Raw genomic sequence first — 72,089 nt, forward strand, 5'->3', positions numbered from 1 at the left:
GGGCATCCTCTCAATTTCCAATTCTTTGCCACCACAAAAAGAGCTGCTATGAATATTTTTGTACATGTGGGTCCTTTTCCCATTTGTTTGATCTCTTTGGGATGTAGCCCTAGAAGTGCTATTGCTGGATCAAAGGGTATGCACATTTTTGTAGCCCTTTGGGCATAGTTCCAAATTGTTCTCCAAATTTTCATGTTTTTCTTGATCACTATATTTGTATGTCAAATTTTTATTCAGTTCTTTTCATTAGGAATGCTTAGAAGTCCCTTATTTTATTAAAGATCCATTTTTTTTTCACCACATAGGATCATACTCAGTTTTGTTGGGTAGATTATTCTTGGTTGTCAGCCTAGATCATTTGCCTTCTGGAATAGCATATTACAAGCTTTCTGTTTCTTCATCATAATGGCTGCTAAATCTTGTGTGATCCTAGCTGTGGCTCCAAGATATTTGAATTCTTTTTTTTTTCTTTTTTGGCTGCCTTCAATATTCTCCCTTGGATTCCAGTTTCTGGATTTTGGCTATAATATTCCTGGGAGTATTCCTTTTAGGTTTCTTTCAAAAAGTTATCAGTGGATTCTTTGAATTTTACCTTGCCTTGTTTCTAAAATATCTGGGGAGTTTTATCATTTCTTGAAATATGATATGTAGGCTCTTTATTTTATTCATGGGTTTCAGGCAGTCCAAAGATCCTTAAATTAACTCACCTCAGTCCATTTTGACTTGTTTTCCAGGTCAATTATTTATCCTATGAGATATTTTAAATTTTCTTCTATTTTCTTCAGACTTTTGACTTTGTTTTATTATTTCTTGACATCTCAAAGTCATTGGCTTACATTTTGTTACTTATAATTTTAACATGATTATTTTCTTCAGGAAAGTTTTGTACCTTTCCTCCCCAAGCTATTAATTCTCTTTTCATACTTTTCTTCCATGTCTCTTGTGGTTTGTTTGTTTGTTTGGGTTTTTTTCTTTATTTTACAAAAAAAAAATCCATGGCTTTTTAATGAGGCAGAACCAAATGAATTAACAAACAACAAAAAAATTTTTTTTTTGTTCTGGATGGGTCTTAATCCAGGTCTGTTTATAGTTTTGCTAACATTTATTTTCTTTGTCTCCTTTTTTTTTCTTTTTTTTAAATTTGGTTTTAAAATATTTTTTTCTCTTTTTAAAAAAACCTTTTCTTTAACTTTTCCCAGAATTCTTGTTGAAATTACATCCAAGTTGCATTTTTCCTTTGAGGATTTGCTTGTAGATTTTTTTTGGTCATTCTGTTCTTCTATGTCTGTGTCTTGAATTTCCCTGTAACCATAGTAGCTCTTTATGGTAGAGTTCTTTTTTTCTTCTAGCCTACTTACTGACTTCGGGCTTTATGTTAGTGTTGGGCTCTGCACACTTCAGGAAGGATTGTGATCTGAGCTTTTATCTCCTTTATATCCTCTGCTGCTTGGTTTGGGGCCCTTCAAGTTTCCAAAGTTGCATGATCTGGGGGGTTCACTGTTCTCGTGGTCTAAGCTCTGAAAATTCCTGACCCAGTTTTGGATCTGTTGGCTTATGCATGGTTGAGAGCTTTAGCAGATTGCTGCTGGACTCAATTACTCTACTGGAAGGCTACTGGAAGGCTCTATAGCTTTAGAGCGACTGAGCTGTTGGCTGTGTTTTAGGTCCGGGATCCCTTCCCTGGTTATTCCATTGCAGGATTAGATGTGGGACTAAAGGCTAGAATGGAGTCACCACCCTTCTCCTAGAATCAGCACCACACAACTACATTTCCAGACATTGTTCTTGGTTCAGCTAGGGCCTACACTAGAGATCACAATTCTCCACCATGGGGTTGTGACCCAGAGCTGGGTGGTGGGTGACAGAGCTGCCATGTGGCACCATTTCCTGCATCCAATACAAGTCACTGGATTCTCTGGGATCCTTTCCTCTGGCCCTCTTTCCATCCCTGGGTCCTGGAATGCTCCCTACTCCTTGGAGTACTCCTGGCCAGACTGTACCTGACTCATTGTGACTTTTTCTTGACTTTCCCATTTAGAATCTGGACTAATGCATTTTCTAAATCATTATGGAGAAAGGACAGTGGCGAGCCAGGCTAAATTGTTTCCTCTCACTCACATCTTGATTCCAACTCTACTGCTATCATATTAAAATTTACTAATTCAGTATCTTGTTTCAAATTGATGAAATAATGGTAGTAATTAGACATTAGTTAAATGTTTATGATTTTAATAAACAATTATATTCAATCAAACAATCAAACATTTATTTAGCTCTTACTATATGCCAGGCATTGTGATAAGTACTGGGATATAATGAAAAGGCAAAACATGTCTCTGTTCTTAAGGAGTTTATATTATAATGGGTATATAATGGTATATAATATATACCTCCAGGGTTCCTACTAGGATCAAATGAAAATATGTGTAAAATATTTTACAAGACTTAACATGTTATACAAATGTTAGCTAGTTTTCTTTCACTATTGATGGGTACATATGCACAATAGGAAAAGAAACAGAGACTTCTAAAATCTCTTAAAGTGAGGCCTAGGATTTCCTATTGATGCCGTTAAAAATAACATTCCATTAAGGATGTGTTATATTTTTGAAGAATTCAGAGAACCATGGGAAGACAAATGAACTTCTGCAGAGTGAAGAAAGCAGAACCAAGAAAACAACATGTACCATGAACACACCAACATAAATGGCAAGAACAAACAAACAAAAAATAGAAATAAAACACATGTATTAGAATGTAATTCTAATGAACAAGGTTGACTCTGGAAAACATGTTAAAATGTACTTCCCCCTTCTTTGTGGAGATGGGGTAAGTATGTGTATGGAATACTTCATACATTGTCAGACTTAGCTGATAAGGTTTTGTTAAATTATTCTTTTTCTCTCTCTATTTTTAAAAACTTCTACATTACAAAGTATGGCTCACTGGGTACAGAAAGAGGGAGGGATATATTAAAAAAATAAGGTGATGTAAAAGCAAAAGATCAATATTTTAAAGTGTACTATATTTTAAATTGTTTATTACAATTAGAAATTTTATAAGTCAATAACTTCAGTGTAAATATGTAAAGAATTTTAATGGAAAATTCTAGATTTCCAAGGGATTGTCTTTTTGTGGTGGTGGTGGTGGTGGTGGTGGTGGTGGTAGGGGAAATGACAGGTTGGCTATGGCAGGTGGGGAGAGGTTTTCCTATCTTGATCAAAGCCCTGGATTGGTTTAAGGGATCTCTTTTGATAAGTACTAGAATATAATATTCTCAAAACTTGTTGTCTTAGTCATAAGTGTCATTGCCCCTGACTATGGGGTATGACAATTTAGGTCACAGAGAGAAGTCCCCTTTAATTAGCAATGATGGAGCTAGCCAGAATTATGCTATACCTTCATTCAACAATGCATTGTGAATGTGGCTTTCTGGATTATTTCAAGCTTGTCTTTGTATTCTAGTGCCTAGATTATTGCCTGGCCCAAAACGTACTTAATAAAAGCTGTTGAATGATTGATTGGGCCAAATGAAATACTGGTGGATATTATTTTGCAGGTGATACTTCAGTCTAAGCCACCATCTAGATTTTCTATGCCATACTTATTTCACTCCTTTCTCTTTCGTTTCTGCTCCCAGTGTTTGCCCTTCCAGGACCTTTTTGTGTTTGCTTTTAAGTTTGCATTTCATTTTTGAAGCTACTTACCCAGTACCTGAGATATATTCAGAGAAAAGGTATAGCCTAAATAAATATTAATGAATTGAAATTCTAGCAAATAAAGATGACAAAGGCCAAACTTGATCCTTTTGTATCTTTTTTTAAATGTCATCAGCTTTGAGAAGAAACTATGTACCTATCTTAGTTCAGTCCTTTTATCTTCAAAATCATCATAATGTTTTGGTTTGTTTTTTATAGACATGACATGACTGATTCAACATCAGCATAGTAGTTGGGAGGGGAATAAGAATTTGTATAACTAAAGAAAGCCATGTCTAGTCCTCCTAGTAGCTAGTGCCTCCTCCCTCTACCCCCCACGTTGTTGTATTATTCAGTTGTGGCTGGCTCTTCATGACTCCATGGACTATGTCATCCATGGGGTTTTCTTGGCAAAGATACTGGAGTGGTTCTCCATTTCCTTTTCCAATGGATTACAGCAAACGGAGGTTGAATGACTTGCCCAAGGTCACACGATTAGTAAGTGTCTGTGGTTGGACTTGAGCTCAGATCTTACTGACCCTGGGCCCAATGCTCTATCCACTGCACCACCTAGCTGTCCCATCTCCCAGTTACCTTGTGTATATGTTTTATATACACTTATATTTGTTCATGTTTTCTCCATGAAAATAATAAAAATAATGATAATAGCAAGTGCTTCAAAGTTTGCAAAATGCTTTGCAAATATTATCCTCATAACAAACTGGGAGGTAGGTGCTATTATTACAATACCCATTTTATAGATGAGGAAAATGAGGCAGACAATGGTTAAGTGACTTGCCCAAGGTTGTACCTCTTCTAAATGTCTGAGACCAGATTTGAACTTACATGTTCCTGACTAATTCTTGCACCTTCCCTCTGTTAATTATTTCCTATTTACTCTACATATAGTTTGTTTTGTATACATTTGTTTGCATGTTTCCCCCATTAGAATTTAAACTTGTTGAGCACAGGGACTGTCTTTTGCTTCTTTGATACCCCTAACACTTAGTAGGTGCTTATTACAGGCTTCTTTAGGTTGAGATTGAGCCTCTGACTTTGGCTTCACTAGCATCAGCCTAGGAACTTGACCAATTAGCCAATCACCTTTGAACAAACAAGGTTGAAACGTAAAGCAGGGATAAAGTAAGTCAGAGCTGTAGAAACTATTCCCCTACAGGAAGCCAACAACACTTCCCAAGTAGATAAAAAAATAACTGGGAAATATTTAACAAAATAAACAAAAATGTAATAAAACATAGAAATATCACATTTCAAAGCTAAATTAATAGGCAGCCTGCAGGAATCCTTATGTATGGATACTTTTTTTTCTATTGTTTTTTCTACCGTTTCTATAGAGATGGGACTCTTTTGGCATCTCACTTATTAGGTAATTCCATACCCTTAACAGGGTTTCCTGAAAATTATTCTTAAGGAGAAACAAACATATCATTGCACAGTTATAAGTTCTCAGTGCTGTGACCACTCCTTTTTCAACCGAGTCACCTCTGCACTTCTTGTTGGCCCCTCTCCAGATTTGTCCTGTGGATGAACTCATTTCTGGATGTGATCAATGGGTGTTGATCAGCACTGCATTTATGCTATCACTGATATTTTTTTTTACTGAAATTAACAAACGTATTAATTACTATAAAATTTCCCTTAAAGCATTGAGACCTCAAAGGCAAATTGTATTCTTTATTTAATTTTATATTTTCAATGAATAAAAATCTATTTCTCTCCTCCCAGAGTGCTCCCCTCCCCAACTAGGGAAAAGAAAAATAAGACCATTGTAACACATATAATCAGTCAAGCAAAATAAAATATTGCATTGGCCATATCCAAAAAAAATATGTCTTATTATGCACACTGAGTCTATCACCTTTGCATCAGGAGATAGGTTGTATTATTCATAATTGGTTCTCTGGAATTGTGGTTAATTACTGTGTTAATGATCAGTGTTCTTAAGTCTTTGGAAGCTATTTATATAACATTGTTGTTGTATAAATTGTTCTCCTGGTTCTATACACTTCACTCTGTATTTGTTCATTCAAGACTTAGTAGATTTCTCTGAAACTATTGCTTTCATCACTTGTAACTGCACAATAGTGTCCTATTTCGTTCACATATTTGTTTGTTCAGCCATTTACTAGTCGATGACATCCCCTTAGCTTTCAGTTCTTTGCCACTATATAAAGAGTTGCTATAAACATTTTATTTCTTTGGAGTATAGGACTTGTAAATGGCATTGCTTAGTCAAACAGTACTCACACTTCAGTAAAATTTGGGCCACACTTCCAAACTGCTTTCCAGAATGGCTGAACCAACTATAGTATGTTAATGTGCTTATTTTCCCACAGCCCCTCCAACATTTATCACCTGCTTTCTTTAGCATCTTCACCAGTCTAATAGGTTCCAGGTAGGACGTCAGAGTTGCTTTAATTCGCATTTTTCTAATTATTAATTATTTGAAGCATTTTTATATGGCTAGTGATAGTTTGGCTTTCTTCTTTAAAAAACTGGCTTTTCTTATGATTTGTCCATTTATCAATTGGGGAATACATTTTATTTGAATCAACTCTTCATATATATACATATATATGTATATATGCATACATATGTATACACACACACAAAGATATGCAATGAGACTCTAATTAGAAAAACTTGTTGAAAATCCCCTCCCCTAGTTACCTGCTTCCTTTCTAATTATAACTGTATTGTTTTTGTTTGTGCAAGAACCTTTTAATTTTGTGTATTCAAAATTTTCCATTTTATCTTCTATGATTTTCTCAGTCTCTTGTTTGGTCATGATTATTCCCCTCTCCGTAGATATGAAAGGTGATTTCTTCCTCACTCCTCTAATTTATTTATGTCACTTTATGACTGAGTCATGTATTCATTTGTAACTTATCTTGCCATACAATATAAGACATTAAGATCTTTATCTAGTTTTTGCCAGACTGCTTTTCAGGTTTTTTTCCCCCCAGCAGTTTTTGTTGACTATTGAGTTCTCACCCCCCAGTAGCTGGGGTCTTTGGGTTTTTCAAATACCGGCTACTGTGTTCCTTTGCTTCTATATGTAGGGTACCTAATATGGTCAACTGATTAACCTCTCAATTTTTTTAGTCAAGTCAATAAACATTTATTAAATGCCTACTGTGTGCCAGGCACTGTGCTAAGCTTTGTGGAAACAAGGAAAACATAATCTGATGGGGGAGACAATACACAATTATGTACATACAAGACATATCTAGGATAAATTGGAGATAATCTCAGAGAGAAGGCACAAGCTTTATAGGCAGGTAGGAAAGGCTTTTTTGGAGGAAGTTAGATTTTAATTGAGACTTGAAGGAAACCAGGGAACCCAGGAACTCAGGAGGTGGAAACCACGTGGGGCATTCCAAGCATGAGGGATAGCTAGGAAAAATGCGAGGTCTGCAAAATGGATGTTTGAGAAACAACAAAGAGGCCAGAGTCACTGGCAAATATAGAAACGGGTTAACAAAACTTTACAAGTAAAAACAAAGATTTTAGATCATAGTATGTATTTCAAACAGATTGATGTAAATTTAAGAAGAGTGTTCAAGATGAATTTGATATCTCTGCTGTAGTGCAGTTCATTTTATGACATGAAAAAACTGATCATTTGATTTCTTTTGTACTTTTGAATCATCTTTTCTTGCGCTACATGTGTGCTACAGTGCCTAGAAGCCCTCAGGGAAGAAATGACTTTTTTTTTTTTTTGCCTGGCATACAGGATGGTGATGGCTCTCAAATATCTCTCATTGTAGAATTACCTGCTTATGTGTGAATATTGCTTTTTTTTTTTAAGGTTAAAGCAAATAGCAAATGATTGCTTAGCAAAACTGCCAAATTCTCAGCCTAGAGACCTCAACTGACTCCCACCAAAGCGTAATATAGTTACTCATTCTGCGCTTCAGAGAATGAATAGTTCTGTTGAAGAGCATTTTCCAGACAGCTGACATCTTCCCTTCTGATTACTTCCTTTGGGACTTGGCTAGGCATGTGATTTCATGAGTGTGGGTAGTCTCTCCATCAATTCAGATTGCAGCTACTCTATTGTGTATTTCTTGAATCTTTTCTTTCTGAATGATTCTTTAACATATTTTTACATAAAACCTCCATAGAAGTTCCACCTAAGATTCTAGTGGTCCCTCCTCTGCTTTTTATAGGATCTAGGTGGGGAGTGGGGGAGAGGTTGGCTTTCATATACACTTTCAGTAACAAATTATATAGCCTGCTTATACACACTATGGGTCTTCATAGTATTCTTTAGATTATTTATAATCTTTATTTTTCCATGGTGCTGGTTTTCCATTATTTTAACTAATGAATGAAAATTATTCTCAAATATCCTACCTACTTCCCTGCCTTCTTAAATTACTATAATAACAAATACTTAACCTTTCCTTGAGGACACAAAGATAAATATCATTCATTCAATATTTAACAAAAAATACATTGAGTACCCACTGTCACATGTATAACGTATGAGGTTGAGGGTTTAAGGAGGGAGGGGGAAATGGAAGAATGGGGTTCTCTAGGTTATAAAGTCCTTTGACCCAGAGCCCAGAATTTACCAGAGTGATGTGAAAAGATGGCTCTTGAAGAGGCAAAACCACAAAATCTTTATTATAGTGGTCAGTTTCTGTCTAGGCTGCATTGTTCATGTTATAAGTAGCCTGGGTAAAGAGGTCTGCACTAGGAATCTTCATGGTGAAGAAGAATATGCAGAATATCCCTTTTCTTGTATCAACTAAAAGAAAGACAGAGTAGAAGAAAGAGAAGACTTGAATTTAGGGTTGGCTTCTGACATACTGCCCATGTGACCCCGGAAAGTCGCTCAACCTTTTAACCCCTCAGAGCCCTAGTACACTTTAAGACTAAGTGGAAGAACTGATGCTAAATGCATTAAGTAGAGGGAGTTTTCTCCCAGGGAGTTCATTATATCAATTAAATCATAGACTCTGTATAAAACTGAATGTCATCTGAAGGTCCATATGAAGAAGGGATCAGATACTGTGAGATTCTCTTTCAAATCATTTTTATTTTGTCTTGGTTGGACATGGACTGCTCAATCCTTCAGCGCTGTTTGTGTCCCCACTCTCTCTCTCTCTCTCTCTCTCTCTCTCTCTCTCTCTCTCTCTCTCTCTCTCTCTCTCTCTCTCTCTCTCCCTCCTCTCACACTGGATAAATAAACTTCTCCCAAGACCCTATTCTAGTCCTCCTACATTTTTCTCTCTGTAAATAGCTATCCCTCCTGACAGTTGGCCAGATGGCTCTGGACCAAGTCTGAAAAACCATTCAAAGCCATTCAAAACTACTGCTATTAGCTCTGATGAACTAAATAGAGTAAACAATCTGACATTTGCATTCCCATAAGCCCTCCTTCCAAGCCTGTTGACATTTCAGTTTAGTTTAGAAAGTCCCTAAACAATCCATGGAACTCAGCACCTATCTTTAAATAAGCAGGTTTTCCACAGACTGGCTGTAATATACACACATACCATTCTTGTAATTATCTAGTCCACTTTCATGATTTTACCTGTTTATATGCTAAAGATGACCACAAATATCTCCAGCTGTAATCTCTACTTCCCACTGTTGCCAACCAATCTCATTAACTTTTTCCCCTATACACATAAAAACTTAATTTCTACTGAATTCACTTATTTATTGATATGTCGCTCAATAGTGATTTTATGTACGTGTTCTTTCTCATATACTAGACTAAACCATAATATTCTTAAAAGGCAAGAGCCATGTTTTCTATTTCATTTATATCGCCAGAATGCCTGATATTTTTCTTCATTGATTTTCAACAAGTTATATTAGCCGACTTAAAAAAATTAAATGTAGCATTAAAAACTTAAAAATGAATATTAATGTACCCAGTTAAACCTACTAAGAAGTGATTTACTTTTAAATGAATTAATTTCACCATGTAACAGTCATAAGACTTTATCTTCAGACACAACCTCTAAGTTTTTAGGTTTTTGGTTTTTATTTGTACAGTCCATTTCGTTAAGTTTTCCACTTTGATGGTCAGTATTAATATCTAAATACATTCTTCTGGTTCTTTTTTTCCCCCCCGGTTTGCATTAATTCAATTAAATTCAATTCAATAGATATCTATTTGGTGCCTACTATGTACCGGCACTATATTAAGCAGTGGGAATACAAAAAGAGGCAAAAGACACTTCCTGCCTTCAAGGAGTTTATAGTCTAATGAGGGAGACAACATGCAAACACAAATATACAAGGCAAGCTATAAACAGGATAAATAGGAAAAAATTTTTAAAAAAGGAAAATGCTGGAATTAAGAGGGGTTAGGGTAGGATTCCTGTAGAAGATGGGATTTTAGTTGGGACTTCTTGGTAAAAACTTTTCCAGATTTAGTCATATCCCTCATGTCTGCTGCTCTTTATTGTAATCTGTTCCATTAAAGTATCTCATTTCAAACATTCCTCTAGTGTTAGACATATAAGTTGATTGTAGTTTTTCGGCAGTTACATGTGTAATGGGAGACTGACCAGTGGGGGCCCAATTCTTAGTGTATGTGTAGTTTCCTTTGACTGCTGAGGAGGAAGAAGGAATAGGGCATTATAAGCCTGTTTTCTGAGTGACTACATGTAACGAAGACATCCTAATTCCAAGTCAGAGCATATATACACAATATGCTGTAGCTGTTTCCTGTCTACTGATTGTGTGGTGAATCAAAGTCTTTTAGATGGCTGCTGAGCCAAAACTGAATATGTATACCAAAATCTCCAACAGAGGAACTCGATCGCTTTTACCTTCTTGCTAGCCACAGATAGAATGACGACTCTTTGAAGACAGGTAGGGGGAGAGGAGGAAGGTGACTTTGTACCTGCTGGTCTGGCCTAGAAGCCCATGACTTGCTAGGCTTGCCTGAGTCAAGTTTAGGATCTGGGAATGAGGCTCCCTCCTGTTTATGTGTTTTGAGGGCCTTGTGAGATCTGGAAAGGGGAGGAAGAGCCACAAGAGATCCCTTCAATGGAGCCTGGGGAAGAGCCAGCCTTGAGCATGTCCTAGCATGAACCACCCTACTGTTACTTGCCTAAGTCCTATTTCATCGTGATTAATAAGGTAGCTAGGTGATATAATACATAGGATAGTAGCTTTGGAGTCAGCAAGACATGAGTTCAAATCTTGCCTCAGATACTAGCTAGGTGACCCTAGGCTAGTTGTCTACCCCTCTCTGTATCTCAGTTTCCTCATCTACAAAAGTGGGGACAATAATAGCACCTACCTTCTAGGGTTGTTGTAAGGATCAAATGAGGTAACAAATATAAATCCATTTGTAGACCTAAAATCATAATTATTATTAATTATTTTCATTATTATTACACTGGGATGAGGAAAGGATCTACATTTGAATTCTTTCTTTTTTTACTCACTGCCTACGTGAATTTAAAAAAAAAAGATCTGTATAGTCAAAGCTATGGTTTTTCCACTAGCAAAGTATGCCAATGTATGGCCAGGAGAATTGGACTTTAAGGAAAGCTGAGCACCACAGAATCTACACTTTTGTACTGTGGTGCTAGAGAAGACTTTTGAGAGTCCCTTGGACAGCAAGGAGATGAAATCAGTCAATACTTCAAGAAATTAATTTAGGCTCTTCACTGGAAGGTCAAATACTGAAGCTGAAACTTAAATACTTTGGCCACAAAATGAAAAAATGGAACTCATTGGAAAAGGCCCTGATGTTGGGAAAGATTGAAGACAAAGAGGACAGCAGAGGATGAGATGGATAGATACCATCATGGAAATAATGATGAACATGAACTTCGAGAGATAATGGAGGATAGACTATATAGTCTATGAGGTCAGAAAGAGTGTGACGTGACTGAACAACTGAACGAAACAGCAACAACAAACAACAACCTGTGAGACTATAGGCCAGTCCAATAAGGTTTTGAGCCTCAGTTTCTTCATGAATAAAATAAGAGTATTGGACTCGACGTCTTCTAAGGTCCCTTCCATGTATGGCTCTGTTTCAGGAGTAAAAGGAGAGAGGTTTTCTCTAGTCTTTATTACGTTTCATCAAGTAGCATACTCTGTCCTCCATCTACTCATGAGGTTTGACACTGTTCTAGAAGTAGCAAGCCAGACACTACTCTTCTGAGTCCTCTTCCAAGCCAATGTGGGGCCCCTTTGTTCTCAGAGCCTGACATGGAGGGCTAGATGGTTTTTTGACGATGCCAGTTTAGTAGTTTCATATTACTATGGTCATGGTCCTGATCTTTTGCTCAAAGGGCGATCAGGAAGCCATTTTTCTCGATGTGCTGGGCAGGTAGGTGATGCAGTGGCCAGGAAGGCCTGACACCTCAGACGCTTACTTAGCTGTATGACCCTGAGCAAGTCCCTTAATCATTATTTGCCCCAGTTTCCTCATCAGTAAAATAGGGATGATAATAGTACCTACTTCCAAGGGTTGTTGTAAGGATTAGATGAGATAATAATCGTAAAACATTTAGCACAGTGCCTGGCAAATAGTTAGCATGATATCAGTGTTAGCTATTATTTTTATGTGATAGCAGAAAATGATAAATCGCTCTAGGACCTTTGCAAAGAAAACTCCAAATGGGGTCACTGAGAGTCAGATGTGGCTGAAAAACGACTGAACAACAACAAAAGTGCTTTCAATTGTCATGTTCTATTCTGTTGGTATTTTGAGGATCTCAACTCCCAGGAATCCTTCAAAGTTAAACAAAAAACACAGAATAATAATAAGTGAACCGATTAAAAATGACATTAATAATGATGATGATGATGAGTCAACTGCCTGGTAAAAAAAACTGAAACGTGGCATTAAAAATATTTTTAAAGAAGACTTCTTGTTCTCATGAAAAGTGATCCAATAATTTGTGCCTTCATAACTTCTGCCAAAATTGATTGTTTCCTTTCTCAACCTTTCTGATCCTTTATTGGCTGTATCAAACATCATGGCATTTAATTCTATTTGCCCTATGTTGTCCTTTAACTTTTTCATTGGCTTCTATCTTATCTCCAAAATATACAACTGCAAATTTCTTAAGAGCTGGGGCTCTGCCATTCTCTATTTTGCCATACTACCTAGGAACACTCTAGGTACACAAAGTTGGTATTCAAAAAACACTTGTTAGAATGAACGAAAGGGAAGCTTCCTGAAGGAAAGACCTGGGTCTTCTATTTCTTTAGGTCTCTTCTAGTATATAGTGTATAGTGTGTCGCATGGGGAAGTCACATTCAGCCGCTGGGGTAGAACAAGTGAAAGGTTATCCTATATCCCTAGTCATGCCTGAAAATGGAGGGAGGAAGGTAGGGCTGGTCTCTAAGCAGGTGAACAAGCCATGTGTCAGAAGGAGAAGGAGGAGAGACCACATGGTCTTGGGAGAAATAAAGTGAAAACGAAATTTTAAAAAAATCTGAGAGAGGGACATCAGCCAGAGGCACCCATCAAAGCAGAGGGTGGAAAATATGGAATGATCCATTGGGAGTTTGGAGAGATCAGACTCTTTAATGTCTTATTTTTCCTCATTAAAAAAGGCAGCCTATCAGAAACCTGGATCAGGTCAGTGCTCAACAAATATTTGCGAAGATCTGTGCTTCCATATTCTCTTATGTTACACTTTCTAGTTAATACCTTTGTGAGTTTTTGTGACCAAAAAGATTCATCCCCTGGTGACCCTCTCCTAACTTAGGGGGGCTGCTGCTCAGACCCCAGACTTGTGCAGGTGTTAGGCCACACTGAAAATCCTACTCACTTGGAAGGCGGGGCTTGGCACAGCCGATTCTACCCTGGCATGTTCTCTCCCTGGCTTAGTCCCACACCATGATGAGACACTGGATTTGATTTTCAGGAGAGAATGAATAAATATTTAATTGTTGAAAGTCAAGTTCATTCCATTTCAAGTTTAGTCTAACTCTTAAAGCACCACTAAGCCCAACATAGGCTAATAATGTGGGTAGGTTTTCCTCTTTACAAACCAACCCAGTCCGGGTGGCAGGAGGAAGAAGCTTTATTGCCTCTGACATTGACTTGACTTTGGCATGAATTTGGGAATGTCACTTAACTAGCATCTCTGGTCCTTAGTTTCCCGAACTATAAAATGGGGAGACGGGACTAAATGACCTCTGTGGTCCTTTCCAACCTTAAACCTTGTGTCCTGTGAGCTGATAATTCCTTTCAAAATCCTTTTCTTCATCTGGAAGATGAAAGAGACCCTGGATAGCTGTGGTTACATGAATGATCATGGTATCTGGCTCTAGCAGCCTACTTGTGACTGGCTGATAATCATGGGGGAAACCCTGGTTTCTTTATCACCACAGATTTTTTAAAAAAAAATTTTTTGCACACTGCGGTAGTTGCTGAAATACATTAACTCCCTCTCCCATTTCTGAAAAACATAATTTTGCCATAGAATTACATGACACGTAAGAATGTTTGCAAACACTTGGACCAGCTCCAACTAGAAGATTTTTTTTTCTAGATGGCCTATTTAAAATAAGCTTATATTTGTAAACTTATTTATAGCTTTCAGGCTAGTCAGAAATACCAGCTTCAGACTGATGGGAAACACATGTGGTGTGAAAGGCAAATAAATATGGTAATTAGTTCCTTCTTGCCAATTGTTTTGTTTAGTCATTAATTAAGTCATATGCACATGCTGATCCAAGTAGTTTGGCTGCTTGTGTGTGTGTGTGTGTGTGTGTGTGTTACACACACATGGATGTAGATATTTGCATATATATATATCTATATATTTGTGGATATATATAGATATGTGTGTATGTGTGTGTCTGTCTGTGTGTGTCTGTCTGTGTGTGTGTGTTACACACACATATATGTATATATTTGCATATATATGTGTATATATATGGATATGTGTGTATGTGTCTGTCTGTGTGTGTGTGTTACACACACATATATATGTATATATTTGCATATATATATTTGCGTATATATATGGATGTATGTATGTGTGTGTGTCTGTGTCTGTGTGTGTATATCCCTTCACTGTAGTATTCTAAGAAAATATTATGAAAGTTGGATTTACATTGAACATTGTACAGTGTACCTCTCAGTGAATGAAATGAAACTAAATGAAATACAGAATATAACACTCACTTTATGAAACTCTCCTGAATTTGCTTTCACACTAATAGCTTCCCCTTCAGATTCTAGCACTAACCTCGTGAGGCAACACTCCTGACACCATAGCTCATCCTACATGCATGTTTCCCATGCTCTTAGCAAAGACCATTTCCTCAAATGGTGTAGCAAGAACAGTAGGGACAAAATATTGCCACCTTCCACAAACACATCCATGGGAAGAATGGGTGCAGGCCTCAAGAACAAGGTCAGAGAGGTGCAGGTGCAGGATATACATATGACATGGACAATTCACAGCTCTTGCTACTGCACGGGCTGTGAAGTTCTCTCTCCTTGGGGGAGCCTCTCAAAGTTTCCCCTTGAGGGCAGTATCGCTATTAAGTGGGTCCCTTAGTTGGACTCTCTGAGTCTACTCCTCTATTGAGTTCAAAGTCAGCTCTCTTCTCCTCTGCTAACAATGTGTGATTATCACTCCCTCTCTATTGATGAGTGTAGGCAGTATGCTCTGCTCCCCAGTGGATCCAGGAATTCCTATTGCTAAATTCCACACTATTGATGTGAGGGAAAGCAGAAAAGTTACCTCAAACCATTAGTCAACACTTTTTCTTTTGAAAGAGGACTATTGGCTATGATGTAAGCATGATGCCACTTGTCTTTGTGATCAGTATAATAAACAAAGTCACACAACTGGGCCACCTCATTTCCTAATCAAAATGTCTGTTTCGTCTCCTCTTGAGGCAAAGCATTGCTGGTCATCTCTTGCTGGCTATTAACCCTCAGCATGCATCTTTCAATTGCCCTTTGGATTGTCATTTTAATTTTTCTAAAAACATAGTTTCAGTCACATAGAATCAGCAGAATATTGATGTTAAAGAGATGAGCTTTTATGGCAGCAATCAGTTAGGATAGTTGAAAACATTGCAGTTTACCAACTATATTTCAGCCCAAACTTCTCTTCCTATTCAATTCCAGGTCCAGATCATTGTCTGTCACAGGTCCTGTCTAAGACATAAATGCTGATTGACTAACTCAACATGTTACTTACCAAGCTCCATATCGGAGGAATATTCAGTTTATATACACTTTACTTTCCCCAGGGTGAATTGTATAGCTTAGTTTAGAGATTCAAAGAAGCTCACTGCAGGTAAGAATGGAAGAGAACAAGCATTTATTAAGCACCTACTATGTGCCAGGCAGTGTTCTAAGCACTTTATAAATATCTCATTTGAGAAGTGATCATACTCTTTTTTCTACTTTCTCTACCACTGAGCAGTAAATATTCTCTGAATAAATGAGTTTTTTTTCTTCAGTATTTTTTTGGGTCTCCTTTAGCAACCTGTTGACTTGTTTTTCATGATTTCCTTGCATCACTCTCATTTCTCTTCCCAGTTTTTCCTCTACTTCTCTTATTTGCTTCTCAAAATCCTTTTTGAGTTCTTCCATGACCTGGGACTGATTCATATTTTTCTTGGAGGCTTTGGAAGTAGGAGTTTTGACTTTGTTGTCTTCTTCTGGTTGTATGTTTTGATCTTCTTTGTCACCAAAGAAAGATTCTATGGTCTGACTTTTTTTGCGGTTTGCTCATGATCCCAGCTAATTACTTGAGTTATAAACTCTTTGTTAAGGGAAGCAGACCCTTGGTATGATAAGGGGTGAGGTGTTTACTCCATTCCTGGCCTGTGCTCTGGTCTATGAGTGACCATAAGCACTCTTTCTGCCTTGGAACTGTGAAGACGATTTCCTCCATACCGCCACTGCAAGCTTCACCACTCTGGTGCTCCCTCGCCCCAGGACCGCCACCCAGAACTGTGACCCAAGCAAGGGTAAATCAAGAGAATCCAGCCTTAACAACAGCAAAGAGATCCCTGCAATCCCCCTGATCAGCCACTCAATTCTCCTTCAGTCTATGGGCCGGAAGCTCTGGAAGCAGCCATCAGCCTGGGATTGTGCTAGGAATGGGAGTGGGACCGAATTTCTCTCTCACTCAGGTCCAACAGACCTTTCTTACTGACCTTCTAAGTTGCCTTTGGTGTTTGTGGGTTGAGAAGTCTGGAAACCACCACAGCTGCCTGTGATTCAGCCCCCTGAGGCCTGCTCCAGATTCGCTGAGGTCCGGTCTTTGCCTGTGCATGCGCTCATACTGAATTGTGCTCTTCTCCCAGCCCTGCTCAGTTGACCTTTCCGATCAACCATCCAGGTTGTCTTGGGCTGGAAATTTGTTTCACTCTTTTTGTGGGTTCTGCTGCTCTAGAACTTGTTTAGAGCCATCTTTTACAGGTATTTGGAGGGCTTTGGGGGAGAGCTCAAGCAAGTCACTGCTTTCACTCCGCCATCTTGGCTCTGCCCCCAATAAATGAGTTTTTGGTAAAGCAGTACCTACCCTAGAGAATGAATGGCAACCCAAGCAGAAGTGATATACTGAAGGCTATTTGGAGTCACAGATGACTTGGCAATGGAAAGTGAAGTTAAGAGCATTGTTGCTGGTTCTCCCAGTGCTTCCTTGTGTGAGAGGTATGCTTATTTGAATTGTGACATTACTCACACCCAGTACTAGCAAGTGAAGACAATGTATGTACACAATTCCTAGGAAGAAAACAGTGAAGCAGATTCCCAGCTTTCCCCTTAGATGCAAAGATAAAGGCTTGTCACGTGTTACTGATTTCTTTACTTCTCAGGCATTTTAGAGCAATGAGTGATGGGGAGACAAATAATCTGTTGCTTCCATTCCTAAAATGCTTTGATATCTTTGAGCAATATAATTGGGTAAGGAGGGGTGAAGGAGAGGAATGAAGGACAGCCTGGTCTACTCCATAACTAGCCTTGAAAATTGTTATTTATTACATAGAGACAAGGACTTGTTCTCATGACTTTGGAATAGAGTCTTTGAAGTATTTTATCTGTACATTCCCAAAGGAAAGGGTAGGAAATAGTAACCAAACCCTGCTCCTTCCCGCCCCAAACCCAAAGATACCATTAAGTTGATTCACAGCCTGAATTTCTTAACTTTTGACTTTTGACTGTTAACTTCCAAATCAGTGTCCAAACTTTAAAGCATGCTACTTAGGAGTACCAAGCAGTTTAACCTTCACTTAAGGCTTTTTGTTTACTTCTTCATATACTGCAATATTTTGCAACTGTAAGATGGATCAGGAGGCAAGGCCAGGGTGAATATTAAATGCTTCTAAAACATCATTAAAGCAAAACTTCATTTAACACAGACATAATACAAGTATCTCACATTTATACAAGACTTTAACATTCATAGAGCTCTTTCTCACAATACCTCTGCATGAATCCTATTTTCCAGACAGTGAAATTGAGATTGTTGGAAGTCAAATGACTTGTACAGAGCCTCAGTTTGTAAATATTGGAACTAAATCTCATGTTCTCTCTACCGCATCACATAGTAAGTCTAAAAGCATTTTAAAATATTTTTGGCATGGGAACCATGAATCTTAAACTCAGAGAGTAAGCAAGAAGTTTGAGTAACCTTGAGGTATTTCCAAATGATCTCTTATTCTTAGCTGTTGGGACTTGAAGTCTCCAGGGTATGAAGAACTAGAAATGTTCAGGGTAGATATAGATTGCTCTTACAAACTAAAAGGTCAGCCTTGGGGCTCTAAAGTATCAGAGATGAACTTCAATGTTGAAGATGCTTAATAAAGGAGATTTTAGGAAGACTTTTGGCTTTATTTTGTGTAATTATTCAGACAATAGCAATTAGACAGACAATAGGAAGGCATCAGGCATCAGGCTCAATAGAAATAACAATAATCCTGATTTCTAATACCAGCTCTGCTGCACATTAATTAGGGAGGAATCATGGTATGGTGGGAAAAGTGTTGAACTTGCAGGCATTGGACCAGAGTTCAAATCCTGATCCTGTGTCTTAGTAGCTTTTTGACTTTAGGTAAATTAATTAACCTTGCTGGGTTTCAGTTTCCTCACTTTTTTTTTTTTTAGTTTATGAAGTGATAATGATCAAATAAAAGAATATGAAAGTTCTTTGTTATCATAAATAGCTATAGCAATATTCTTCTTGATAGTTAAGGCCATGGATTCAGTGGTAATGCTTAGAAAGACTTTCTCTGTATATATCTTCCCACTGGGGTCTTAAATCCTACCATTACCCAGGGGTATTGTCAGGCTTGAATGAGAAAATGGACATAAAGCACTATAAAAATACCAGTTGTCATCATCATCATCATCATCATCATCATCATCATCATCATCATCATCATCATCATCATCCTGCAGTTACCAGGCCTCCAGTTTGGTGATGACTTCATACCTTGAGCCTTCTATTGCACTCCTATTGAGCTCAAGCAATGTTTAAAGAGCAATACAGGGGTGGCCTGGTAAATGTTTAATAACTGAGCTCTGCACAAAATAAAAGTATGCACACATACTTTTAAATTTAATCTGCATTATTAACTTTCTTAAGTATAGAAATCAACAAAACGATAAACCAAGTACTGATCTGAAGTGCTTACTTATTTCCAAGGTATAGATGATCATGTTGAAAAGGTATCAATCAGCTCCTGTAAGCTGAAGAAGGTGTTTCCAGTACACTCCTACACTGTCCCTGTTCCTCAAGACATCTTTTAAAATGCAAATATTCTTGGAGAAGCAAATGCAGTGAGAATATATATAGAAATAAATACAGTGAGATCATAATGTTTTAGATGAGTAACGTTATTATACAGTTCCTGGGTAGTAATAGTCAAAAGTGGGAACTTGGGGGTGGTGAAAGTGGTGAGAACAATGTACAAATGAAGATTATTAAAAAGGATTTGGAAAGGGAAAATGGGACACAAAGACAAACTTGCTTCATACTTTTGCTGAGGCCTGGCCACTTAGAGAATACTTGTATTTAATTTTTTTAAATGCATCAAAATCTGATTTAATGAAGGCATTCATTTGCCTAAAAAATCACTCAAGGGGATTAAAAGGGGGTGGGGTGAATGACTGCAAATTAAGGGAGACCCCAAAGGCAAAGTATATATCTTGAAACTAGTGAGGTGGCATAAACTTCAGTATTAGGGGCAATCATTTTTAATACCTTCATTAGTGTGCTGGAAGAGAGAATGAACACTGAGATGCAATCTGCAGATGGCATTAAAAAGGGAGGTGGTACAAGCTCCAGCCAGCACCGAGCAATCATAAAAGCATATGGGGCAGAAAAGAATGAAATGAGATTCACTTGGCAAAGTATAAGCTAATGCATCTGGAGGGGGTGGGGAGAAAACATCCAAACCATAGGCTTTATGGTGGGCAGATACCACCTCAAAAGCAATATTGTGAAAAGAAGCCTCTGGGTGAAGGGGCAATGTGGATTTTGCAATGTGATCCCAGAGCAAGAAAGGCCAGGGTTATTTTGGTTTACAAGAGGCATCATGTCACAGCCTGGGAAAGGAATAGCTCCTCTTTTTCTTTGACCCTAAGACCTTGGGACCCTGGGGCCTTGCAAGGCAAATATATCTAAATGAGGCCATACATGGAATGTCCTGTTCACATTGGGGCTGCTCAGGGCCAGGTAGAGGTAGATCTGTTTGGCAGGAGTTCAAGGAGGAGCAATGATGAAGGGTAGGAGGGAGAGAGGGAGAGATGGAAGGCGAAGGCAGGCAGATAATTACTAGGTACTCCCACAGTGCCAAGAGTGAGCCCTGTGCCACATGAAACTCATTGACAGAGATTGATGTATTCTGGGAGATTAAAGGAAGAGGGGAGTGCTCTGCAGAATGGCTTAAGGGTATCCTTAAATAAGTGTTATCATTTCGTCCTCCTCCTCCTCCAAAACACCCACTGTTTTCCTGCTGTATATTTGGTCCTAATGGGGAGAGTAATAAATTATGGGTCCTCATTTTCCCCACGGTCTAAATAACTCCTCAGTAACGACATAGGTGCTGAGGAAGATCTTTGAATTTTCTTAAACCATTAATTCTGAGCTGGACTGCCAAATGACTAGTCTAATACCTTTCACTTAATTGACAGAACTGACTTGCTGTTTTGTGGTCTGCATGTAACCCCAGAGGCTCCCCAATGCCTCTACTTTTCCATCTCCTCACCCAAAGCGTTGAGCTTTGTGACCACAGGGTCATTGTGATCACATTAAGGAGACCAGGGCTCTGAGCTTTGGGGCTGACAAGTAGCCCTTGTGAGCAATAGCCCTGAGCCCATCCTGACCCTCTCCTTTGCCCTGAGACTTTGTTCAGGAGGGAAACAGAAATGGTCAGAACTTCTGAGGAGGTTTGTTTCAGGCTGGCCCATTTATTACTGCTTTGTAGAGCTAGTTATCTACAAAGGAGAGAAGATCCAGCTGGGATCTCTTCTCATCAGAGCAGTTAATCTGGAAGGTTCAGGTGTTCCTGAGTAGCTTCTCCACCCCTAGTGCCACCCCCACCCCATCTTTTTGTTCTCCCTTTGTTGTGCGTGCCCATGAGGAAATCTAAGATTCTGCACTCTGCTATTAGCCCCTGAGGTACTGGACACAGGGGATGCCAAAGCTTTTAGGTGCTAACGACTTGGTGTCACAAGGTCAAGGATAGCTGGTTGCTTGGTTTGTGTACCCCCCCTAGCTATGGCAATGTTGTTATTGACTGACACTGTCATTTCTTTCCTATTTCTGGTCCAGGAATAGTGGAAGCAGACAGTGGCCTTCCTAGGACAATTTAATCTAAAATTTAAAACCTAGCAGTGAACCCAATTAAAGTAGTCTTGTGGTCTTGTCAAATTTGGGTGAGAATCATAGATTTAAGGCTAAAATCAAACAATCAATAAGTATTTATTAAGCATCTACTATGTGCTAAGAACCATACTAAGTTCTGGAGGATGCTTAGGGGTCAATGAATCAACCCCCTCATTTTACAGTTGAGGAAACAGCCCCAGAGAGTTTAAATGATTCACCCAGGGTCACCTGGAACACCTGGGGCCTCCCATCCTGCCATGAAGAAATGTCTCACCTTCTCTTACTTCCCTTTCTTGGGATCATGGATGGAGAACTAGAAGGCATAAGAGGTCTTCCAGTTCCATCCCTTCATTTGATAAATGGGGGGAACATTTCTAAAAAAGGGAAGTGATTTGCTAACAGTTAAGCAAGTAATGAGTAACCAAAGCCAGAATTTGAACTCACGGTTTCTGACTTGAAATCCAGTAATACTTCCGCTATGTCATACTACTTTCCCCAATCCAATCTATCGTTATAGTAGGCCAGCCTATAACTGACACTTAGCCCAGAGACTCTAGAACTTCATACTTTAGCCTGTGGTCTTTAGGCAGCCTGGAAGAGAGGCTGCTTCCCTTATTAAGGTGATTGGCAATAGACATAGCCTTTATGCCCCATTCAGCTCCACTGCTGTACCTCCTTGTGGTAACAGTCGCTTCCAAGAATTGGTGTTCTGTGTGATGTCATTGGGGACCAGGTCTCAAGATTAAGGAGAAATCGCAACTGGAGTTGAAGAAGGCAGAGGTCTTGGCCACAACAGGATTTCTTCATCATCTGGCACTTGAAAATTATAAAATGCCCAAGAGAAGGAAATTATTTAGAATCCAAGAGAACATAACTGGGAATAACAACACAAAGGTTGAATAGAAATCGGATATGAAATGTATGCTGAAAATCAAGAAATAAGATTCCTGAAAAATAATTTTTATTGATTTAAATTGAAATTAGGTAGAATTTCCCAGAAGATAATTCTAAATGGGTCCAAATATAGGCTATGGTTTCTCACTGGATCTGTCTTAAACAATATTTCAGTGTTGCCTCTAACATACTCTTGCTACTAGTAGTAACAGGGATTTATCGAGGGAATGATCAGGGGAAAAAATGACCATACAAGTGATAAAGATAAAGAGAACAAGGCTGATTTTTGAAAATGAACAAAATATTGCTCTGTGAATGAAGAGAAATGAAGAGGAATCTTTCACCATAAATATAAAAATCAATCAGAAGAAAGAATAAAAATGAGAAGATGTGGTATACAATTGAGGCGATTCTAACCTAACCTATTAAATGAGTTGTTGGTGCTGACATATGAAAAATGGATAAAAGAACAAACATAAACTATTATTATTTCCTAAGGAGGATTAATTGATGTAAATCAATCACCACTATGAGATTCTAAGCTGTAAAGCTAGAAAGGACCTCAGAGATCATCTAGTCTGAGGAGGAAACTTGGGTTCACAAGGATTGATTGATTTACCCAAGATTGTACTACTAGTAAGTATAACAGTGTATTTGTATATGTATATGTGTTGAACTCCGGCATATTGTCTCCCAAACACTGCTTTTCCATTGTATAACACTGTATTCCATGATACACCTTCCTCTTCCACCAAAAAATCCTAGGAATCATCTCAACCAGTAAACACTAGATGTCTTCCCAAGCAGAGACAAGATAGCTACCAAGGGAAACAGCAGTTTAAAATGTAAATTTCTTTGTAAAATTTTATGAAGGTGGTTGTGGGAACTCATTAGCAGTACTGCCTCACCAAATAGGGAGAAGTAGTGAATGGGAAAAAAAAAAGTTGTATGTGGAAAGTTTAGTGAGACACTAATTAAATCAGGTTATCCCAAGAGGATTTAAAAATGAAATTAGGACAGAAAACAAACATAAAATGGAAAACTCAATCAAGATTTCTTTAACAGTCAGTGGGGAAGGCACACAGCATACTCGGTAGGTCTGGAAGATGGAAGCGAAGACATGGGAAAGAGACAGACAGGACATGGTGTAGAGGAGTTAGGATGAGCACTATTTTAGAAACTATCCACAATGTCTTGATCAATGATCTATAAGAACACCTCTGAATTTCTTTGGAACTCTAAGTCTATGATCAGGTGGACAAAGTTCTGTGGCAGTGAAATATAATATGGTGAAAAGAGAATGGGTCTGGAGTCAAAAAGATCTGGGTTCACATCCATTTCTGACAGTTACTAGCTGTGAGATAGAGAAAGCAAGTCATTTAACCTGTATATGTCTCAAGCAGTTCCCTAGATTTGGCTACTATGTCATGGCTGGGTTGAGATCTGTGATGGTTGAAAGAGTTCACACACGGGAGTTCCTTACACTGATGACATCACAGATACCTGTATACTTGGTTATAACTAAATATGTATGTCCCCAGATGGTATATCTTTCCCTCACTGCTTCCCCACTGCAGACTTAGGAAAATGTTGACATCCTGAGGAAGTGTATTCACTCATTCAATAAGCATTTATTAAGCACCTATGTACTGTGCTAAGTCTAGATGATGCAAAGACAAGATAAATAACAATGTCCTTAAAGAGGATGATAGTGAATTAGATGCCAGAGTAGGGCTTGTTAAATTCAGAGATTAGAGAGTGATCTGTGGATCCTTTCTTTCTTTGTTTCTCTCTCTCTCTCTCTTTCTTTCTTTCTTTCTTTCTTTCTTTCTTTCTTTCTTTTCTTTCTTTCTTTCTTTCTTTCTTACTAGGCAATGGGGTTAAGTGACTTGCCCACAGTCACACAGCTAGTGTGTTATGTGTCTGAGGTCAGATTTGAACTCAGGTCCTCCTGACTCCAGGGCCTATGCTCTATCTACTGTGTCACCTAGCTGCCCCTGTGGCTCCTTTCAAACAAAGACAATTGTGAAAAAATTTTTCTAAGTGTTAAATAGGTAGATGGAAGATCCTAGAGGATGTCCCCCCCCCCACCACCAATTTGCCTGAAAAGCTGGATGCAATATGTAGTCCTTATGCAGATCTGGGGAGGACAATATCTGTAAAGGCAGGAGGCAGGAGAGGGAGTCATCCCTTATGTGAGTGGCACAGACTTGTTGGGGGCTCAGTCAGAGGGTTCTTCATGTTTGTGAGTGTGAGTATTGCCATGCAGAGATAATTTCAAGTTTCTCAGTGGGTGTAGATGAGCCAAAAGAAGTGAGAAAATTCCCAGAAAGATTCTTGCACTTTTTATGCCAGGAAACTCTCATAGCATCATAAAATTTTGGAATTAGAAGGGACCTAAGGTATGATCTAATCCAACTATCTCATTTTACAGATAATTAAACTTAGCTCCAGAGAAATTCAATGACTTGCCTATAGTTGTACATTAAGTAGCAGAGCTGGGATGTGAACCCAGATTTTCTGACTCCAAATCCAGTGTGTGTGTGAGTGTGTGTGTGTTTGTGATTTTTTTTTACACAAGATCATAGGATTTCAAGCTAAAAGATGCCTTAGAGACAGTTTAGTTTAAGCCCCTCATTTCATCAGTTACAAAAGTGAGGTCTGACAAGGGGAAATAACTTAGCCAAGGTTGTTGCTGTCTTCTCCTACTTCATCTCCCCAAGAGGAGCTTTAGGTGCCAAGGCTGCCACGAGAGAAAGGACACCAAATCAGAAATGACTTGTCATGAAACAAACAAACAAAAAATTCCAAGAAGAGGAAGCCAGGATAAATTAAAAAAGATGGCATTTGATAAAATACGGTACACATCAACTTAGAGTATGGGGTTCTTCTCTTGATCCACATAGGTGATAGGGTTTGGTGGTGGCTACATTTGGTTAAGCACTAAGAAGTTGTGGTTGTCTATTCATTGGTTGGCAAAGAGGAGGAAAAACGGTATGTGTGGGTATTTTAACAGCATTGTGCATTTGGGGCAATAATGTTCATTCTTTATTTTCAAAAAGGACCAATGACATCGTGGGTTATGTCTTGACTAGTGTGTGAATTAGATTTAAGTGAGGCAGAATTACACAATGTTGTCAGCCTCATTTTCTCTTCCAGAGTCATCAAAGTCCAGTGGCGAGAAAAAAAATCAGGACAACTGATGATGGCCTGAGATAAAGTGGATGGCTTTGGTGTCTTTGATGTGGACAAGCTCTAAGCACTCACATCACACCTGCTTCAGCCACCTTCATGGCCATTGGAACAAATTGTTCTCATCTGCCCATTCTGCTAAGGAAAAGCCTTCACATGTCAGTAGTAAACACCGCCCTAACTCACCAACAGGTTTGAAGCCTGTCAGTTACCCTCAACCTAGTTTAGAATGTCTACCAAGTCAGTTTACCAGGGTGTGGCCACTGTGCATGCTATGGCTTCCTGGAGCCACAAGTGAGAGCTGGGCTACAGGTGGACACCAAAGGTGAATGAGGAGCCCTGAAAAGGGCTCAGCACCTCAGGAGAGGTGCTAGTCTTCCTGAACACCACATACAGTAATTACTTATAGAATGTTAGAGTTGAAAGGGACCTTAAAGATAATCCAATCCAACTCCTTCACTTATCATATTACCCTAATTTTATTGATGAGGAAATAGAAGCCTAGAGTATGATGTGACTGGCTCAAGGTGTGACTGGCTCAGGACAGAGCTCTGGTCTCTTTAATCAACCAATCAATCAATCAACATTTATTAAGTGCTTATTATGTGCCAGGCATGAACCTAATCATTCAGGATACAAAATAGGCAGGAGACAATCCCTGCCCTCAAGGAGTTTACAATCTAAATTAGGAATCCCAGTCCTCCAGGGCTTTTTCTCCCACACTATAAAAGGACCAACCTTTCATTTTCTTCTAGTATCTATTATTCTATTCACATATAGAATGCTGTGAAAATTCTTCATATTTTGTTCTTTAGAAGCAATGGCTGAAGACCTGGACCTGCAGTGACCAGAATTTAAATCTGGCTACAGATCCCTTCCTTACACTACAAACTTGAGCAGATTACTTAACCTTGGTCTGCTCAGTTTCCTCATATCACTTGTGAAATGGGGCTAATAATAGCAGCTGCCTCCCAGGGTTGGGAAGTTCAAATGAGATAACATTTATAAAGAGATTTTCGAAACATAGTGCTACATAAATGTTGGCTATGGTTATTGTTCCATGTGTTCATATCTTTGTCCAGTTGTCCTGATCTGTATCTTGCCGCTGGACCTAGATGGCTCCAGAGGAGAAAGTGAGGCTGGTGACTTTGCCCAGCCCTCCCTCACTTAAATGCAATTCACTTGCAAGTCATGGCATCACCTTCCTGATGTCATGGTCCTCCTCGAGAACAAAGGACAAACCACAACCACCTATGTTTGTAAAGGATGATGTTTTCAAAAAGTTTAAGGAAACCTTAATAATTAAAAATGATGTGCTGTATAGGGCTGCATTTGGGGTCAAAAGACCAGTCACCAGTAGGACGTTACTTATTTGGGCTTCGTTTCCTCACCTTTAAAAGGAGGGAATTGGAGAACAAAATCTCCAAAGTTCTTTAAAGCTCTAACATTCAAAGATTCATTCCCTGGTCCTTCCTTGGTTTAGCTGTGGTAGAACAGACTCAACTTTGTTTCATTGTTTTCCAAACCTGTTATGACTCTAGTAATACAGGTTGCTGGTGTCACTGTTGTTGTTTAATTGTTTCAGTCCTGACTCTTCATGACCCTGTTTGGGTTTTCTTGGTAAAGTTACTGCAGTGGTTTTTTGTTTCCTTCTCCAGCTCATTTTACAGATGAGGAAACCGAAGCAAACAGGGTTAAGTGACTTGCCCGGAGTCACCCAGCTAGTAAGTGTCTGAGGCCAGATTTGAACTCAGGAAGATGAATCTTCCTGACTTTAGGCCTGGCACTTTATCCATGGTGCCACCTAGTTGCCCTACTAACACAGGTACCCTATTCCAGTGAAATTTGGTTTTTACAACAGAACTCAGCAACAATGAGAACATTTGATACAGACTGTGAGGTTGCTATTTATTTTCTATAAAGGAATAATTGAGTCATCTATAACAGGTGAAGATGTTCAGGCTTTTAACATGACTAAACTCGACATTATAGCATGCCTCTAGAAATCTCTGTAGAATCAACTATGGATAGTCAAAAGAGATGCTGAAGAAGTCATATGATTATTGATACTGATCTGGGAGAGATCTTCTAGTCCAAACACTTTATTTTACAGAAGAGGAAACTCATGAGGCCCAGAGAAATCAAGTGACTTCTCCAACGTCACACTGGTAGTAAGTAGCAGAGTTGGGATTTTGAATCCTCTGACTCACTCCAAATCCCATGTACTTTCAACTGTATTTCACCTCAAAGGGAATAATAGCCCACTTTTGCTCTGTGGCACTGCCTAGCATAGGTATGTAGCCCATAGGTTCTCCCTACCTTGCTCTAATGGGGTGATCTCCCCACATGGACTTGGGCTCAAATAAATTGGCATTATTGATGGCAATTTACCTAGTGTGGCCTTTACTCAGTCTAAAAACTAGGGATTTCTGAAGGCATCTCAGACCTAGGTTTTTAGTTATTCAATGGAGTTAACAGATCTAGGCAAGAAACAGTATCGAAACATTTATCAGGAACAGAAGTGGATTTTAAAGTAATAAATAATAAATAAAGTATCAAACACATGTCTGAATGAATAACTCCCAATCCCTTCCCATATCTGAAAAATTTAGGGTTCAAGGTCCTCCAAACTTACTAACCTGGTAAATGAAACACGGGTTCCATCTTGTCTCTGTACCTGGAGGATGTTTGTGGGTAGCTCTGGAAGACTTCAGTGAAGGGCTGAGTTTCTTCTAGGAATGCCGGTGTCTCTTATGTGTCACCTCCATAATCATTTTCTCCCTGTTTGGCCTCTACTCATTCTATCTCCAAGCTAGTCTGTGGTTCATCTCTCTACTTCTCATGTCCATTATTCTTTCATCATGTGGGTGGGAAAAACATCTTTCCCAGGGGTTTCACCAAGCAGAGGGCCAAAACCAAGGACTCCTCAGTAGCCAGCTGGTGGGTAGGTGGGTGGGTAGGAAAACTCCCAGCTGTTTCCCCATGAGTGACCCTTTTTCAATTTTGGCAGGAACATTACTTTATGGCCTCTCACAACTATACAGCAGGCTTTTCTCATTCCCCTGCAAAAAAGAGATGGGATGGAAAGGGACAAGTAATCCACTTGAAGTCTGACCTAGCAGGTGCAATAACCATGAAATCTTTGTAGTGAGTAATTTAGACAACCTGCACAGGGATCCATTTATGAAACTGAAGTCTGTTTTTGGAAACAGACACCAAGAGATGGATTATATGTGTAGCAGAATGACACGAAGACCTCCAGGGAGTAGCAACAGGGAGGGTCTAGAAATGGAGAAGGCTCACCAATCAGAAGCTCATGGCCCCAGGGTGGCATGATCATTTTATTAATAATAACATATAGCAGGAGAGGAAAGGTGAACTGAGGGGCTCAAAACCTTAGAGCCAGGAATGAATGAGTGAAAGAAAAATAAATGAATGAAAGAGAAATCCTTTATGAAGCCCTAATTGTATGCCAGAAGGGCAGCTAGGTAGTACAGTGGATAGAACACTAGGCCTGGAGTCAGGAAGATCTGAGTTCAAATCCAGACTTAGACACTTACAAACTATGTGACCCTGGGCAAATCACTAAACCCCTATTTGCCTCAGTTACTCATCTGTAAAGTGGGGGCACACCAGAGAAGGAAATAGCAGACCACTCCAGTATCTTTACCAAGAAAACTATGGACAAGTACACAGGGTCACAAAGAGTTAGATGTGACCAAATAACTGAATAACAATAAATTATATGCCAAGAACTACGCTAAGCTCTGAGGATACAAGTAGAAAAGAGACGTAGTCCCTCACCTTAAGAAACTTACATTCTAATAGGAGGAGACACCCATATATAGGGAAGTGGGGGCCAGGGACCAGCTCAAAGGAAGGAAACAAGCATGTATTAAGTGTTTACTATGTACCGGACCCCATGCTAAGGACTTTACAAAAGTTGTATTATCTGATTTGCCCACTAACCCTGGGAGGCAGTGCTATTATAAGTCTCCTTTTACTGTTAAGAAAACAGGCAGGCTGAGGTTAAGTGACTTGTCCAGGGTCATATAGTTAAAAAGTCCAAGACGCCAGATATGAACTCAGGTCTTCCTGACTATGCATAGGCCCAGCCCTGGCCCGGGTTCCTGTGTAGTCTTTAATAATGTGGCAGTAGGATGAAAATGAGACCTGGAGTGAGGCCACAAAACACCACTCCACAAAGCACTTTAAATATGATACTATGAGCCAAATTGGGAGCCCTTCCTCCTGGCTTCTGTTTATCAGCAGGTATATATATATATGTATGTATACGGGGTCCATCATTGATATCAAGTTGTTAATCCAGAATTTAAAAAAAATTAAATGTTTTATTAGAAACAATATTAAACATTATCACAGGCAGCTCTACTTGCTTAACTGTTTACATTTAAATTAATCTCAACACAAAAAATTTTAACACTTTTTCAACACTACCTTCTAAGATCCTTATTGGGATTCTTTACCTATTCTTTTTTATTCACTTTTCTTCATATGATTGTAGTTAATATGTTCTTCTGGCTCTGTTTTTTTTCTTTAAACTTGACTTTATATCATAAAGGTCTTTCTGTATTTCTTTGTATTCCCCATGATTTTCCATTTTAATTGCTTCATAATATTCCATGACATTAATGTTCTACCATTCCCCTATTATTGAATATGTAGGCTGTTTCCAGAATTTTTTTTTAATAATTACCTATAATGCTATAATGAAAATCTCTGACTAGACAGTTCTTTACTCTTTATAAAGAAAACAACATTATTAGAGTATATTCCCCCACAATGAAATTATTGGTTAAAAGAATCTCAGTCTCTCCCTCCTTCTCTCCACGTGTGTGTGGTGTGTGCTGTGTGTGTTTAGTAACTTTTACTGTACACTGTCAGATTTTTCTCCAAAGGAATTCTACAAGTATAAAAGAATATACCTTTTTATCCACAACCCCAGCTGTACTAAGTTTCATTGTTTTTAAATCTTTTTGCCTATTTAATGGGTGGGAAGTTAGTACCCAATGTTATTTATTTAAAGTTGTCTCTCTTTTGTTATTAATGAGGTTGAGGATGACCCAGAACATGGAGATTTCCCTACCCAAATGGTTGAGGAAGGATCAGATAACTTTAGAATGCTCACATAGTCTAGTGCGAACCTGAGTAGGCATTTTCATGTTTCAGTATCCATTTTTTTCTTTTCAAATGGGTTCACAGAATCACAGATCCAGAGCCAGAAGGGACCTTTGAGATAACTTAGTTTAACCCTCTTATTTTACATTGGAGGAAACTGAATCCTAATGAAGTTAAATAACTTACTATAGTAAGTACACAGTCATCAAAGGTGGGATTTGTATTCTGTTCCTCTGACATCAGAACCAATATTCTTTCTACTGTACCATGTTGTCTCCTACATGGATGAAATGTTTGAGGAAATTAACACCAACATGACCCTAGTACTTTTTTGGTATTATTACAAATAGACTAATAGAAGAAATGGAAGTCATGTGCCAGGCTAAGCGATTCTGTCCCTGCTTCCTACCCATCTATGTGACTTTGGAAGAGACGTTTCCTGTCTCTGAGCTGCAGTTTCCTCCGTTGTGAGGTTGAACTAAATGATCTCAAAGACACCTCCCAGCTCTACATCCTAGGTTCCTATGGATGGGCAGCTTTCCTGGATCATGGTTCGCCTTTCCAAGAGCTCTTCTCAATAATTACCAAGATTCCTTTTTTCAAGTTGCTGCTTTGTTGCTGCTGTTGTTCAGTCATGTCCAACTCTTCATGAACCCCTTGGGGATTTTCTTGGCAGAGATACTGAAATGGTTTGTATTTCTTTTTCCAGCTCATTTTACAGATGAGTAAAATGAGGCAAACAGGGTTAAGGGACTTGCCCAGGGTCAAATAGGTAATAAGTGTCTGAGCCTGGGTTTGAACTCAGGAAGATCAGTCTTCTTGATTCCAGGTCTAGCCCTTTATCCATTGTGTCACCTAGCAAGTTGATGCTTAAAGAGTTTCTTTTAGTTTCAGGTGAGGAGGTCAGCAGTTTTCTTTTTTATGTACTGGGAAGACCCTTCACTGAATGGGATAATTTCCACCACACATGTGGTATAGTAGAATGAATAGATTGAACCAACCTGGACTCTATGTAGATCCTGTTCTGATACTGTCTAGCTATGGGAGACCTTGGGTAGGTCATTTTACTCCTTTACTCATTGCATTCCACTCTACATCTACTGGCTGATTTCAACTCACAGAATAAGATGCCCCTGAGAACCCCTTGATTTCTCCCCCCAACCCTTCCCTGCTTTTCTGCCTTCTTTTGTGTGTTGTCTTCTCTGACCCCCCAGTTAGACTATAAGATCCTTGAAAGCAGGGAAAGAAAGCATCTTTCTTTTTTGTTATTATTAATTGTATCTCCAGTGCTTAGTACAGTGCCTGGCCCATAGTAGGCATTTAGTAAATGTGGATCAGACTGGATTGGATTTCAACCTCCAAGGTCTTCAATTGTAATACGAAGGATTTGAATTAAATGCTCCCAAGATCTCTTCCCGTTTTCACGTTCCATCATGGCGCTGAATGCTAGTCACCTACCTGCTTCATTATTATAAATGATATTTTTTTAAGGGAGGGTATTATTTAACATTCCTTGAGCTGTCCCAAAGGCAATGAAGTCCATTGCAACATTAAGCAGTTTCATTCTGTGACGATTTCAGAGCCTCAGTGTCTCTGACATTCCTCAGTATGCGGAGGCTCCACTGGTCTGGGATTGTTCTAAAGCAGGGGTGGTAGGATTAGAAAAGGAAGCATAATTCTCCCTTATTGTGCAAAGTTGAAAAATGGGCATCCTCCTGGCTTCTTGCAGCTACAGAAGAATGTCTGGGTTGTTGCTGATGAAAAGTTCTCTGTCATAATAAGTCATTCCTGATGATCATGAAGACATTTGAGCTCTCAAAATATAGTAACAGCTCCAGATTCCAATTTCATGCCCACAACAGACTTTAGAATTGTTGGAGAGGAAGAAGTATCAAGGACTTTAATAGAAATATCTATTTGATGTATCTTAGATCCTTTGTTGTTGGATATACCTAGAGTGACATCATTTTGTTATTTGTTGGCTCGGTTTGGTGGTTTTTGTTTGTTTCTTGGTGAGGGGATACACACATACGTACACACACACACACACATACATACATACATACATACATTGTTGTTGTTCAGTCGTTTAGTCGTGTCCTACTCTTTGTGACCCTGTGGACCATTACATGCCAATACTATCCATAGCGTTTTCTTGGCAAAGATACTGGAGTGGTTTGCCATTTCTTTCTCCAGTGAGTTAAAACAAATGGGGATAAAGTGATTTGCCCAGGGTCATATGGTTAGGAAGTATCTGAGGCTGGATTTGAACTCAAGTCTTCCTGACTCCAGACCCAGTGCTCTATCCACTTAGTCACCTAGCTGCCTCCAGTATATACACATATGCATATATATATATATATATATAAATAATATATATGTATAAACATACATAAGTAAGTGTATATGTATGTATATGCATGTTCATATGGAGGGCATATTTTAATTTGGGTGAAAGCTGAAATATAATTGACTAAAGAGATTCAACTTTCTTGGCATCCTAGTTAATTTGTTGACTGGACCTGTAATAATTTCTTCACCAGCAAGATAAAAATCTATGTAGGCAGTGTCTTCAGGTGAAAACATTCCAGCACTAGCAGTAATTAAAATGTAAAATTATATTTGATTAGAACTTCTTGAATTAGTTTTCATCTCTAATTAAATACCTGCTTCAATTATCTTTCTTGTGCAGTTTTCTTGTTGCTTCTTAGCCTAAGGGTCTCCAATAGGCATTTAATGCCGGGTTACCACTTATCCACAAAGGGGGCACCTCCCCCCTCCATCAGTCCTCCAGGCTCACCCTGCCCTCAGTAGCTGTGGTTATTGATAATTATGGCATGCAAGCTGAGCTTCAGATCTCATTTCAACAGCCGCTGTGCCTGCTACAAAGCTGCTCTCTCTCTGAAGTCACTGGTTAGCATACTAGTACCATCTATGCTCCTTATTCCTCCCAGAATAATCAGACGACAATAAAGTCGGTATTGATGACCATGAGGAGAATTCAGAAAGATTGGTATTAGAGACTATTTAGCCATTTCCATCAGGTGATGTGATGCCCACTGTAAGGATCAACCAGATATAGATGAACTGTGGCCAATGGAGGTATTTAATGTTTTGGTCTTTTAATCCAGACATGAATGTGTAGCCCTAGCCTCTTAATTTGCCTTACTTCCTTCCAGTAGGCCTCCTCTCAAACATTTTGAGCTATCTTGTTCTTTTGAGACATGTAGAGTCAAGTCAAAAGGCATATATTAAATGCTCGCTATGTTCCAGGCACTGTACTAAGCACGGAGGATACCAAAGGGAAGAAAAAGGTAAAAACCAGTTCCTTCTCTCCAGTATCTCACATTCTATTAGGGGTGACAACATGTGAATGACTAGATACATGCAAGATATGTACAAAGTAGAGGGAGGGTAGCCTCAGAGGGAAGTCATTAGCAGCTTGGGGAACCTGCAAAGGCCTCCTAGATTGGAGCTGGGTCTTGAAGGAAGTCGGGGTAAATGAGAGGCAGAAGTGAGAGGAAAGAATATATCAGTTATGGGGGACAGCCAGTAAAAAGGTAGATAGATAGGAGACAGAATGACATATTCAAGGACCTAAAAGCAGGCCAGTGTCATTAGATCCCAGAGTGAATACAGAAGAGGAAAATGTAAGGAAGATTGAAACATTTTACTCTATTAAAGCTCAAAACTATACTAAGACTTTTGGGATGCCATGTATTTGATCCTGGAGGTAATAGGGAGACAATGGAGTTTATTGAGCAGGAACTTGGCATGGCCAGACTACACTTCATTGTTTTAAAAAATCTTCTTGGCAACTGAGTGGAGGATGGATTGGAGAGGGGAGAAGTCCCTAATAGTACAGGTGAGAGGTGATAAGGGCAGGAGAATAAAGACCTTGCCTACTGAAACCATTTAGTTCTTCTTGTCCTTTCTAGGAAGCTCTTATTCTCACAGACTAACCTCCAAGAGGAAAAGCATCTATTCTGGGTTGCTCATGTTTGAACCCATGGAATGATTGCAGAAAACATCTCCTTCGGGTATGCTTTGTGGCAAAACCACAACATAACAGCACATTGAAGAAACATAGAAATGTTGGAATATTTATTATGCAATGGAAAAGTGACATATATTCTACCATCTACATGTCCTTTGAGGTAGATCAGAGAACATTAGAACATCTAGCCTCAAAGATTACCTGAAAAAAGACTACATACATGCATGCCCCCAGATTTATATCAATGGGATCCCATCCTCTTTCTGCCTTTCCCCTGAAAATGCATAAACTTGTGGGAAATCTGATGGATGATGGGCGAGCACAATAGGCCATTTATCTCCATTGGTTTCCATTTTCTATATAGCATGCCCTCAACTCCATGCCAAATTACTCCATATCCACCAAAGGGATTGTTGACATTTTCATCGACATGCCTGAGTTTTCAAGTATGCATTTCTATTCTTCATTGTATGCAGCTGAGGACTTGTTTACTAGGGACAAAGAGAGACAGAGTGGATGGTACTGAGGGCAGAGAAACATAGAGAAAGCTAACATGAGCCTAACCCATAGTTCAGAGTAAGTTCGACTGTGACTCTGTCATATGCTTTCATTTGGGACTAGAGTGAAGGGTGGGAAAGAGGGAAAAATTGCTTTTAAAATTACCCAACATGTTTTCCTAATGTACTTGGAGAGATGATCAATGTTTTCTTTTCTTTCTTTTTTTTCCTATCCATGTATGAAATGAGTCCAAATGCTTGAGTGTCTGGGATGCATTCACCCAGCACAGAACTGAAGCACTCCATCTTGGATCCTTCACTTCCTGATGCAATCCCATGAGGGTCTTAATGAGAAAAGGAACCTAATGGTATGTACTGGGTGAGTGAGAGTGCCATGCTCTGTCATCAAAGTGATTTGGCCAATACATACCTCATATCTATTAGATAAGCTTTTAAACAGTGGACTATTGTTAAAAGCTATGCTGAAAACTCTGGTTTCTCTATCTAATCAGGGCCAGAATTGTGTAGTGATCTCAGAAACAACATTAGAACAGATGTTTAAGCAATTCACATAGGAGTCCAAGGTGTCAGAGTACAATAATTACCACTCATAGTTTATGGGAATCGATTAATTAGCAAGCATTTATTAAACACCTACAGTGTGTGTCAGTCACCATACTAGGCCCTGGGGACATAAAGACAAAAATGAAATCATCTCTGCCCCCTAGGAGCTTACGTTCTATTATGAAGTGCAAGTTAATTTGGTGGGAAGGATGCACTAGTCACTAGGTGAATCAGGACAAGCCTCACTTAAGAGGTGGTGGTTGAAACAAGATTTGTAGCACAGTATGGGTTCTAAGAGACAGTAGGGAGGGGACAGTCCATTAGATTGTAAGCTACTTGAGGCAGAACCTCTCTTCTGCCTCTTTTTTTTGTCCCCAGCACTTAGCATAATTCCTGGCACATAATAGGTGCTTAATAAATGTTTATGGAGTGAGTGAGTGCATTCTAGTCATCAAGAATGACCCATGCAAAGGCGCAGAGATGGGAATTAGTGTCCTGTCTGTGAGAACCAGCTAGACCGCCAATTTGGTTAAAGTGTGGAGCTCATCAGAAAGGTGAAATGCAAAACAAGGAGGAAAATGTAGCTGGAGTCAGATTATAAAATGATTCAAGGGCCAGAAAAGTTTGTGTTTGAGAAGGAGGCTCCCAGTGCCCCTGCCTTTGTTGTGAATGAAAGAATGAAAAGAATTTATTAAGCTCTTATTATATGCCAATCATTATGTTCAGCACTGGGGATGCAAATGTAAAAAAGACAATCCATGTTCTCAGGAAGATTAGATTCTAAATGAGGGGACAACATATATAGGGAAGTAGTGGCTAGGGAAGAGAGTCATGATCTGGATGTCATGGAGATGGTGAATGGCACAAGCTTGTCCATTGGCAAGTCCTCTTCAGAGGCAATAATGGTATTGATTACATAACAATTCTTTGGATCAGAAGTAGAAAACTGAATGGGAGGTGGGTAGGTAGAGAGAAGCAGTATGGAAGCCATATAATGTTAGAGTGAAAAATAATTGGTTTGAAGATGAGGATGCATGGTCCCACAGAATGCAGAGCTGAGTTATCGTCATTAACAATAATATTAGTAAAGATGATAATTCACATGTATATAGTGCTTTAAGGCTTGCAAAGTACTTTATATATAATAACTTCAACTGATAATCACAACAAAACCTATCCAATAATTGCTATTATATTCATTTCACCAATAGCAATAATAATAGCTAACATTTATGTAGCTTTTAAGCTTTGCAAAACACTTTACATATACTATCTCGTCTGAGCCTCACAATAACCCTGTGCGATAGGTGCTATTATTATCCCCATTTTACACATGATGAAATTCAGAAACTGTGTGACTTGCTTGTGAGTGAGTGAGTCAAAAAGCATTTTATTAAGTGCATAGTATGTGCCAGGTATTGTGCTAGGGACTGGACAAAAACATGGTCTCTGCTCTCAGAGAGCTCAACTTTGAATGAGATAGACAAATGTAAAACATATACATACACAGTATATCCAGATTAGATGACCAGGAAAGAAAGTAGGATGTGAGCTGGGTCTTGAAGGAAGTCAAGAGACTTTGGTGAGGAGGGAGAGCCAATAGTAAGACACAGAATCAGGAAATAGAGAGTTATGTGAAAGGAACAGCAAGAAGGCCAGTATATCTAGATCATAATGTCCCAAATGGGGTCGTGAAAAGTTGGACATGACTGAAATGACTGAAATACAGCACTGTGGTTTATTGAGTAGAGAGGTGACACAAATACACGCTTTACAAAAAACCACTTTGGCTGCAGAATGGGTGGATGGATGGATTGGAAAGGTAAGAAACATGAAGCAGGGAGACAAAATAGAAAATTGATGCAATAGTCTAGATGAGAGGGAATAAGGGCCTATACTTAGATGTCGTTCTAAGATAAATGGAGAGAGGAGACAGACCTGAAAGATGTGAAGGTAGACATAGGAAGATTTGACAGCAGATTGGATATGTGGGGTGAGTGTGAGTGGGTAGTTGAGGATGGCACTGAGGTTGTGAGCCCCGGTGACTGGGAGGATGGTAGTGCCCTCTGCAGTGATTAGAAAATTGGGGAGAATGCAGGGTTTAAAGGGAAAGATAGTAAGTTCCATTTTGTACATGTTGAGTATGAGTGAGATGCGTGTGGGACATGCATTTCCACTAGGCAGTTGGTGATATGAGTTTGGGGGTAGGATAAAGAAACTAGGGCTGGATATATAAATCTGGGATGCATAGGGGTGATAATTAAAGCATGAGAGATGATGAAATCATCAAGGAAGATAGTAGAGAGAGTGGAGAGAAGGCCCATGATACAGGCTTGAGGAACACCCATGGTTCATGCACATGATATTAATGAAGAGCCAGCAAAGGATAAAGCAGGATTCCAACTCCAAGTCCAATCCTCTATCCAGTAGGCTATGCTGCCTCTCTCTGTAGTGGAATTCGGGCAAATTGGACCTAAGGGAAAGTATGGTTGGTGCCATTGCTTAGATCAACCATTAAGAGGTTGACTACCTAGAAAAATCTAATTATGAATGATTGATCTGATTTGATTTGACAATTTTTGATGACTAAAATAAGAGCATCCCAATCAAGTTAGCTGAATATCTGTGTCAGTAGGTCAGTAAGATAACCAGTTTATAATGGGCTACGGGTTATGAAGGATTGTCAGGAACATATCAAAAGGTAGAGGAGATGCCAATCTGCTCTTACCATTTTGCAATGAATAATTCAAACTTCAGGGAATCTTCATACTCTTACTTAACATTCTGATCATAAAGAGCTTAAAATGTTTTATGTTCATAGCTTACAACTCAAAACCAACAGCAACAATAACAACAACCCCACAATCCTCTTCTACAGCTGGGGAACTGGAGGCCTTTTAAGGTGAATTTAATTACTTAACATCATACCATAAAATAGTAGCAGGGCAAAGAGAAGAATAAAACCAAATTCTCCTAACCAGTGAAGATAACCTCAGAAAAAGGATAAGGAAAAAAGAGTTTTATTTTTCTTGGATACATTTTCATTTAGTTGTTTTTCCTTTTTGTTGGAAAAAAAGAAGTACATTTACTCTCTGAAGATTCAGTCTGAGCTGGACAGTGATGAGGAATAAACATACTAGTTCACCACCTCCCACCCCCAAACCCAGCAAATCGTCAGCAAATAGACTTGATGTGGCTTCTGAAGAGAAAGTTCTAAAAACTCGAGAATGGGAAAATTCAAACCTCATGTTCTCTCTTCCTTTCCAATTTCTTCTCTGGCTGTTGCAATATTTCTCTGTTACACCACATTCATGCCCAGGGTTTATTGAATTGTTGGCAAATTCATTTTTAGTTTTTTGAAGATTCACTAGCTATTCCCCCTGGGGTTAGAGATAGAATTGAAGCTGTGGGCATTAGTCAGTACGACTCCCAAATGAGGAAACTCTTATACACACAAAAGGTCAGCACTTCTTTGAGACATAAAATTTTAGAGCAAAGGTGTCAAACCTGGCAGGATCTGATCTAGGTGCTATAATATACCTCATTGTTGCCCAAACCAGATTAAAATATAATTGGGAAATATTTAGTGAACAAAAATATAACCAAACATAGATAATGTTAATATGTGGTTTTCTGAGCCAATATACAATCTGTAAGGGTCCTTATGTATGGATTAGTGGCCCCATTTCTATTTGAGTTTGACCTCAGCAGTCTGTCTAGAACATGGAGAGGTTAATTGACTTGCTCACACAGGGTCCCGCAGCCCATTATTTCAAAGATGGAACTTGAATTCAGGTCTCCCCTGGACTTGAAGCTGCTCTTTATCCAGTAGACCACACTGGGGATTTTGAACAAAGCTCAATAAGTCTGAAACCAAATTGCATTTGTTTTTCTCACTGTGGTACCATGGCTTCACCCATTCAATTCAACAAGCATAAAGAGCCTGAGTTGCATAAGGCATTATGCTAGGTACAGAGGATACTTAGGACACAGCCCCTGCTCTGCCTATTAGAATGTAAGCTCACTTACACTCTAATAGGGGATATTAGAATGTAAGCTCACTTACACTCTAATACGGGATATTAGACATCTACTTTAGGGACTAAAATTTAATGTACGATGTAATAAATACAAAGAAACCCAGACAATGTATTCTGAATAGTTTGATAAAAGACAGCTCATTTCCTATAGAGGGGAAGCCTGGGCAAGGTCAGGCTCACCAGAATAATGGGTGTTTTACTCCCTAAAATTTCAGAGTTATTTCCTTACTCTGGGTGTGTGTGGGGAGAGAGGGGTTGAGGAGGAGAGCACTGGGAGAGGGGCAAGGAACAGGACTCAAACCTAGATATGTTTTAGGTCTGTAACACTTGTATGTGTCCCTGGAAAGGGTGATGCTGCTTCCAGAGGGGTAGATGTTTGACTCCTTTGAAACTCCAAGTTATTTTCCTGAGCTTACGTGTGACCTAAATTAGTGCTATTTTTCTAGGTTTGTAGAATTTTTCTTGCAATGAAAAGGGAAATGGTTAATCTCTCTTGTCCCTATGATAGTCTATATCTGGTGCTGTACTTTGTTGTATGTAATGAAAATCCATGTTCTATGATTTGAAAGCCTCATGCTTATGTAGGAGTTGAATATACCTAGAGAAGAGCTCAAAATAAGCCAAATTCAGATATATACAGGGCTTGAGAATCAAACCTGGTCAGGCCAACATGAACCCACATAAATTACAAATTATTAGGAAAGCTCCAAGATTAAATCCATTCCATCTGCCAAGAGCAGAGTACTCTCTACCACCAGGAAGCACATTTGTCCAACACGAGAAGTTTATCATTTATTTTGTAGGTATTAAGAAAGCACTGAAAGGTTTTTGTTTGTGTTTTGTTTGTTTTTGTTTTGTTTTGTTTTTAATCAGAGGAGTCCTGAGTGATATGATTGAAGTTATTCATTAAGAACATTATTCAGGCAGCAGCATGAAGGATAGCCTGGAGGAGAGAGAGAATGGAGGCAGGAGGAATAGTTTGGAGGCTATGATAATAGACTAGGCAGCTAGTGATAAAAATGTGAACTAAGGTAGTTGGAATTAAGAAGGAAATAATTTTCCAGAGGTAGAACACATAGAGTTTGGCAACTAATTGAATATGAAGTACTTTTTCTTTGGGGTAGGGGCAGGAAAAGCAAGAGGGAAGATGACCCTTAGAGTTTTAATCTCAGCAACTTGGAGGATGTTGGTGCCCTCACCAGAAGGAGTGAAGTTGGGGACTGGGGGATATTTTCATGAAACAAATTAACAACTTCTTCAGGAAATGTCTGCAAAATCCCAACTCCTTAGCCTAACATTCAAGGCCCTCCACAATCTGGCAACATTTCTAGACAACTACTCCTTACACAATTTAGAATCATTCTTAAATCAGACTGGTCTTCTGAACACACCACATGCAATACCACATTTATTCCTATTTACTCATACCTCTGGAATCTGTATGAATGATATAGTGGAAAGTGCAGAGGTTGAAGGAAGAATTTCTTGTTAGGAGGATATGAGTATAGTCCAAGCAAGAGGTGATGAGGGCCTGAACTAAGGGAAGAGAGCAATATGAGGGCAGAGAAGATGACAGAATAAAGAAATATGATGGGGTTAGAATCATTAAAAACTTGTGATAGATTGAACATGGTAGAGGGGGTGTTGAAGAGGAAGTAAGAGTCGTAAGATCTTAGATAATAGATTTAAAATTGGAAGGGACCTCAAAAATTGTGTAGTCTAAACTCTTCATTTTTACATAAACTGAGGTGTAGAGAGGTTGAATGATTTGTCTAAGATCACATAGGCAGTTGGCCTTGGGAGAGTTGGAATCAAACATGATTCTGAGCTTTTGAACCTGAACAAATGGGAAGATGATAATGCCACCTAGAACAAAGTTGGGAAGAAGGTCAGATTTTAGGGAGATGATGATGAGTTCAGTATTGAACATGTTGATTTTTAGAGGGCAATGGTGAAGATATCTATCAGGCAGTTGGAAATATGAAACTAGAACTCAGGGGGAGATACTGTATAGATTTCAGGGTAATTCACATGATTATAATAATTAAACCAATAGGTATGTAGGAGATCACCAAGGGAGAAAGTGTAGAAATAGAAGAGAAGGCTGAGACCAGAATCTTGATGGACATCCATAATTAAGAGGCAGGAGTAAGACAACGAACCAGTGAAGGTGGCCAAAAAGGGATCATCAGGCAGTTAGGAGAGCCTAGAGGGAAAAAAAAGTGTCCAGGTAACCCAGGAAGAAAAGAATAGCCAAAAAAAAAAAGGAAGAAAGAAAGTTTAGTCAATAGTATCAAATGCTATTGAAAGAGCAAAGGGGCTGGGATGTAGCACAGTATGGTAGAAATAGAGATGGCTCTGGTATTGGAGGAGCTAGGTTTGGAACCTGGCTCTGTCACTTACTGTTCGTATGACCTTGGGCAAGGTTTCTTCAGGTCTCTAGGCCTCAGCTTCCTCATTTGTAAAATGAGGAGATTGGACTAGATGACCTCTAAGGTCCCATTTGACTCTAATTCTATTATCCTACAATCTTTCAGAATGTGTGATACAGGGACATTTGTCACAGGAATTAGCAAATTTGTCAATAGAATTAGCAGAAGTTGTTTTATAACTCAACTTTGGAATACTTAAAGAAAATTATAATATTGTGACAATCTAGATGGTTCTAAAATGTAACTACTAGACTAAGAGCCCTTTAGTTTTAGAAGCCGAAGTGAATTGTCCAGGAGAGGGTTTGAATAAGAACATGCTTTCCCAGAGGAGTTCTTTGTTAATTATGAAGTCTTGTGGCTGTTAGAGAAGCCTTGTGGCTGCTTTCAATCAAAGCAAATTGTTGTGGGTGTGATAAAAAGCCAAATAATGATTCACACCTCCCTCCTCCCAGTCATCCCTGTCTTCATAGCTTTGCCATTCCTTGGAGAATTTCTGTCCTCTTTCCAGAGTTTCCAAGATGGCTCCTCTTTTTCTCAAAAATGGCAAAAACTTGGCATGTAAGCCAAGGATAAGCTAACATAAAACAACTTGAGCTTCAATAAGTGAGGTCTTGTAGCCAGGTTACATTTCTCTTTTCTCTCTTAAAGGCAGCATTATTTTTCTGAAGAAATAATTTCTTGATGAACCAAATAGGGTTGGGCCTCATGAATGCTTGGATGTGAAATGGCAGAACCACGCCAGATGTGATAGGCAGGAAGTGGGTTTATTGAATCAATGTAAATGTGTTTTCTGTAATGAATTAATCTGTCTTAGTGTATGGACCCAAAGAATATAGCAAAAACATTATAATGGGGAAGAGTTCCCTGGTTTCCATTTATTGCCCTAAATCTTCACTGTGGGATGAGTGGAAGGTAGGTCCTAGCTCTTACTGCCCACATGACAGTCTACACACATCACACACATTTGACTGACAAACTTTAGATCACATCAGTTCTGGTGCTATGCACTTAGGTCCTTCCACATTCAAGTCAGCTATTGTTTCAGTGAGGAAGGTGGTTTGGCATCCCTTATAAGAAGCTGACATCTTTCATTATGGCAGTATTTCTGGATGCCTGTCCTAAACTAGAGATTTTTATCTCAGCAATGTGTTTGTGGTATACTGTTACATCCAGCCAAGTGGAATATTCTTGGCTAATAGCCTCATTGTTCTTGCAGATTAAAACCAGATTAATCTGAACAATGGAAATGGAAGAACAATAACACTTTATATTTATATAATGCCCCCTTCTAAGGGCCCTTATGCTGTCAGAGATATTATTTTTACTCATAACATTCCTTAATGTAGGTGGAGCAGACTGCTGGGAAAAATGAAGGAGAGAAAGAGGTAAAGGGACCCATCCAAGGTCATGTAGTCAGCCAGTAGCACTGAGGGAACAAGACCCCTATGTACTTATTTCCAGTAGTTCCTGTTAAAAGAAGGGCAAGTATTTTCCCACAATTCAGTACCTTTGAGACTCACTGTTAGTTCAAAATTTTCCCAGGCCAAGAGCAAACACAAGTTAAAGCTCCCTGAAATCCACCCAGAAAGGCTGCTATTTTTTCTGTAATTTTATCTAAAGGAAAGTTTTAAACCAGCCAGTATCTAAGATGGAAAAAAAAAATCTTAGTTTGTGTTGTCCTTAGATCTTTTTTTTTTTTTTAAATGGAGGACTCATTTTTAGTTGCCAGTACTCATTAAACCTGGCTGGAGCATTTATCGCTGGAGCTCAATCTTGCAAATAGTTTTCAAAAAATCATTAGGCCACAAAACTTCTATTTGGCTTTCACAGTCTGCATTGGCTCACCCGTCTTTGCTATTGCCTCCCCATCTGTTCCTCCTGCTAGACCAAGGCAGCAGAGTTCTCACAGAAATCCAATACACATTCTGATAAGAATTAAACCATAAGAGAAGAGTAAAGAAAAGTAGATTTCTTGGTTCTTTTTAGTCTCTATAATGAAATGGGGTCTGGCATCCTCATTTCATCTTCTAGTAAGTCCTGAGTTTACCCTTCATTGCTACCAACCCAAGGTAATACGTTGAAAGACTTGGCTACCAAACACTGCGGCCCTGGGGCCTACTTTCCTCATTGTCTTCTCCAGCAATTTCCCTTTCTTACTGACCACAGTAGTCCACCCGGGTAATTGGTACACACTGGCATTGAAGGCACAATCTAAGTTGACTAAACTGTAGAGAAATCTTGGAGAAAATATTATATACAGTTGAGCTTCATTTAAAGCACTATAAGCAACTCTCTTGGAACAGATTTTAAAACACTAAGCAATTTCTTCCATGCAATCCCTGTGGCTTCACGTTGAAATGAAGGCCATTCTACTAAGCCCTGAGTCTGAGGTTTATGATTTCTTTGCTATTTCATTCTGCTTCCTCCCCCTAATAATATATACATAATAAAGTGATTTTGGCTGCTTATGGTAAGTATGTCAAAGGTTACCAGGTTCATTAGCTACATCTGGCCCTTTTCAGATATTCCTGGATTACTCCTGAGTTGATTTGGATAGCAGCCATTATGGGAGATAAAAGGAATCCCTTCACCACATCACCACCTAGATACTTTATGTAGCTTTGCTAAATAGAATTCACAGGATGATTTGAAAAGGACTCAGGCTAGTGATCTAAGGATATTTTAGGAGTTTAAAGAAATTTTAGGCAACTCAGATAAGATGTCAACCTAAAGAATCATAGGAAAAAAGGAAATCTTAAGACAGGCTTTAAAATCCGTGAGTGCTTCTCTAACTAGCTAGATGACTGTATGGGGCTGTCTGGGGTTTGCCTCACAAAAGGGAAAACTATTGCTCTAGGACTAAGTTTCATCAGAATCAGTGATCAGCTGGTGGCAACAGAAAGCAACAGTTTCTGAGAATTGTATTGCAATTAAAGAACATGAGATAGGAGGAGACAGCAGCAGAATTTAGCAGGTACACCTATTGGAGAATAGCATGATGATATCACTGGAGGACATTAGCATACCTGTAGCATTGGAGTTGTGACTTGCTCCAGTCCTACATCAAGCATATTCAATATGAATGTTTTCTGGTCACATGTTCCTTACATGTAGAAAACATGTGAGGCAAAGGTTAATTTATAACTGGTAGGGTTTTATTGCTTGGACATCTTTTCTTAAGCCCACAGCTGACATTATTCTCTGACGCATGTGGTTATACTCCTAGAAGCTGCTTCCTTCCTCAGGTATCAGTTCCACCATATCTGTCTCCCCTCAATATGTCTTCCTTCTGAATGGATGTATTGTCTCCTACTGGTCTACCATCCTACTTGATGCCATGTCCATGGTAGAAGTGGGGAGGAAAGTAGCTCTCCTGGGCTCAACCTCTCTCCCTGCCACGCCTGCTTCCCCCTCACCCCCACTACTCTCTGACACAGGTGGAAGGGTCTGCCTCTGTCATTTCTCAAGTGACAAACTTGTGAACTCATGATCCTGCACAGTTAGGTTGGCTACCAGCTGAAATCTCTTCAGTTATTTAGAACCTTGGGTGACACGATTAGTTTGTTTTGTTAGCCCATCCTGCTATTCCTTGCTTGATTCAATCAAACAAGATGATACCCCATAAAGGGATCACAGAGCCTAAATTCATCTTACTGACATTTAAAATTTCGTCAAATATGGCTGCATACTGTGATTACATTAGCTGATCTGGGGTGGGGATTATATTCTCTCTCCTCTCCATTATGTTTGTTTGTTTTACGTGTTATTTATGCATTTTTCTTTCCTTCACAATCATTTCTGGGGAAAAACTCCCTGTCCCCTGCTTCCAGTTTGAATCCTGTCTTATGGGAAAAAAGGATAACAAGCAAAAATATCTCAAATAGTGGGCAACTAGTTGGCACAGTGGATCAAGTGCTGGGCCTGGAGTCAGGAAGACTCATCTTCCTGAGTTCAAATCTGGCCTCAGACACTTACTAGCTGTGTCACCCTGGACAAGTCACTTAAACTGTTTGCCTCAGTTTCTTCATCTGTAAAATGAACCAGAGAAGGAAATGGCAAACCATTCCAGTATCTTTGCCAAGAAAGAGTCAGACATAACTGAAAACGAACAACAACAAAATCTTAATTAGCTATTTTTATCTGCTATAGAATATAACATCCTGTCTCTGTAGTCTCCTACATCTACAGTGAGGAAGAAGTGTGTTTCCTTATCTGTTCTCTAGAAACTACACAGGATTTTTTCATTCATTCAAATGTCCACTTCCTTATATCAAGCTTTTCATTTGCATTGTTGTAGTCATTGTTCCAAGGCCTTTCTTGCTTCAGTCTTATCTGTCCTCCTTTTAGCTGCTGCCTGAGATGCCTTGGCTCCTCTTGTCCTGCTCTGTGTGGGCCGTTGCCATTGGTGCTCTGAGGGATGTCCCTCTGCTATTCTGAGCCTCATGTCCCCGCCCTGGTGTTTTTTACCTTTATAATAAGTACCTTTGAACCCTATCCAACTTGACCCTCCCCATCCATCATGTTCCTGTTGGCTGTAACCTCATCCACAAGTAATCTCTTCTTCCCTTGAACCCTCAAAAGACCTTCTTTGTACTGCTTCTTTGCACTTCCACACTCTACTTTGCCTCATTTTTGTACCCCTCATTTCCTCAACTAGACTGTAAACTTCTTCACAGCATCTAAAAGCTGCCAAGTGTTCCTAAATGGAGACCTGGCTTCAACATGATATCATGGAAAGAACAATAAACATAGAAACAAAATCTTGGCTTTAAGTACCAGCTTCAATGCTTACAAGCTATGTGATCACCAGCATCCACTAAAATGCTATGGCAATATCTCATTGTGCTCTGGAGGGCAGCTTACTGTCATGGGTAGAGACCTGAACTCACAATCAAAATGACCTGGGTTTGATTCTTATCACTGACGCTTATGGCTGTATAACCATATGCAAATCAATTAGCCTCTCAGAGACACAGTATCCTCATTTGTAAAAGGGAGATAATAGTACTTGCATTGGTCAGTTGATAAGCATTTATTTAGTGTCTACTATGTGCCAGAGGCAGCTAGATGGCTCAGTAGATGGTGTGGTGGGCCTGGAGTCAAGAAGACCTGAGTTTCAAATCTGGCTTCACACACTTACTAGCCATGTGATCCTGGGCAAGTCACTTAACCTCTGTTTGCCTTAAATCTCTGGAGAAAGAAATGACAAACCTCTCCAGTATCTTTGCCAAGAAAACTCCACGGATAGTATGGTCCATGGAGTCCTGAAGAGTTGGACATAACTGAACGACTAAACAACAGCAATTCTGTGCCAGGCACTTTGCTAAGAACTGAGGATATGAAGAAAGGCAAAATACACCACAGAGTTATTCTGAGTCAAATGAGAGAATATGTGTAAAGAGCCATGGAAATGTAAGCTATTATTCTTGAAGCCACAAGCTTCAGATAGTCTACCAAGCTCAGAAAGCTTCGAGTATGGTCTCGGTAACAATATCTGACACCTAGTTAAATTCAAAGACATTTGTCAATAGTTTTGTCCCAAAACTTGATTCCTTTTTTGGCTTATTGAAGCCTGTCTAATGAAGTCATAGAGATATTGCAAGTATAGGGATTGGGGTGAAGAAATGAAATCATGCATCCTTAAAGAAGTGAATTATAAATTATTACAGGTATGTCATTTAACTTTTCAGTTTCCTTATCTGTTAAATAGGGACAATAATACTTTCATTACATTCTTCACTGGGTTTTTATGAGGATTGGCCTTTGTAAACTATGAAACATTATGTAAATGTGAGCTTGTGATTCTTCATATGCATCTCATTCCATCCCTCCTCAACTCCACTCTCATTCTTGGGGGTAGCCCTCACAATTCACATTTATGCCCTCCTTGGTGAAGGGAGGGGGAGAAGATGCATTTTGATACTGTGTAGTCTTGATTACCTTCAAGACAAGGGGGTGCATTGGCTGTAGTTTATTTTCTTGACTAGCTTAGCAAAAGTAATTAGAAAAAAAATACCAAACTGGGCCAAATAGCATTGATTTCAGACTGACTTTAATATCCTTTGGTTACATATAAACTAAGTAATAAAAATGTCACTTAGAGGTTCCAATAAACTGGGTAGGGTAAGCCATTATTACTACTTACCTCCGATATATTGAGTTTTTTTCACTTATGTTAATTTTCTTTCCCAAACTAGGTTCCAAATTACATGACAATTGAGAAAGATGACCTCATAGATACAGAAGACTATGATGACAAAAGGTTGTATTCTTTATTCTTGTTCTTTTTTCTTCTATGTCCCCATGGTGCCTAGGATGGTGCTGAGAACATTACAGAGACTCAATGACTATTTAGTGATTGCCTGATTGACAGTGATTAATTCTTACTGTGTGAAAATCTAAAGAAGTAATTTTCTATTCGATTAGATGTTGAACATTACCCTGGCTATCAGGGTGTGCTAATAAGACACAAAAATTAACTTATAGTGAAAAATTAAGATTGGCATGGTCTCTATAAAACTGTGTTAGAAGAAAAAGAGGAAGAACAAGGTTTCTTTCTCTTCAGATCAAGGAAGGATTAATCTCCATAATATCACTCTCCTAGGTGTCAGCTTTATTTTAATTATCTAAAGAAATTCAACAAACATTTATTAAGTACCCATTATCCACAAAAATGTAGTGCTAGGTATGGAAGGTACAAAGACTAAAGTCCAAGGCCCCAAGGAGCTTATTGTTATTATTTTCAAAGGCATAATGTGACTATTTCTTTAATAATAGCAAATATATGAATTGCTGTGGGATTGAAACTGTCTTTAAACCTGGTTGTCCAAATATAGCATGGAGATTATCTATCTCCTAACAATGAAATATGCACTTGAGGATGCCGTGTTAAGTCCAAGTCACTGGGTCCTATTTCATAGACTTGTAGGGGATGAATTCTCTTGTTCACTGCTGGAGCAGGAATTTACCACAAGTACAGAGGGCAGGGTCAAGTATTTGAGAACAGTATAGAGGAAATTCATTTTGGTTGAATGCTGATGAATAGATAGTTGGAATCCAGATAATTAAATAGCCAAAACAACTGTGTGGAGTCCTGTTATTTTAATTACTAAGACAATTGGATTACACATACCTGTAAACAGATGACTCTACCCAGAGACAACATTGTCCAGAGTTATTTAATGTAGTAATTGCTCTTATTCCTATGCCTTTATTCAGGAAAGCCTTTTGTTGCTTGGTTGAAAGTTAGATAAGGTATGCTTATTTAAACTGAGTCCCCATAATGCAGTTCAGTTGGGTTTTCACTTCACCGGTGTAACAACATCTCTTCTGAATAGATCAATCCATTACTGGCCACATCTGGCAGGTCATTTGGCTACTAGACTGGCTTTTCATAGGTCATGGTGTCTCATGACTAACTCTTCAAAGGTCAGCTATAGTCTATTCCAACTGCAGCCTCAGATTGGTTTAATATTACTGCATTCTTTCAACTGGAATGCTGCATGGTCTTTCAAAAAAGGCAGAGTCCCTCAGCTTAGGACTGATGGAAGTCCCTCTAGTTCTGCTCACTTGGGGCCTTGGCTCAGATTTGTCACCTTCTAGGCAGGAGAAGTTAAGTGAGCTATACCACTTGCTTCTGTTGGCCTTTTCATATACTATTGACCTATTCAAAGCCTTGGATCACCTATAATAAGGATCAACAAATGTTTTATGTAAAGGACCAGCTAGAAAATATGTTAGACTTTGCAGGCCAAGAGGCAAAATCAAAAATATTATATGGGTACCAAGAGAGGTATAAGGTAGGTAAGTAATAAAAGAGTAAATAAATTTCCATACTTTTTATTGATGAAATTAAAAACAAAAATAATTGAGTATAATTTTTTAAAAATATAGATCTACTAATGAAAGGAGTAAAATTCTTTTTTTGGAGGAGAACATTTTGCTTAAGTGAAGTTCAAAGTTATTTTTCCCCAGCAAATCGATGACAAATGGTCATCTGTTAATACTAATCTGTAATGAGATTTTACATATTTTGAAAATGCCTTTTCACACAAATATGTACTGCAAAATAATGATACCAATCCATGAGCATATAATTTTAATTGAGCATATCCATCATACAGAAGGCATTTATAGAATTCTCTTAGACTCATCTCTCCATATTTTCCTTTTAGCATGTCATTACATTGCAGATTCAGCACTTACATTTGAAGTTTAGGTGAAAGCTCTTCCATTGCACAGCTAAAATGGATTTTTAAATACAAAAATTTCTTTTATTCTTGAGTCAAGGTCCAAAAAATGCTGCTGGAACTGTAGTTTGAGCTATGAAGGTATATCCCCTGAAAATCTATGTGGGCATAGAAGTCTCCTTTCTTCTTCTAATTTCTGACAGCCTGGAAAATGTTAAAGCATTTTGCCATTAATTGTAATTCAAACAACATTTCATGTTGTCAAATTGGCTTTACCATAGCATAGGTTTCACATATAAATGTTGTTTTGCCCTTTTCATTTAGATTGAATTCATTAAGAAACATTATCAGTGTTTGATAATAGTGGTTGAAGGCAGTTCTCCTAGTTCAGACAAATTTAAATCTCAGCTCAAAAAATCGTAATAGATTGTTTTTCCTCTTCTTTTGTTATTTGACAAGTGATATGTATTAATGGAAATAAAAATAAAATAAAATGTCATGGCAGAGCAATACTCATGGCACTCCAAATGCTATGGAGTGGGAGCAAACAGTAAATCACCGCGAATCTCCCGTATTTACCTCCAAACCACTACAAAATAGCACCCCAAAACAAATTCTGGAAAACAGAACCAGCAAAAAATGGGGTAAAACAATCTTTGAGCCTAAGGAACTTGGAAGATTGGCAAGAAAGATGTATTTCACTCAGGTAAAAGGGTCCAGGACAAGAAGCATCCCAGCAAACCCTACCTCAGCAAACCAGAGGTAGATCCTGAGCTTTAGTGTGGTGGATACCCACACCAGGACCCCTCACTTGCTTCCGCATAGGCAAGGGAACCAGCAGACTCTAGTTCTGAAAACCCCCAAAACAAATTCTGGAAAACAGAACCAGCAAAAAATGGGGTAAAACAATCTTTGAGCCTAAGGAACTTGGAAGATTGGCAAGAAAGATGTATTTCACTCAGGTAAAAGGGTCCAGGACAAGAAGCATCCCAGCAAACCCTACCTCAGCAAACCAGAGGTAGATCCTGAGCTTTAGTGTGGTGGATACCCACACCAGGACCCCTCACTTGCTTCCGCATAGGCAAGGGAACCAGCAGACTCTAGTTCTGAAAACCACCATATGCTTCAGTATAGCCCACCAGCACTAGCACATGCCAGAACCAGCAGTAGGACCTCAGTTGCCAGACACCTACATCCTCCAGCAGCACCAGGCACCCCCAATACACCCTCTCAGGGCAGCATCAGACAGGAGGACCCCCCCCCCCAATATGGGCCTCAGGACAACATCAGCGCAGCACCAGGTAGACAGTCAGTGACCCTGGTGCAAGAAGCCCGAGACAGTGCCCCTTCTCTGGGAGCACAGATCAAATCTAAAAGAAAGGGAAAAGGCCAAAAAAGATAAGCAAAAAGCAACAAAAAGAATCTGACTGTAGAAAGTCATTATGGTAACAGGAAAGGTCAAGACACAAACTTAGAAGAGGAGAACAATGGCAAAACATCTATGGGCAAAACCCTAAAGAAAAATGGGAAGTGGTCTTAAGCCCAGAAAGAACTCATGGAAGATCTCAAAAAGGAGCTTAAATATCATATAAGAGAGGTAGAAGAAAATTTGAGAAAAGAAATGAGAATGATGCAAGAGAATTATGAATAAATAGTCACCAGCTTGGAAAAAGAAAACAACTGCTTAAAAAATACAATTGGCCAAATGAAAAGGAAGTACAAAAGCTAACTGAGGAAAACAACTCCTTAAAAGTTAGAATTAGGAAAGTAGAAGCTAATGACTCTATGAGACATCAAGAATCCATCAAAAAAAAAAAATCAAAAAGTTTAAAAAGAGAAGAAAATGTAAAATATCTCATGGAAAGAACAATTGACCTGAAGAATAGATCCAGGAGAGACAATGTCAGAATCATTGTATTACCCAAAAGCTATAATCAAAAGAAGGACCTAGAGAGCATCTTTCAAGAAATTATCAAGGAAAACTGCCCTGATATCCTGGAACCAGAGGGCAAAGAGGCATTGAAAGAATCTACCTCAAAAAAGAGATCTGAAAATAAAAACTCCAGGGAACATTGTAGCCAAATGTCAGAACTATCAGGTCAAAAAAAAATACTACAAGTGGCTAGAAAGAAACAATTCAAATATCAGGGAGCCACAATCAGGATTACACAGTACTTAGGAGCTGCAACATTAAAGGATCAGAGGTCGTGGAACATGATATTCCTGAAGGCAAAAGAACTAGGACTACAACCAAGAATCATTTATCTGGAGAAATTAAGCATAATACTCCAAGGGGGGAAATGGTCATTTGGTGAAATAGAAGGATTGCAAGCTTTGATAAGGAGAAAACCAGAACTGAAAAAAAATTGATCTCCAATACTAAGATCCAAGAAAAGCCTAAAAAGGGAAAAGAGGAAAATAAAACATAAAGGATTCCATGGAGCTGAAATGTTCACATCCCTATATGGGAAGATGATATTTGTAATTCTTTAAAATTGTACCACTTATAGTACAACTAGAATGAATATACACAGACACAGAGTATGGTTATAAGGTGAATTTGAGGGAATTAAATAAAAATAATTAAAGGATGAGAAACAGGAGTACATGAGATGCAGAAGGAAGGGAGAGGTAGAATGGAGTGAATTATTTCACATGAAGAGGCTCTAAAAGCCTATTACAGTTTAGGGGGAGATGGGAGGGTAGATGATAGGTATCACTTGAACCTTATGCTTATCACTATTGACTTAAAGGGGGAATAATATACACAATCAGTTGAATATAGAAATCTATCTTACCTAACAGGAAAGTAGGAAGGGAGGAAATTAGATAAAAGTGGGGGGTAACTGACAAAGAGAAGGCAGGGGAAGTGGTAGACAGAAGCAAAACACTGGTGAGGAGGCAAAGGGTGAAAGGAGACAGAGGACAAACAGGAGGAAAAATAGGATGGAGAGAAATACACAGTTAGTAATGGTAACTGTGAATGTGAATGGGATGAACTCTCCCATAAAACAGGAGCAGATAGCAGAGTGGATCAAAAACCTGAATCCTACAATATATTGTTTAGAAGAAACACACTTGAAGAAGAGAGACACATACAGAGTAAAGATAAGGGGCTGGAGCAGAATCTATTATGCTTCAGCTGAAGTAAAAAGAAAAAAAAAGCAGGAGTAGCAATCTAGATCTCAGACAAAGCAAAAACAAAAATAGACCTAATTAAAAGGGATAAGGCTAAAGGACATAGACAACGAAGAAATATCAATACTAAACTTATATACACCAAGTGGTATAGCATTCAAATTCTTAAAAGAGAAGTTAAGTGAGTTACAGGTTCATGAAAAAACAAAAGATAGAGCATTACAAAATGTAAAATAGATAATTTTGATTACATTAAATTAAAGAGCTTTTGTGCAAACAAAACCCATGCAACCAAGATTAGAAGGAAAGCTGGGAAACAATTTTTATATATACAGCGAGTGTTTCTGATAAAGGCCTCATGTCTCAAATATATAGAGAACCAAGTCAAATTTATAAGAATACAAGTCATTCCCCAACTGATAAATGGTCAAAGGATATGAACAGGCAGTTTTCAGATGAAGAAATCAAATCTATCTATAGGCATATGAAAAGTGCTCTAAATCACTTTTGATTAGAGAAATGCAAATAAAACAACTCTGAGATACCACCTCAACCTATCAAATTGGCTAATGTGACAAAAAAAAGAAAATGATAAATGTTGGAGAGAATGTGGGAAAATTGGGACACTAATGCACTATTGGTGGAGTTATGAACTGATCCAACCATTCTGGAGGGCAATTTGGAACTATGCTCAAAAGGCAAACCAAACTTTGATCTGGCAATACCATTACTAGGTCTGTATCCCAAAGAGATCTTAAAAAAGGGGAAAGGACCTACATATGCAAAAATATTTATAGAAGCCCTTTTAGTGGTGGCAAAATATTAGAAATTGAGGGGATGCCTATCAGTCAGGTAATGCCTGAACAAGCTGGGGAATATATGAATGTATTGGAATACTATTGTTCCATAAGAAATGATGAGCAGGCAGATTTCAGAAAAACCTGGAAAGACTTGTATGAACTGATGCAAAGCAAAATGAGCAGAACCAAGAAAATATTGTACATAATATCAGCAACATTGTGTGATGATCAACTACGAATGATTCAGCTCTTCTCAGCAATGTAATGATCCAAGATAAGTACAAAGGAGTCATGAAGGAAAATCCTATCCATATCCAGAGAAAGAACTGATGGACTCTGAATGTGATTGAAGTATACTCTTTTCACATACTTTATTCTTTTTTGTGTTCTTTTTTTCCTTTTTATGTTTCTTTTTTCACAACTGTGACTAAAATGGAAATTTGTTTTACATGATAGCGTGTGTAAAACATATCAAATTGCCTATAATTTTTGGAAGAGAGGAGGGGAAGGAGGAAGGGAGAAATATTTGGAACTCAAAATCTTTTAAAAATGAATGCTAAAAATTGTCTTGACAAGTAATTGGGAAAAAGTAAAATACTGTTAAAAAGGAAAAAAAAGAAATGCTATGGAGCTAAAAGTATGTAACTTTAATTTGCAGTGAACCAAGTAGCAGTACAAAGTAATGAGAATGCCACATGTGCTCTCCATTATAGCTATTCAGCTTTATATTTCTAGTATTAAAGAAGTTATAGGCAATACATAAATGTATAATCATATTCTAACAAAACTTTATTTATGGACACCAAAATTTGAAATTCACATAATTTTTACATCATGAAATATCATTCTTCTTTTGATTTTTTTCAAACATTTAAAAATATAGAATATATTCTCTTACAAAAACAGGTGGTGGGCTTGCTTACTACTAACCTAGAGGGTATAGAATACTTTATATGTGAAAGAGCCTCATGCTTACATCTTATTGTCTCTTTGTCCCTTAAGACTTTCTAACTTGCTAAAGACTGAAGTTGGCATTCTCTTGTATGCAATTAATATATTGCCATTACTACTTCTACTACTACTACCACTAAACATTCACTTATCTGGGATGATTTAGTTGGAGTCTTGAAGACGAATTAAGGTACAGAAAGATACTCCACCAACCTCTCTACATCAAATGAATCACTTTGATTTGAAAGTGTATTATGAAGTAGTTGAAGGAACTGAGTGGAATAGTTTTTGACCTGAAGAATAGAGGGCTTAGGGTCATGTGACCATTGTTTTTAGACATTGGAAGGGATTTCATATGGCAGAGGAACTAGATTTATCCTATACACTTGCAGAGGTCACAATTAGAGCCCAAATCCACTTTCCTGCCATTTCTACTCATTGATGCAACAAAAGGAACATTTTCCTAATAATTGAGAGTTTCCCCAAAAATGAAATGGGGTTCCTCTTAAAGAAACAATTTCCCCATCACTAAAAATATTCAAACCAGGGCTGGCTGACCACCTGTTGAGGTTGCTAGCAACAGAGGAGATTGTTACATCAGGTGTATGGGTGTACTAAATGAGCCCTAATTCCCCTTCCAACTAGAACATTCTGTGATTCCACTGTGAAGTCTAATGTTCTATCACAGTGTCTCAATTCAATAGTTACAGGTACCAGGGAAAGAAAAAGAAAAAAGAGGGAAATTTTCTCAGTGGGGACAGACTAATAACACAAAATAATTCCAGTGGAGAGCTTATTGATTTGGCTGTCAGGACTCTCTCCAGAGATATGAAATATACAACTGGGTCATCTAAGATAGTTACTCAAAAGAGCTAAATTCAGCGGCTGGAAACTCACAAGAATTGTCTTCCTTCACATTCACGTATTGGCTAGGCATGTGTCTATATTTGTGTGCGTGGTAAGTCCTGCCATGCGTTTTTCATTCATTTGTCCTATCTCCTCAGATAGATTGTAAGATCGTTGAGATAAGAACCGTGTTTGCTATTACAAACCCACCTGGTTGTAATTTACACTGTGGAGAAAGCCAGATCTCCTGCGGCAGAAACACATCGAACCCTGCAGGACAAAATGTAGCTGTTTTAATTTATTGTTTAATGCCCATCAGGCAGCTACTTTTTAAGACAGTGGAGAGATTTGTGACATTTGAAAGAGGCCTTACTGTGATCTGACCTAGCAGACAAGTATTCTAGAAAACTTGAAGTAAACTCTTGGCTACTAAGAAGAGGAAGTGGCAGAAATCAAAATCTTCTGTCATTCACAGATCCTCAAAGAATTGGTTCTTGATAACTGACTCAGAGTTCAAATGAGATAATATTTGTAAAGTGCTTAGCACAGTGCCTGGCACACAGTAGATGCTTTATAAATGACTATTCCCTTCCCTGCCTTTCCTATCCCTAATCCCCTTCTATTTGTTATAGCTGACTCTGCCACTGTAAAACTTTATGATGACATGGGAATAAACAGTCAAGACTAACTCAATAGTGGGGAGAAGTACTATACTGCTGGGCTGGTATGCATAGCACCAGGGGCTGCCGACTGGAGTTGTGATTTGTCACGTGGGTTTTCCCTCTTGTGTATGTGGTTGCACTATTCCTGGAACATTTATCTGTTCCCAGCCAAGGCTACACCTGCCAATGACTGCCACTGCTATGAGCAGGGCTTGGGACGCATCATGAGATCCTACCTTTAGCCATGCACCAACATCAGTGGTGATAAAAGACTTGGCAAAAGTCAAAATGATCTATAAAAAGGGAATAGGATGGGGCAGTTAGGAAACACTGGGAGGAATGGGGGGAGGAGGAGACAGGGCTATATTAGAGAATCGTAAGCACAGAGATAAAAATGAAATGGAAGAATTAAAATTGTGTGAATGACTGTGAGATTCTACTGAAGATGCAGAGAGTGAACAGAGGCCAGAGGTCAGAGGGGCAGAGAATCAGCACATACTTGCTAATGTTGGTTATATTATCGTTAGAGACCAAGGATATTTATTGTCATGATAATGTTATGTGGGGGACAGAGTTCATTAGAGTATCTGGAAATGCTAGGTTGAAAGAACAGACAGAATTGACAACATTCTGGTGATGGCATGGAAATATGTAAATTCTGGTCTTATTGATGATTTACTATTTTAGTACCAGTTAATGCTGCAAGATATAAGATGTGACCCTAAAGCAATGAGTCTGGTTTTGTAAACAAATATACCAGAATTTTTGTATTTAAATAATGTTGTCTTTAAAAATGAAACAAACCCAAAAAGCCCTCATCTTGTGATCTCAGGAAGAACGTGTTTAGACCTCCTTCAGGAATTGCTTTCCAAGCCAGTATACAAGGCATACAAGTACGCCAGCCTCTTTACTTTAGAGCTACTACTCCTATTCAGTCCTAAACAGAATCTACAAGCTTGTCCATCCGTGTATTTCACCTCTGTCTCTGAAGGACTTTTGGCTGCTTTTGAAAATCAAGTCATCCTTAAGAAATGATGCTTCCTCATCACTGGAAATATTCAAAAGAATGTGCTACAAGTTTTGAAAATTATTTTAAGGTGATTTTCTCAGTTGTGTTGACTAAGAGTAGGATTGTAGGAATACAACAACTTTCTAAGATGATTTCTTTAAAACAGACCTTGAAGTATTGTAGATATAGATACTCTTTGGGGAGGGGGGAAGAGGGGTGTGCTCTGTGATGATACACTAGACACCTAATGAGGATTATACTAATGTGTTACAATGTAATATTTGCTGCCATATTGATTCCACAAGGAACTTCTTGGTAGAAAAAGGCCTTTAGAGTCAAAATCTGCCTTCCTGCCATTTTTGAAACCTCAAGGATGTAGGTTCACGTGGTTTGGATTCCTCTTGCAAAATGGTGAAAACCATGCACATGCTAAGACCTGATCCTGAAGGAAAAAAGATGAAGGAATAACTAAAATTGGCAAGCTTAGTAACAATCTGCTCAAGAACATAGATAGTGACTCTGTCTTTGCTTCTGATGTTTTTTGAGAACTTCTGGGCACTATCCAAATTTTACATTATTTTTCTCCTCTCATTTGGCCTCTAACAGATCAATACTCTAGAAGAGAAAGTAAAAATGTAACTAAAGAAGATGAAGATACCAGGAATAGCTGAAACAAATATATGAAGGGAATCAAAGCTGAGGATGAGGCAATTTAAGGGCATTGAGAGATTAATTCTCATGACACCTGAAACAGTGGAAGATACTGAATGATTGGGAAAAAATCATGAATGGTATTACTACCCAAAACATTGAACAAGAGAATATTAACAACTACTGACACTTTTACTTATTTTCTCATCTCTATCAACCAAGCTTCTTATGAATTGGACCTCTACAAAAGTAGAACAGGTGGTCTTAGGAATGAATAGATTTCCCCTTCTCTAGAGGTCTTCATGGGGACTTTAAATAACCACTTGTTGAAAATATTACCAGGATTTTTGGTCCAGTGCTGTTTAGATTAAATGAGCTTCAAAGTTCTTTCTGACTGAGGTTTTGTGATTCCATGAGTCTGAGTCATGGGAAAGTTGTGAGTTATTGAAGTTTTCCTAAAAGTGTTCATTTTGACTAGGGTAAAAATGAGGACCTCCAGGTCACTGTGAGCCTAAGTCAAATATGGAGCCTGAAAAGGAGCATAAGCAAAAGAAAATTTAATCTAATCCTTTGGCAAACATCTTTTTCACTTTTGTCACTAAGTAGATTCCTCTCCCATCTGATTCCATTTTAGGTCTCATGGTTACTTGGTCTTATATTGGGAATCTACTAATTAGCCTTCTTCCTTTGCATTAAATTCCTTTTTTTTTTCAATTAAGGCTAAATCCAAGCAAAGAAAATATCCTTGCTTAGAACTGATAACAAGGTATCCTGCTCCTTTCCTGGTACTTTGCACTCATGGTCTGCTCCCTCCATTGCCTTATGGGTGATAATGAGCTATAATGGAACTCAGATATTCGGGATACCCTCTTGTCCTTTAGCTGCTGGTCGAAGCTGATCTGGGATGATCTGAGAGAATGAAAACCGTTTGGTCAGGTTAATTCAACACTGAAGTGAAATGGTTGATTGAGTATAGGATTTTGAGATGAAGCAAAGTTTAACTGATTCTGCTGATTGTTTTCACTATCAATGGCTGTTTAGTAATGCAGACTCACAGTCAGTAGACGTTGGATCCAGAGCAATTGTTCAATTGCTCAATAAATTCTAGATTCATTGAGAATAGGTTGATATTGCTGCATGTCTCCTGTATCTGTATTTATGTAACATCTGAGGCACTTCCCCTCTCAAGTAGGCACCTAGAAAAGCTATTCAAGTAGTTAAAAATACAATGTTTTGTAGTTGAGTATGTCCCCTGAACCATTGCTCCAAAGCTTTCTCTTATATGTTTCCTTTTATCAGCCAGCCAGAGGACACACTAGTTAAACAAAGTACATTTAATTAAACAGCATTGAAAATAAAATAACTAAAAAAGATCTCTTCATGTTCATGTGAGGCACACTCTCCTTCAGGTGACCCCTGAACATTGAAGGAAGGCATCCTTGTATAGAACACACATGAGCAGGAACATGTATAGAGCATGTGAGTATGGGGAACATGTAGGTCAAGGGATCATGCATGGAGTGTCACAAGCCAGGAACACAAGTAGTTATAGCATACATTTAAGAGAGGCACATGCGTGACCAAGACAATTCATACCTACAGTTTGTAGAACTACTATAGTCACAGTTATCCGGAATATACTTTGTATGTAGTTGTTTGCATGTTGTCTCTACAATTACACTGTGAGCTCATTAAGAGCAGAGACTGTCTTCCTTTCTTTGTATCCCCAGTATTTATCAAAGTGCCTGGCACATAGTAGGTGCTTAATGAATATATATATATACATATATATGTATATATATATATATATATATATGTATGTGTATATATATGTGTGTATGTATATTGACTATTGATAGATATTGTCTTTGTGATATTAGGATACAACTCTATGGTACTCTTCATTTGATGTGGCACCTCTCCTTTCTATTGAAGGCATTGTCCCTGATGAATGTACTATTGTCATCACTTGTTTCTTAGTCATTGAGATTTTCTCTGGCATTAACTTCTCTTCAGAGTCATCTACTGGGCTCTTGGCTCTGGTCCACAAAGGTGTGCTGATCGGAAAGTCTCTAAGAGAACAGCAGACTAGCAGTTCTTTAGTTCATAGCTGAAGGTGGAAGCCAACACACCCAGCTAAGGGCAGCTGACAAAGGTCTGTTGGAGCAGACCACACTTGCTTGAGTTCTCGCCTTTGATGGACAGTATCTGGTGCTGACAGGAAGCCTGTGACCTCTGGAATATGTCTGATTTAAGATCAGAAAATTCCTTGTAAAGCCAATGTTAAGTTGTGATACTGGATGCTATCTCATCCAAACCAATGTCAAGGACTTCTCCAAAAAACAAAACCAAATAAAACAAACACAATAAAAACCAAAACATCAAAGGAGCTTTGTTCAAACTAGGGATATGGCTAACAAAGCTGACACTGTTCCCAAGGCCATGCAAATGAAGTTGAGCAAAAACCAAAGCTAGCCCAGGAAGATGAGGTCATTGCCCTCCATCCTTCTGGTCCACATTCCTGCCTTTATCGTGTAAATCCATTGACAACAACCACAACTACCATAGGATTCAGTGTGGGCTTCCAAATCTTTTTGTGTGTGTTGTGGATTCCTTTGGTGAAGTCTGGTGAAGCCTATGATCCCCCTTATTAGAAGAATATTCTTAAATGCATAAAACAAAATAGATAGCAATGCAAAGGATATAAATTGCATTGAAATGGAGTTATCAAAATATTTTTTTAAAAAGTTCATGGGCCATAGGGAAGAACCCCAAAGAGAGTTACTCTGGAGTGAGAGAAACTTAGAATCCAGATTCTCCTCTTTATTATTGGTTTGACCTTGGGCAGTTAAACCTTTCTGGGTGTCATGTTGATCAATTATAAAATAATGGGATTAGACTTGTTGGTCGGTGATGTATCTTCCAGCTGTAAATTCGCGGTCCTATGACTCTTGATGTCTCCAGCCATGTGTGAGAAATAGCCAAGGAAAAGTCACACTGAACACTAACTTTTGTGCTACATTGTGCTTCCAATACCAACAAATAATTTCAAATGTTCATTGCCAACTCCAATCAACTTGTAAATAGTTACCCTTCCCTCTCACCTCCCCCCCCAAAATAAGCTCTTTACCTGGTAGTTAAAATGGCAAACCATTGTGCTTCCCCAAAGCCTGTCTAATATCAGTTGTTATTTACTGTATTAACAGTGTTTCTACTTCCAAGGAGATAAAATTAACACATAAAAACATATATCATCCCAGAAAAACTGGATCAGTTTTTAGACATATTTGGGATGAATGTCAGAGAAGAAAAAGACAAGGAAACAAAAAGCTTAGAAGACATATAGACCCATGTATAATATGGTGAGAAGAGTTTTTGTCACAGGATGGTAGGAGGGCTTTGCCTACTTCCCAGTATTTCCAAGGCCAATAAGAGAGCAAGTGCAATTTCTGGTCTTTCAATCAAGGGCAGCATCTTGTTTAAGGCTGATTCCCTTAAAATAGTAGGTAAAATGCATCTTTTTGTTTCTTTTTGTCTCTTTCCCCAACCCCCACACCCAAAAGTATCCTTACCTCTGGGTTCTTAGCCAATATAGCTAAGCAAGGAGCTCACTGTGTTGCTTCAAATACATCACTAGAGAACCCAACCTGAAAACTGGGCCCGAAGACCTAATTTAGGCCAAAAGGACCACTTTGAAAAATCCCAGTAAAGCCAGGCTAATTTAATTTCTGATAGTTTGACTACATTTTATAGCCCATTTCAAGCTGTCACTCTTTAATCTTCCTCATTTTCATTGTCTATTAGAAGATGGATGATGGTGCTATATCCCTGATTCAATCAGTTGAACTGAACATGTGAGCCTTAATAGAGCTAATATGGAAAAGGCTGCCAGGCAAATACAATTCTCTAGGATACAAAAGGACAAGTGGATTAAGAATGTCAACAGTCTGCTTCAAGGCCACTTTATTGCAATTGTCCCTGATAGAAAAAAATGTGTTGTTTTTGCCGGTATGTGCCATCCCTATGACTAATTATCCTCTTAAAATGAAGGCAAGTTAATCTCACACTCAAAACATTTAGAGCTGGGGAGGGGACCTCTAACTCCTCCAGTTTAAAAAATCTCCTCCTTTCACAGGTCAAGAAACTGAGATCCATAGAGATGAAATGACTTGATCTTAGGTTAGACAAGTTAATTAGTTTTAGAACTGGGATTTCAACCCAGGTCCCTTGATTTCAAATCCAATTTTCTTTCCATGAAATCATGGACACATCAAACATAGGCATTTTTGTTGAGGGCAGATTGTCATCTAACCAAATTTTTGTCAAAAATGCTTAACAAATCACAAGGAATACCTTCACCAGGATGGTCAACATTTAAGAAGACTGAATTGTAACGTATCCTCCCAATATTCTTGGTCTTTTGTTTTTGTTTTTTCTGTCTATAAACCCTGACACTTGTGGTTTTTCCTTTGGAATAGTTTTGGGCTTCAGTGATTAAATCACAGAATGTCAGAGCTGGATAAGAATCATTAATCTAACCCTCTTGTTTTATAGGTAAGGAAAATGAGGCCCCAAGAAAGAGAATTTATTCATTTGGAGAAGTCTTTGGTGTGGATACTGAGCAAGATATGCTAAGATTCTCTTATTAAACCTAAAGGCATCAAGTCTTAGGTTAGAATAAAAGTTCACCCATACCTGAAATGCTCTCCATCCTCACCAACACCTTTTGGAATCCTCTTGGAGTTCCCTTCTGGGCTCAGCTTAAGTGCTACCTGCTTCAAGAAACCTTTCCTAATTCCTATATTTGTTAGTGCTCCCTCCTTCTAATTGTTTTCTTTTTCATTTATTTTGTATATGTAAAGTGTCCCAAAAGACTTAGTGCAGTTAAACCTGCTGAAGATTAAAGTTGCACTAAGATTTTGGGGACACCAAGTTTTTTTTTATTTATTTATCTGTATGTATGATGTTTCTCCCCAATAGAAGGTAGACTGCTGAAGGGAAGGGTCTATATCATCTTTGAATCCCCAGTGCCTAGCACAGTGCTTGACACAGAATAAGTGTTTCATAAATGTTTGTTGATGTTTTGATGTTACAGGTTAAGAAACTGAAGCCCAGAGGAATAAATTTGCTTGGTGAAGCTCACATGGGTAAGAAGTGATAGAGTGAAGATTCAAACCCAGAACAATTGATTCTTAAGCTGGCACCTGGACTACAGTTGCCTTTCCCTGTCCATCCTTCCTAACTTGGATTTTGAGGACACATTACCACTTAGTCACTAAGGAAGTCCAGTGTGTGTGTGTGTGTGTGTGTGTGTGTGTGTGTGTGTGTGAGTGTGAGTGTGAGTGTGTGTGTGTGTGTGTGTGTGTGTGAACCATAGTTCACCAGGCCCTTCTGTCCTCTACTATCTCCCAAAGTCTGTCCAAGCTCATGTTGTACTGTCCATGGGATTTTCTTGACAAAGATACTTAAAATGGTTTGCCATTTCTTTCGCCAGTGGATTACCTTTTGTGCTAGACATAAAGGCTACAGATATTTTTTAAAAAGAAACAATCCTTACTCTCAAAGAGCTTACAGTATATCAGCTAGAGCATAGCCAGAAAATAGGGACTAATTGTTGTTGAAGGAGGACTGAAAAGGCTTTAAATGCCTAAAATAAGAATTTGAATTTTATCCTAGAAGTCCCAAGGGAGTGTCTCAGTCAGTGAGTGTACTGGTGAATGTTTACCAAGTAGTAAAAAAAAGAAAAAGTATGCTTGACACACTTTCAAGTTTAATCTCCGTTATTAACATTTTCTCCATCACTTTCTTAAGTTTAGACAATCAACAAAAGAATAACTGATAACTTAGTGTTTAGTGATTTCTGAGGTATAAATGTTCACGCTGAAAATTTAATAATTAGCTCTGCCAGCTCTCAGCTGAGATTACCCAGCATTCTTTTATTGACTTTTTGAGTACAGATACTATGTGAAAATACAGGTGCTATGTGAAAAATAGTGGCTGAAATTAAGAAAGTACCCTCTAAGGAAAGACAAGAGAATCAATGATTTAGTCAATTAAATTGCTTTTATAACAAGGGTCTGGCCAATAAGAACACAATCCTTGGGTCTACTCTGCATGTGAAGTTACATGAGCCTACATACATAGTGCATACATAATGAAGGGCTCTACTCTCCACTTCAGAGCATGTGCAGATATTTTACAATCGTTTCCTGCTGTGCAGGGATGAGGAGCCTGTTAATTAGCTGCAGAACCTCAACTACCGTGCAGCACATCAACCTGGAAGCAGGCTCACCCAACGTCCACATGCAGTACTACGTCAGGCAAAGCATGCTGGACCAGCTCCTAAAGACTGGGCTTTCATTGGACAGTCAGACCTCCTCTTATACTTGAATTTATTCCAATCAATAGATGCACTCCCAGTTACTTCAATTAATTTAATTTATCACTCAGTTACTTAATAGTTAGGAGAAAAGTCATTATTTTGATCCCCACATCACACAGTGGAAATTACCTAAATTTCATGAAAGCTACAGCAGGGAATTACCAACTCTGCGTCCTATTCAAACTAACTCCAAGTAATCTTAACATCTCAGAATAGTAAAAACAATAGAGGTAGGTTAATATAAAGAAGGTTACCTTCTAGGTAGTGAAGCCCAGCAGCACAGCCATGATGACTGGGTGCCAAATTACACCTTGTTAGGTCTCGGGTGAGGCACAATTAGTCCCTATCGAGCTCCAAGAAACTCAAAGCTTAAGTCTGTGGTTTCTTATCAAATCTTGGGTTTGCAGGATTTTTGATTCTACTTTGTCTGGGCTTAGGCTTGATCTCAGCACTGGGTCATTCTTTTATAATCGAAAGTGGTAAGGTCAGAACCCTTTAGTCATTTTAGATGATCTGATAGGTATAAAATAATATCTCAAGTTTGTTTTAATCTGTATTTCTCTAATCAATAATGATTTAGAGAATATTTTCATATAATTACAAATTTTTCTGATTTCTTTGTCAGAAAACTACCTGTTCATATCTTTTGACCACTTACCAATTGGGGAATGACTCCTACTCTTATAATTTTTTACAAAGTTCTTTATATATTTGAGATATGAGACCTTTATCTGAGAAACTCTCTACAATTTTCCACCCAATTTTCTGCTTTCCTTCAGATCTTGACATTTGTTTTATTTGTACACAAACTTTTAAATTTAATACAATAAAAAATTGTCCATTTATATCTCATTTGCTCTCTATCCCTTGTTTATTCATAAATTATTCAGCTATCCATGAGTCTGATAAGTAATATATTCCATGTCCTTCAAGTTTTCTTAAAATATCTCTCTTTATATCTAGGTCATGTATCCATTTTGACCTTGTCTTGGTAAATGATGTAAGATATTCATCTATGCCCAATTTCTGCCAAATTGCTTTCTAGTTTTCCCAATAATTTTTTACCAAATAATGAATTCTTATTCCAAAATCTTAAGTCTTTATACTTGTTAAGTACAAAGTTATTATATTCATTTGCTGCTGGCCTATTTTTAAGGGAAATGCTACCAATCAGCTTTTAGGTGACATGATTGGTAGTAAAGGTTGTTTGTGCCATCAAAAAATACATTGATGCCATGCATACATTGACAAATACATTCATGGTAGCTACATCTTCTAGAAATAATATCCCCCCAAAAGATGTCACGGTCATCATAAGGGGTTAGAATGCTAAAGTAGGAATCAAAAGATAATTGAGATAACAGGCAAGTTTGGCTTTTGAGTGTAAAATGAAGCAGGGCAGAGACTAATAGAGTTTTGTCAAGATAACTCACTGGTTGTAGCAAGCACTCTTTTTCAACAACTTAAAAGGTGACTGTACACATAGATATCACCAGATGGTCAATATTGAAACCGGATTGATTATATACTCTGTAGCCAAAGGTGGCGAAGCCCTATATAGTCAGTTAAAACATGAAGCTGACTGCAGCTCAGATCATGAGCTTCTTATTGTAAAATTCAGGCTTAAATTGAAGAAAGTAGGGAAAACTATCAAATCATATATGTTTGACCTAAATAACATCCCTTATGAATATGAGATAGAAGTGATGAATAGATTTATGAGATCAGATCTCATAGATAGAGTGCTTGAAGAATGACAGACAGAGGTTCACAATATTGTACAGAAGGCAGCAACAAAAAACATTCCAAAGAAAAAGAAGAGCAAGAAAGCAAAATGGCTATTTGATGAGGCTTTGCAAATAGGTGAGGAAAAAAGGAAAGGAAAGGAAAGGAAAGGAAAGGAAAGGAAAGGAAAGGAAAGGAAAGGAAAGGAAAGGAAAGGAAAGGAAAGGAAAGGAAAGGAAAGGAAAGGAAAGGAAAGGAAAAGGAAAGGAAAGGAAAGGAAAGGAAAGGAAAGGAAAGGAAAGGAAAGGAAAGGAAAGGAAAGGAAAGGAAAGGAAAGGAAAGGAAAGGAAAGGAAAGATATGCCCAACTGAATGCAGAAGTCTAGAGAATAGGAAGGAAAGATAAGGTTTTCTTAAATGAGCAATGCAAAGAAGTAGAAGAAAACAAGAGAATAGGAAAGATGAGATCTCTTCAAGAAAATTAGAGATGTTAGAGGAATATTTCATGCAGAAGTGGACACGATAAAAGACAAAAGTGGTAGGGACTTAACAGAAATAGAAGAGATTAGGAAGAGGTGGCAAGAATACACAGAAGAACTATACAGGAAAAATCTTAACGTTACCTATTACCATGATGATATGGTTATTAATATACAGCAAGACATCCTGGAGAATGAAGTCAAGTGGGCCTTAGGAAGCATTGCTAACAATAAGATTAGCGCATGTGATGGAATTCCAGCTGAACTATTTAAAATCCTGAAAGATGATGCTGTTAAAAATGCTGCACTCAATATGTTGGCAAATTTGGAAAACAAAAAAGTCCTTTGTATTGGAAAAGATCATTTTTTCCCAATCCTAAAGAAAGGTAATGCAAAAGAATGTTCAAATTCCTGAAAAATTGTGCTCATTTCACATACCAGCAAGGGTATGCTTAAGATTCTGCAAACTGAGCAATTATGCAGTATGCAATATGCAAACTGAGAATTATTACAAAAGCAGACTGGTTTTTGAAGAGGCAGAGGAAATGGAGACCAAATTGCCAACACTCACTGGATTATGAAGAAGGTAAGGGAGTTCTAGAGGAAAAAAGTCTACTTCTGCTTCATTGACTTTAGTATACTAAAGCTTTTGACTGTGTGGATCACAACAAAATGGGCCAAGTCCTCAAAGAAATGAGAGTACCAGATAATTTTACTTGTCTCCTGAGGAACCTGTATGTGGGCCAAGAAACAACAGTTAGAACTGAACATGGAATAACTGACTGGTTTAAGATTAGAAAAGGAGCATGACAAGGTTGTGTATTATCATCTTATTTATTTAATTTGTATGCAGAGTACATTATGTGAGATGCCAAACTGTTTGAATTAAAAGCTGGATACCACTCTGATGGCAGAAAGTAAAGAAAAATTAAGAATCCTTTTGATGAGAGTGAAAGAGGAGGGTATAAAAGCTGGCTTGAAACTTAACATCACAAAAAAACTAAGATCTTAGCAACAGGTCCCATCACTCCCTGGCAAATATAGGGAGAAGAAATGAGAGCAGTGTTATATTTTATATTCTTGAGCTCAAAGATCACTGAAGATGGTGACTGTAGATGTGACATTAAAAGATGCTTACTACTTGGAAGGACAGCTATGGCAAATATGAACAGCATACTAAAAGGCAGAGACATCACCTTGCAGACAAAGGTCCAGAGATAGTCAAAGCTGTGGTTTTTCCAGTAGCAGTATATGTCTGTGAGAGTTGGACTATAATGAAAGCTGAGCACCAGAGAATCAACTCTTTTGAATTATGATGCTGAAGAAGACTTTTGGCAGTCCCTTGAACAGCATTTGATCAAGTCAGTCAATACTTAAAGAAATTAATTCAGACTATTCACTGGAAGTTAAACTAAAGCTGATTAAACTCCCAATTTACTTACTCAGATAACTTTCTATGACTATAATTAGTGAGCAGGTGCTAATTCAAATCAACCTTACGGAGACTACTGTGTACCAGAGAAATCGCAGCTCTGATCCAAAAAAAGTAAAGCAAAACAAAATAAAAACCTCAACTAAAAGGAATGCTTGAGGAGACTAGAAACAAGATGTATAAGTTGGGAAATGGTTGAACAAATTGTGATTTATGGACATAATAAAGCATTGTTATGCTGTAAAAAACAACAAATATGAAAAATTCAGAAAAACATGGGAAGACAAGTAACTTGATGCGAAGTGAAGTAAGCAGGATTGGGAAAAACAATATCCCCAATGAGTACAATAATGGAAATGAAAATAATGATAATAATAATCATAGCTAATATTTATATAGTGCTTACTGTGTGCCAGGCACTATGTGAAACATTTCACAGTTATTATCTCATTTGATCAGAACAGTCCTAGGAGATAGGCACTATTATTACCCACAATTATTTCACAATTGAGGAAACTGAGGCAGATAGCGATTAAGTGACTTGCCTAGGGTCACACAGCTTAGTAAGTGTCTGAAAGTATATTTGAACTCGTCTTCCTGATTCCACTCCCAGCTAGGCTATCTGCTGGGTCACTTAGCTGAAGAGAACAATGACCGGAAGGTAAATCGTACAGAATTATAAGGACCAATCTAGCTTCCAGAGAAGAGATGAAGAAATGTAACTGTATTTTTCTTAGAAAGGCTGAGGATTTATGGTACAGAATGTTGAATATACTGTCAGATGCGGTCATTATGTTAGTTGATTCTGCATAATTGTTTTTCTATATTGCACAGAAATACTCTCAGGGTAGGTAGACCATGGGAAGAGCAAATCTACAAATAATTGTCAAAACAAAACAAAACAAAATCTTCAATACAGCTTTAACTTCAAATAAATACAAAGGCATAACCATTCTCATTAATTGAGGGTTAATCCTCAATTCCTGTTTGACTTGGTCATTGTGTTAGTCTAAATTATATTTGTCCACTTTCCTGCACATTTAAACACATATAATGAATGTAACGAAATCATTCTTATCTGATAGAAGATATTACAGGACCTTATTCACTGTAAACAGGCAGTTTCACAACGAATATACTCCAAATGGGAGGAAATTTTGAAAATAATGAGGTTTTCAGGTTAAATAGTACATTTCTGGAGGAGAGGAAAGTTAAATACAGAAAAAAAAGTCCAAGGACATCTGTGCCCCAAATGATAGTATAGGACATTGTGTATTTGTGTTTCATTAGATGCTGGGAAATGTGATTTCCTTTTGTATTGCAATTTGAAGAGGAGTTTAAAAAAGAAGACTTTGGTAGGAGAAAAATGCCCATGTATGGTTTCATTTTTAGTATCTAAATGATTTCGTATAGCACTCAACATCTAAGCCCTCCCCGACTCTTATGTGGTATCTAGACTCAAGGTACTGTTGGTCACTCACATCCATAGCTCCTTAGCCCTCACCAATGTGTTTATTTTTTCCTAGTCAGAGGACGCAGTAAGTTCAAATCGAAGGTGTTTAATTAGGTAAAAAAGTAAAAATGCATCATTGATTACCTAAACCTGGGGCAAACTCTTTCACACATATATACACTAGTAATAGCAAGAATAAACACCCATCAGGAGCACGTGTGAAGAAGCACAGGTAGGGACCACTTGTGGCAAGGGATGACATGAGAAGGGGCTGCTCACACCTCTGACATTGTCTGGTGATGTCATTGTGCCACTCCCACAATGGCTGCTCCCTAAAGAACAAACAGAATTGTTTCAGTATAAAATATATTCCCCTCTAAAGGTTTTAGAATTGTATTTTTCAATTCACATAAAGATGTTTTATTTTATTTGTCATCTCCATCATTTTCATTGTGTTCTTTTCAAGACTGATTATAGGCCACACTCAAGTTGGATAAAGGCCACATTCTAGGAGACATTCAGCATATGCTTAAGGCAGCACTGTGTTTTGCAATTTTTGACTTTTTTGTTCACTTCCTGGTTTTTGCCCTTATTACTGGACAAGTGGACTTCTGGCCAAGTGAATGAGGTGCCAACTCAGTGTCAAGTTGAAGTAAACTTAAAAAACCACCCTAAGATTCTTCCTGTACTTTAAGATCATTATGTTACAATCTTTATAAAATTAGGAAAGACTGGGCTTCCCCCCCATCTCTTCTCCCTGTATCCTTGATGTCTTTGGGGTGTGTTGATGGGACTTACTTGATGTAGTAGCTTCAAACTCATACAGTGAGGGAAAGAAATATACCTTTGAAATTAAAATGGGTAACCGATGACTTTTTTAAGTGATAAGCAGAAAATGAGATCTTAAGAGAGTACTCTCATTATCCATGGTTTCAATTTTCACCCAAGGGAGTAGAATATGGCCCTATTTATTATCATGGTTGTTAGGAACTGACTGCTTTTATTGCTCCAAATCCACAAGTATCTTCCAAAGAGCAATGACTTCTGGAAAAAAAAAAAGCTTGCCACATTTTTATTTCCATATTTCTCTCTCATGTTCAGCTATGTGAACTTTCCTAATAGAGACAAATTTCTTCCTATCATTTTGGCTATAAATATGTAAACAAAAATGGAGTTTCTAACTCATTGTCTCTGCCTTCCATGCTTCAAAATTCACAGGCAAAAGGAGGGATGTTGACATTTCTGCAATTGACCAGGGGTGGCAGGGTCTATCCTTCAGAAGCTTTTTAATTCCCTAAAGACATGTGCTGGTATTTAGGTAATTGTCTATTAGTAAATGCCTAGTACTTTTGTGACATACTTGAGGGATACAACCAGGTGTGGGCCCTGTTCTGTTCATGTCTAGTTGTCCAGTCACCAAGACTTTTCAGTGCCAGAATGAACTCTCCCACTTCTTGTCTGTATTCTAAAGTGGGGTTCTTAAATGCTTTCTTTCAGTGCCTCAGTGTCCCTGAGGACATATTACCTTCTATCCACACATCAGTTTATATATGGAGAAACACTATTGCTTCTACTTATTGCCTTTTCATTTTTTATCACTGAAAATGGAAATAATCTGACCCATTTTCAAACACTGAGTCACATTCTTAGTGAAACACATCCTTCAGAGCATGGGTCAGATGTTCAATTTATTCATATGATTGTTGGGGTTAGGTTACATGTAGCTTCCAACTGAGTTTCAAAATCTCTGAAAGTTCTTTTCTTCCAATGAGAGTCAGTCCCTTATGTAGCTTACTGGAAGATAAGATAATATGGTAGAAAGTGTGCTGCCTTTGGAATTATAGAACCTGTGTTTTTTTAAATTACTTTTCTTTTCTTTTTTATTAATTTATTTTGATTTATCAACAATAACTTCCATAAGCTTTTGAGTTTTAGATACTTTCTCCTCCTCCCTCCCCACCTCCCTTCCCTATATGGCGTGCAATATGACATAGGCTCTACATATACATTCCTATTAAACATATTTTCACATTAGTGATGTTGTAAGAAAGAATTAGAACCAATAGGAGGAACCACAAGAAAGAGAAAACAA

This window comes from Phascolarctos cinereus, unplaced genomic scaffold (genome assembly GCF_003287225.1).
Source record: "Phascolarctos cinereus isolate Bilbo 61053 unplaced genomic scaffold, phaCin_HiC Scaffold_4;HRSCAF=312, whole genome shotgun sequence".
Lineage (NCBI taxonomy): Eukaryota > Metazoa > Chordata > Mammalia > Diprotodontia > Phascolarctidae > Phascolarctos > Phascolarctos cinereus.